We start from the raw sequence: 68,424 nt of genomic DNA on the forward strand, positions 1-68,424 counted from the left end.
CTAAAGAACTTATGGAACAAGCAGAGCAAGGACTGTATGTATAGTGAATGGGAAGTAAAACAGGAGGCAGCAGTGAAAATGAACAGTGAAAAATGCACAGGTGATCCAAAAGAGCTTAGGTAGAAAATTGGCTTTATCATAGACTATAGCTTGAACCTGGCATAAGGTACCTACCTCTGATCCACAGTCCCCTCACCCTACAAAATGAAGATCATTAAGAAGATTTCTTTTTTGAAATGACTAGGGGACTGAGGGTCTTCTTCCATGTTCTGGGTGTCCCTTGGCTCAGCCCTGCCATGGCTCTCCTCCATTTCCCCTGCTGTCATGTTCTGCATGGTTCCATGTTCATCAGACTCTGAGCACATTGAGAACTTGAATCCTACATGCATCAGTGCAAGGTCCTTAGAGTATGCCTCACTCGGAGCTCAGAGCCAGATTCCCAGCAGGTGCTTAGACAAGTTTTTGTTATTTTTGTTTTGTTTTTGAGTGATGATGACACATGTTCCTGGCTGAATTGCACACAGCCATTATTAAACCAGCCATCTGTCTGCTGAAAAAAATACACTGTGAGTGAGATCATAGGAAATCTCTCTTTGCCAAAAGTCAGTTCTATAAAAGAGTTGGGTGTGCAGGGAAGGGTTAACTCCACAGACCTGGGTTTTGGACACTTTCCAGGATATAATTTCTATGCTCTTAGGATATTTTGCCTCATATGAACGTTTGATATGTTTCAGAGCTCTGAGCCACACTGTACCCATGGAACAAGGAAAGTTCATCCCAGCAAGGTGATTGCTATGAGTATCTAGCTTAGCTTTGGAGAGCTAGCATCTGAGGTGAGTCACACAAGCTCCCAGGACAAACCCGGAGCCCCAGCAATGCTCAAGTGGGCTTCCCTGGCTGGTAACGTCTCTCATGCATTGTCACACGTGGTTACCAGCAGAATACATAAGCATGTCCTACTGCGACTTCCAAGTAGGAAGGGCTGCCTGGAATCTAACGCCAGGTCTTCTCTGGACTTTGCCCCATTGTGCCTTTTTCCTAACTGGTTCAAATCTGCATCCTTCCCCCTTTCTACTGCCAGTCTGATAGCTTCAGAGTCCCTGTGACTCTAGAAGACCCCTGAGCCTGACAGCTGTCTCGGGGATTCCCAACACAGAGAACTTAGGTAGACCCTTTACCACACACTGTCCAAAAGCTTCTAGTACCGGCGTGTCCCTGTTTAGGCATTACAGCAAATCTTGGATCCTGCTCCTTTCTCAGATCAACTCCCACTTAGAGGGTACTTTGGCTGATTAGCTGAAAGTCTTTCCATAGCACACAAGGGCTGATGAACAGACTAGGCCCGCAATAAACCCTTTGTGAATACACAGAATACACACAGCACTGCCAGTCTGGTTATTTTAGTATGTGGTTGTGAGCTGTAGATGTCACTCAGCCTTATGTCAGTGGAGTCAAGTAAGTGAACCCAGTGAGCAGTGAGTTGGGGAGGGGCATTCAATCTCTTTGCTCTTACAAGACTTCTGATGTCTTCCTGCTTTCTGCTTGCCTGTTCCCTGTTGGATTATGAGTGTCTTGCCTGTTCCTCCTTTGTACAACTAGTCGTCCATCTGTCCCATGAAGAACCTGATATACCATACACTGTATGAATTGATATCTCACTTATTCTTCACACAAATCTGGTACTATAATAATTGGGAGTAATACTGAAATCGTTGGGATGCTTGTTTGGTTTAAACATTAAGATGCCATACCCTACATCCGGGACCTGGGGAGGGTGGGAAATTGGGTGGGCCTTCTCCCTTAATACCCCCCTTTAAACATGAAGGAAACAATATGGAAAAAATACTAGTCTTACCCACTTTCCTGTAGCCCTTGATACCTTTTTACCCTAACAAAATAAAATTAAAAAAAAAAAGTTAAGATACCAATAGGGACACCTGCAACCAAAATCAGAATGCTTTGGTTCAAGTCCTAACTTGGCTCCAGATTCCAACTTCGTGCTAACATTCTCCCTGGAAGGTAGCAGGTGATGGCTGAAGTAGCTGGGTCCTTGTCACCCATTTGAGAGACCTGGACTGAGTTCTTAGCTTCTGACTTAAGCTTCTCCCAGCCCTGGCTGTTGAAGGTGTATGCGGAAAGAACCAGTAGATAAGATTCTGTCTCTCTCCTTCTCTTGTTCTATTTTTCAAATAGATAAATTTCTAAAATGTTTACTTATTTTTTTTTTTTTGAAAAGCAGGGGAACAGAGACAGAAAGATCTCTTATTATATGCTGACTCACTCCCCAAATGGCTATAATGGCCAGGACTGGGCAAGGCTAAAGCCAGGACCAGGCACTCCACCTGGGTACCCCACATAGCTGACAGGGGCCGTTATCCATTGCCTTCCCAGGAGCATCAGCAGGAAGCTGGTCAGAAGCTGCTAGCTGGGACTTGAACCAGCACTTGGGAAATGTGATGACAGTATCACAAACAGCAGCTTAAGCTACTGTACCAAAATGCTGACCTCATAAATAATTTAAAATGTTGTAATTTCTGCTTTAGAAATAGAGATTTCAGCACAGTTGCCTAGTGGCTGAATCCTCACCTTGCATGCACCAGGATCCCTTATGTGTGCCAGCTCATGTACTAGCTGCTCCACTTCCCATCCAGCTCCCTGCTTGTGGCCTGGAAAAGCAGTGGAGGACAGCCCAAAGGCTTGGGACTCTGCACCCGCGTGGGAGACCTGGAAGAATCTCCTGGCTCCTGGCTTCACATTGGCTCATCTGCAGCCATTGCGGTCACTTGGGGAGTGAACCATCGGACGGAAGATCTTCTCAGTCTCTCCTTCTCTCCTCTCTGTATGTCTACCTTTCCAATAAAAATAAATTTTAAAAAAAGATTATTTTATTTTTAAGTACTTATTTATTATTTTGGAAAGACAGATTTTATACAGAGGAGAGACAAGGGAAAGATCTTCCATCTACTAGTTCATTCTTCACATAGCTTCAACGGCCAGAGTTGAGCTGATACGAACCCAAGAGTCTCTTCCAGATCTCCCACATGGCTGCACAGTGCCAAGACCACAAGCAGGGAGCTGGATGAGAAGTGGAGCAGCCAGGACATGAAGCAGGGCCCATCTGCGATCCCAGTGCTTGCATTCTGAGAATTAGCCAATTGAGCCATCGCATCGTTCCCACACATTTTTTTTTATGATGTTTACATAATTGATCAGGATAGGAATGGTTGAGGATCAGGCGATAGTGGGTGAGATCATTGTTTACACATTTTCTTTTCCTCTTGTATATGGGGGGAAAGGGAGATACAAGAGGAGAGACCACACCCAGCCTGCCAACCACCACATTACCCAGGGACACTCTCCTTAATACCTCTTTATTTTTATCAGAAAGACAGATTTTTACAGAGAGGAGAGACAGAGAGAAAGAAAATGAAATATTCTTTATCTTTTATCTCTCTCTTTCCCTTCCAAATAAATAAAAAGGTAAACAAAAACATTGAATAACATGGATGATATTTAATTCAAAAGATTTTTTTTTTAATATTTTTTTTTTAAATAAGCTGCTAATGGAAGAGAGAGGAAAAAGGAAACTCAACAGTCAAAGGTTCTGCACAGCGCTAAGGTCCGGTCATTCCTCAGGGGAAGGACAGCCAAGGCTGTCCTCACCTATCCACACACAGAGGGTGGCTCTGAGGGACATGGCAGCCTGGAGGTCATGCCACCAGAGACCTGTGAACCTTACCTGTCCCTGTATTTTCTGAGGCCTTCCGGGGCTTGGAGGTGAGGCGCCCCCTGCTGAAGAATGTGAGTATCTCTGTAAAATGGACCTCCACATGCCTAGTGACACCAAGATCTCACCGTGGGACAACAGGCTTCCATTAGGGTGCCAAGAATGAAAGGGAATTGCTACCTTGACTTAGCAGGAAGCTCAGGTTCGGACCTGACTTCACCCTGGACCGTTGACATCAAGGACAGGAAGTGGATGGATTGTAGGAAGGCAGCAGGTGACAGCTGGCCTGAGGAAAGAGAGCAGAAGCCACTGTGAAATTAACATGCTGGACCTGGTAACAAGGAGGAGGGGGGGTAGGAAGAGGAGGGAGAAAGTGATCAGAAAGGCCCCTGCAAAGGAACATGTTTGGGATTGATGTAGACACAGAAGGGACTTCAGGGTCCTCATTTGTGAAGCAGTGATAAACCGAGTTTGCACCAGAAGCAGTTGGTCGAGAGAAGCCTACTTTTACATAAACTGATCAGCAGACATCAAGTGTAGAGTCTCCATGAGCCAATGCTGACAGAGTTGGCATTATTGAAAGGACCACTGTTGGTATGTTGTTCTGTGCTACAGGACAAGGACCTTGCTCAACTGACCATTGCTGGCTTTGAAAATGGAAGAAGGGGGCACAGGATCAGGAGTGTGGGCAACCTAGGAGCTGCAAAAGGCAAGCAACAAATTCTTTTCCTAGGGCTTGCAGGAGGAACACAGCCCCGCTATGTGGGGAAGACTCTAGACAATCAGGAACTTGTGTGGCTCTCACATACCAAGCATGGGGCCAGTTTGTTCCACCAGTATCCTCCATCATCTTTTCCTTCATCACTCCCATTCAGGCTCCCATTTCTGTGAGAATAACCCCAGCTAAGAGCTGCAGGATGGAGTCCCTGTCTCTTGGGGAGGGGTATGGCACCCAGTATTCCTTAAAGGGAGTGGAGCACAGGAAGACCCCATGCAGCATCCATCTTTATAATGCTACACACACTACAGGGTGGACAGGTGTCATGGGAAATAAGAACTGGAAGGTTCTAGAGATGAGTGACAGCAGCAGCCATGCACTTGCTCTTGTTCTGTGCCACATGCTCTTCTTGCTCACTAAAGGGTCATATAAGTTGACCCAAACAGAATGCCATGAGAAGGGAAAGTTCTTATGTCGATTGCCAAGGAGGCAGAAAGACCTGCCTTATCTCTCCATCACATCACCAAGGGACAATTCAGATCTGGACAGTGTTGCCCCGGTGCCTGTTCTTGCTTGCCCTGTTGCATTGCTTTGACTGTTAAATTCGTCTAATGTGAAACCCAAGAGATGTTACATAGATTGTCCCCTGAAATCACCAGCCCCGCTCCAAGAATCTAAGACTTGGAGAGAACAATTGACTTGGCCAAGTTCACTCACTCAGACTTGGGGCTGCAGGCTTTCAAATGAGGTCTGTCAGGCTTCAGGACTCACGGGCCCTGGGTCATGATGTGGGTGGATGGTGCCTGAGGGAAGCTGAATTCCAACATCTGGGTGGCATCAGAAAAAAACAGGATCAATGCCTCTGCACAAGACCATGTCCACAAGCAGGGCTCAGGGAGTCTCTGCCTCCAGGACAGAAGACAAGCCCCTGGCCCAGGGCAGATTCCGAAGAAAGTAATCCACCTATTCTGTGTGGTCCAGACAAGGAGGCCAGGATCTCTGGGAGTCCGTGTGGAGGACAGTGTGTCTGGCAGTTCCTCACCATACTATTTTATTCATGACTTAATTTTTTTCTTCTGTCATGAGAGAATCTAAAAACATAGACACTTCAAGCAACATGAGGGAATTTCAGAAAGTTAATGGAGAATGGCATTAAACTGCACATTTATTTTAGTGCATAAAAAATTTAAGTCCATGCATAGTTTTTACAAAACACATACTTTCCAGGAACTTTTTGAAGACACCTCATATTAATTCAGACCCATAAACAGCCATCCAGGGTGAGCAGTAGACCATTATCAACATCCCCAAAGTCCACTGGATCCCTTTCCAATTCCACAACTCCCACTCCCAGAAGTAGCACTATCATGTCTTTGAGAATCAACCCCTTTTTACCTCTCATATGCTAATACTACGCTGCTTAACTCTCACATGCCAGTATGCCTATGAGCTTGTGTCAATGCATCATACAGGGCGTAATCTCTTGTTTGACTCCTTTTACTCCACATCATGTCTATGTGATGAATGCACACATACTGTTTCATACAGCTGCAAATCTGGCATTTCCATCATACACCATCCCATGTCATGAAAGCATCATGTCTTATTTACAGTCTTACTGGTGCATCCAATGTCTCTCCTTATTGGTAGCTTTTAATATTATTCTAGGTTTAAGGCCTTGCATCACTCATGGATGCTTCCATTGTCTTCTTCCAATTTGGCACTTGTGATCTCACTCTTCACAGTGTCTTTTGATCAGCAGCCATCCTTAATGTTCATGACAGTGAATGCTTCATCACTTTCATTTACAGTGAGTGTAGCTGTATCTTGTTGAAGAAAAGCTTTTCAAGCATGAGTATTGCAAAGGAATTCTGCCATGTTCTTGAAGCTGTTTGGCTTTGCATTTTACATTTGGGTTTTGAATCCACCAAGAGTTTGTGTGTGTGTGTGTGTGTTACAAGGCAGAGATTCAATTTCATTTCTTCAAGATAGAAAATCAACAACTTCCTCATTAGCTTGCAACATTTCCTTGCTCATCTATTCTTTGTCTACCTAAGAAGAAATCTGTTTCTGAGACCACTAGACTTCCCTTGGGCCTGCAGTTACATAATATTATATAACTAATACACCCTTATAGTAAGTATGGGCGCTCTGGCCAATGCTGGTATTTCTGGATAAGTGTAAGAATCTTTTTTTAATTTTTTTTTATCGTAAAAGTAGATTTACAGAGGAGGAGAGACAGAATGAATGATCTTACATCTAATGGTTCACTCCCGAAATTACTGCAATATCCAGAGCTGAGCTAATTTGAAGCCAGGAGCTTCTTCCGAGTCTCCCATGTGAGTTTTAAGGCTTTGGGCCATACTCTATTGCTTTCCCAGGCCATAAACAGGAGCTGGATGGGAAGTGAAGCAATGAAGGCACAAACTGGCGCCCATATATGTCAGCAGCTGAAGGCAGAGGATTAGCCAGTGAGCTATTGCATTGTCCCCGAGAATTGGCTTATCATGACCTACAGCCATACAAAAATCTCTTGGAGGGAGCCAGTGCTGTGTTGAGAAATGAGAAAAGCTCACTGCCTGCAGTGCTGGCATCCCATATAAATGTTGGTTTAAGTCCCAGTTGCTCTACTTCCAATCCAACCACCTGCTTGTGGCCTAAGAAACCAGCAAAAGGGGCCCGGCGCGATAGTGTAGTGGTTAAAGTCCTTGCCTTGAACATGCCGGGATCCCATATGGTCACCAGTTCTAATCCTGGCAGTCCCGCTTCCCATCCAGTTCCCTGCTTGTGGCCTGGGAAAGCAGTGGAGGACGGCCCAAAGCCTTAGGACCCTGCACCCCATGTGGGAGACCCGGAAGAGCTCCTGGCTTCGGATTGGCTCAGCTTCAGCCATTGAGATCACTTGGGGAGTGAACCATTGGATGGAAGATCTTCCTCTCTGTCTCTCCTCCTCTGTATATCTGCCTTTCCAATAAAAATAAATAAATATTAGAAAAAAAAAGAAAGAAAGAAACCAGCATAAGATGGCCCAAGTCCTTGGGCCCCTGCTCCCATGTGAGACACCAAAGGAAGCTCCTGGGTTTAGATCGGCTCAGCTTCGGCCTTTGTGGCTATTTAGAAAATGAAGCAGCGTATAGGAGTTCGCTGTCTCTCACATGCTCTCTCTTGCTCATATTCTTCTTTAAAAAAAATATCAATTGGAGAGACAGACATTTCGTAAACCAGTTAAGTTACTGCTTGGAAAGCCTACATCTCTTTCCTGATGGAGTGCCTAATTCAAATTCTGGCTACTCTGTTTCTATGCAACCTGGAAGGTAGCACATGATGGCTCAAGTATTTGTCTCTTTCATCCTAGTGGGAGATTGAGGTCTAGGCTCCTGGTGAAGCCTGGCCCAGCCCTGGCTGTTACAGCCTTTTGAGAAGTGGACCAGCAAATGGAAGGTATCAATCCCAATATATAGTTCAAATTTTTAAAAATCTAAATAAGTCTATCAAGTTTTTCCAAAAAAAAGTTGCCCTCTCTTTACTTTCTAAATAATTCATAACTGGTATTTTATTAAAATATTCTTTCCATCTGATGTTGACATATAATTTTTAAATAGATTTTGTATTCAGAAATCTTCCTAAATTCTTAAATTACCTAATAACTAACTGGTAGATTATTTTGAATTTTATTTTTTTAATATTATTTTTATTACAAAGTCAGATATAGAGAGGAGGAGAGACAGAAAGATCTTCCATCCAATAATTCACTCCCCAAGAGAGCACAACAGCCGGAGCTGCGCCAATCCAAAGCCAGGAGCCAGGAACTTCCTCCAGGTCTCCCACGCAGGTGCAGGGTCCCAAGGCTTTGGGCCGTCCTCCACTGCTCTCTGAGGCCACAAGCAGGGAGCTGGATGGGAAGTGGAGCTGCCTGGATTAGAACTGGCACCCAATGGGATCCTGACACATTCAAGGCAAGAACTTTAGCTAGGCCACTGCACCAGGCCCTATTTTGAATTTTAAACACACACATAGTAGGGCCAGGCCCAGTGGCTCAATTATAATCCTCCCCCTTTAAGCTGGGATCCCATATAGATGCCAGTTCAAGTCCCAGATGCTCTACCTCCCATCCAGCTCCCTCCTTGTGGCCTCAGAAAGCAGTATAGAATGACTCAAGTCTTGGGATCTTGTACCTACATGGGAGACCAGGCTTCATATCAGCTCAGTTCTGGCTGTTGCAGCCACTTGGGGAGTGAACCAGCAGATGGAAAATCTGTAAATCTGCTTAACAAAAATAAATAAATCTTCAAAGTAACTCAGCATGCTCCGTGATTTTTGGCACCCTGGAATGTTCTTGTAAAATAGGAATGGTTTCTTGGCTGCTTCACCAACCAAGCCATCTGAGGCAGTTCATGTGTGGGAAGACTTCAGCCTACCCAATCTGCTAGCTTAACAGCAGCAGCATGACTCAAGCCTTCCAGACCTTTTTTTGAGGCAGCTTTGGGTCCATTTTATCTGATTTTTTCCAACCTACCTGGATGCAGGTGCCTTTTTACAACAATGATCATCACATCGTGACATCAATGGAAGGCCATAGGCACATGTCTGTGACTAAGCCACAGTAAGACACGCTCCTGTGGGCGTATTTAACCTGCCTGCACCTGCCAGGTTCAGCTTCCAATCTCCAGTGCTCTTCCTGCCGATCAGCCTGCCTCTCCTCTTCCTCATCTGGCAGATTCTGTCTCATTTCTGACAATTCAGTTTCAAGCATCACATGCTGCAAAGATTTCCAGAGCACCCACACCTGGCTCAGCACCTGCGCCAGGCCCCCCACATCCCCTCTGGAGCTATCACTGCTAAGGCACTGATCACACTGCATTGAGATTCTGTGTCTGCCAGCCCCACGAGACCATGAACTCCTTCCTTTGTGTCCTCAGAAATAGAGAAGAGGTTGGCTAGGCCACACTTCAGCTGGACTGAGCTTCTCACATTGAACAAGGCACTCAGCTTCTTCCCCATAAATATTTCTTTGGTCCTTCACTGATTTCACTCAGTGGGTATCTGAGTATCTACTATGTGCATTGTACTAGTCTAGAAGAGTGACCAATGAGGAAGAAAATAAAAATAGGAGAGTATGATGTCCTTACGGGAAGAGTTTCAAGGCAGAGATGGTCCACTGTGTCAAGCGTTGCTGCAATATCAATAAAAATGAGGTCTGAGCAGCAGGCATTTTTTAACCCACCTGCAGCCCACACAGGAGTACTGGGTTCAATATCTGCTGACAGCTCCTGACGCCACCTTCCTGCTATTACACAAGCCTGGGCCTGGCGGCGAAGGGGTGGGAGTGGTCTCTCTCCTTCCTTCCCTCTCAAATAAATTTTGAACAAATATTTACAGATGACCTCTGACACCTGTGGTTACCACAAAGAGAGGATTAGAGAACTCAGCAGTTTTTGCTGAAGTGGTGGGGCAAAACTTATGAGAGGGCCATTTCAGAAAAGCATGAGGTGAAGGTAGAACTTCAGAAAGCAGGAATTGACTTGGCTTCCAAAAAGCTTTGTTGTAAATGGAAGTAAATAAATATAAGGTGTCTTCTTTGACTATGCAAGTTTTTTTTTTATTTGCATGCAGGAAATAGATCTCGCCTTTTCTTTGAAAGCTTCTGGGTTTCTCCTGTTAAGGACAAACATGATGACTGCAGGCAGTCCCTCAGGCAGGACCTTACCCTGCACAGCACTCCCTTGCTCCTTTCTGAGGTCCTTCCCTATCTTGAGGTGGGGTGGTTGTGGGGAAGGTTGAAGGAGCTCCCTGCCGGTGTCAAAGACTGCTTTGCAGTAACCTCAGAACCTTGTGTGGCTGATTCACAACCGATGTCCCCACAGCCACAGCCATCACTGCAGCCACATGAGTCACACCAAACCCTCCCGCGGCTGCTGCTCTTCCTCCCACCACCATCATCCATTTACACACAAGCAGGCTCCCACAGGCACAATGTAAAAAGATCAAAGGACCACATGTATTAGGACCATGAGGTGAAGAGATACAGATCCCCGAGGACATATTGAAGCAGCAACAGCAGCAGCAGCAGCAGCAAGCGTGACCACGCCCCCCGCCCCGCCCACCATGGTCCTCCCCACCACCACCGAACATGATCACCTTGCACACTCAGGCCCGATAGGAGACCACTGCACAGCAAGACACATCATTTCTCATAGAGCTCTATTGTGGCATATAATAATAGGTACTCTATATAAATTAAATTAAAAATAAAGCTCCAGCAGGTTGCACAGATTGGCTGTTAATAAATATATCTCTGGGTAATTGTGCCCCAAGACCAGCTCACGACCACTCTCCCTCATCCAGAGAATTATACAAAAATAAATACAGGCTTGGGAGGGGGAGGTGGGCAGGGCAGGGCAGGGGGGAGGTTGGCAGGGAGCAGGGGGGAACATGCCCAGTTCCATTCTAGAAGTTCTCACTCATACCATCCACCAGCCCCAGGTTCCTCTCCTTTAGCCTCACAGCAGGAGCCCGTGCCCGGTGGAGAGCTCTGGGCCAGGGCAGGAAGGCCTCTTTCCAGTCAAGCATTTTCAGAAGCAAATGGCTGAGGTCCCCCTAACTGTGCAGGCCACAGGTCCCATCTCATCCCTCTGGAGTGGTGTAGGGGCTGCTCCTCCCCAGAACCCAGAGTTGGGGGGGAGCGGGGCGCCTGTTATTGCTGATCCCACAAGCAGCTCCTACGAGAACCAGGCCAGAGAGAGGCACAGCACAAGCACCAGGAGGGATACACCACTGTTCAGAGCCACAGGGACCACCACCAGTCCGGCCAGGACTCCCAGAGTCTGAGTCAAGGGACCCCGGAGCTGGGGAGGCACTAAACACACATACTCTGTAGGGGCTGCTAGGGTATGGGAGCTCTTTGAGGACTCCAGGTTTGAGCCTGCACCCTCTTCATCCTGGCTGCTCACTGGAGGCCTGACCACATCAGACAGATAGACTTGAGCCCGCAAAGGCCCAAAGGGGCTGGGATTTTGCCTCCGCAGAAAGGCCAGGGCAGCAGGCTCCCTGCCAGGTAAAGGAACCAAGCCACCTGCCCACTCATTGGGGACCTCTGTTATGCCCCGTGTCCCAGCTTCCCCTGGGGACCGGGTCACCCCAGCTATCCCCCTGGTGCTGTGCAAAGAGTCACTTTCCTGGCCCATCCCTTTCTCTGCCTCTCCAGTGAATTGATCCTCTGTACCCAGGACTGCAGAGCTGTCATACCCCGATCTGTCCACCCACGGGAGCCACACATCTCCCATGGTGGCTACCACTGAACGGGCCCCAGACAGGATTTCTGGAGGCGATTCCTTGGGGCTGTCCCCTTCAGGGCTGGTGGGTGTGATGGGGAGTCCCTCGTCACCTTCCCCATCATCATCAGCGTCCTCTGTGTCCTTGATGAGCTCCACGCCACGCCCCAGGCGGGCGTAGTGTAGCGTGATCTCTTCAGCCAGGGCACTGTTCAGGGCCCGCTCCGGGCCAGGCCACTTCAAGATCAGGTCACGGTCTGTGAGGATGCCCAGGGGCTGGCTGGGGGATGTGGCCCCATCGGTGGGACCCTCCCCGCCACCCGCTGCCCCACCTGCAGCCACAGCAGCCCGCAGGCGACTCAGGTGAGATAGGTAGAGCTGCTCTAACTCCTGATCGATGGTGTCCTCTCCAAGCAGCTCCTCCAACCCACTCACCGCCTCCAGCCCCCCGGAGGGCTCATCCATAAGAGCCTCTGCTGTGGGGCCCTTCCGATCCCCTCCGTTTTCACTGGACACTTCCCACATGGCTTCCACCTGTTGCTGGCCAGGCTCCAGGAAAGGGCTGGTGGCCCCCTCACTTGCATCGGGCCCCGAGGCTTGGTCCCTGGGTGAGCTGCTCAAGCCACAGAGAGGGGAGGCAGGAGGGATCCGGATGGCTGGTGCCTGGGGGACCTCGGTAAAAGCCACAGGCGGACTGCTTCTGGGGATATCACCTTGTTCTGGGAGGCTGCTGGCCATGGTGACTTCAGAAACCTGGAGTCATGGGGGCAGGAGAGAGAAAAGAAAAATAATGAAGGTGGGGGATGGAATAAGCAAAGACAGAAAGGACTAGAGAGGGACCATACCCAGCCCACAGGGGTTGCCAGAGAATGCCTTTAGAGAGCACCCTGGCGATATGGTCATCTACATTAACACAATAAAATGAGGGGGAAAGGAAGAGGGGGCTTCCTACAAAGCTGAGGAACTTGGTCAACATCAATGCAAGGATACTGTAAAAAAAAAAAAAAGCACAGAAAACAGAATTAAAAGATGATTTTAGAAACAGGTGCTTGGTCCAGCAGCTGAGACACCTGTTAGGATACCTGCATTCCATTCCCAAGTGCCTGGGTTCAAGTCCCAGCTCTACTCCTGACTTCAGGTTTCTACCAATACAAACCCTGCTGGGAGGCAATAACAATAACTCAAATACTTGGGTCCTTGCCACCCACAAGGGAGACCTAGATTGAGCTCCCAGCTTCTGCTTCAGCTCTAACTAGGGGCTGGGGGTTGGGAGGAGACTTTTGGGCATTTGGGAAGTGAACCAACAGATAGGAGCCTGTTCTTTCTCCCCCCAAGTGCATGTTTTGATACCCAATGAACTTGTGTAGAATCCCCAGGTGCTCACAAAGATACAAAACCAAAAATTCTTTTATTTGGTCTCCTGTGGAGAAAGTCTTTTTTTTTCCTGGTCAATAAAAAGGGGGAAAACTAAGTTTTTACACTGATTTCCCATATAAACTCAAAAGTAGCCAAAAAGCTGATGTGAGAGTGTTTATAGAAAAATTTCAGCTAATAAAGGAAGGGAGAACAGGATTGAGTAGAGTGAATGCTATTTAAATTGAATTAACAACAAATTAAATGTGATAAATGCATGAAACCAATAGTTTCACAAAGACTAATTAAATAGCATTTAAAATTTAATAAAAAAAATCATAGGAAACAGCATTCCACCTGGATGCAATTAGACAAATACAGACAGGAAAACTCCACACGACAAACAAGATTCTTTTTTCTTTTCAACAAAGACTTTTTTTTTTTTAATCTGAAAACATCAAGCAATCTAATGGACTTCTAAAACACTTCTGAGAGAAAGAAAATTGAACAGTGACCTAACACTTGATAACACTAAGGAACAATTATTTTTTCTGAGGGTTGGAGATAAAAGTTTTTCTAAGGGTTCTTAATTTTCTGAGCTGCAAACTGAAGTATTTATGAATGAGATGATGTCTAGATTTTTATTTCCAATACAACTCCACAGGCCATGGGGAGGAGACTTGAGTCTAAGAGAGCATAATGGAAGAGTTCTGGTATTTGTGGAAGTTCCATGATGGTCTACCCTGCTTCTCGGTACTCTACTAGTCTTTGCTTTAATCCATTTGACCATTTTAGTAACAAAGCGGGTCTTTTTTTTTTTTGTAACACATTCACACATGCACACTGTTTCCACAATGTCCCTCTCCTGCCACCCACGGCAACCCGAACCTCCTCCCATCCTCTGCTGCCACCACCCAAGACCCCTGTTTCTCAGCCTCATTCTCAGTCTATTTGCAGTGCAGCAGCAGGAATGGATTCAAAAAGAAATCAGATTTACATTCCTCCTTCTACTAAGGACCTTCTGTGGCCAGCCCCACCACCACACACACACACACACACACACACACACACACACACACACACACAAAAGAGCCAAAAGCTTCCCTGTGGCCAGCACCTCCCTGACATTCCCCCTCCTCATGCTTTAATCCCGGCCCTACTTTGGGAACCTGGCCCAGGATGTCCCCGCCAAAAATTTAGTTATCTATGTGACTCCCTGTCTCACTTTCTTGGCATTTACATTGACATGCTACTAATCTTGGAATGCTTCCCCTTCCAGCCTCCCTACCCTAGTTGGGCTTCTCTTCATATTCTTTTTTCTTTTCCTTAACACTTACCGTCATCTAAAATATCATATACTTGGACTAGTCTTGTATCATGTCTCAGCCCACTAACGTACAAGCCTCATGAAAACAGCTGTTTTGGCTGCACCATATTGCCTGGAGTCTGTGATGGCACTTTCGGCACACAGCCAGCCCTCTAAAAACTTCTGGGTGACCCTCCAAGGGAAACGTCTCTAAACCTGGAGTGGATAGCTGCATTCTCCCCATCCCCATCAGGTTCTGATTCAGGTGGTCCATCCTCTAGTGCTAGGAGGATCCGCAACTGGCTCAGTCCTGATGCCTAGCCTCACTGTGCTCATACTGAGAGTTCTCCCACCCTGCTGTCACCACCCCACTTGGGCAGAACACTCTAAAGCTGCCTGCCAAGGCCCGCTGCTTACCTGCAGTGTCATCTGCGGCCACGGACGGAGAGGGGTGGGAGCCACTAGTGGACCGACTGACTCTTGAACATTGGGACACTCTGCTGGAGGAGAAGAAAAGTGTTGGGGCAAGACAGAGGGATAAGCAGTCCTGTTCCAGTTCTGAACAGCTGCCCTTTGAGCCCATTTGGCACCTACTGCCTCAGAAGCTTTCCTAGGCCACCTCAGGAAGGGCAGGGGGGTGGTGAAGGTTGGAGAGGGAGGGATGCCTTTTATTTTCCCATCTTTACTTCTGATTTCTTTATTCATGTGATTAATTTTGCACATCAATTTCATCTTTCCCGTGATTCTTGTTATGACTGCAACACATCCAAAATGGTCTATCCTAAGATTCCCAACATACAAAAATGGGACACACACACACACAGACTGAACAAGTTGCCCAGCAGTTCAGGAGAATATGATCTGAATGTTAAACATTGATGAGAAAAAGCCAAGGATGCAAACTCTATGAGTGAAGGCCTTTCGAGAGAAGCTATCTCCAGGCATCATTTCCCATTGTTTCTTCTACCACAGTTATAGGAAACAGTAACAGGGTCAGTGTCCACTCCCACTCATTGGAAAGGCTGCTCATAGAGGGAGGCCCTGGCTGCTGCAGGGACTGAGGCACCTAGGTCTCAGCGCCCATTTCCAGTTCATATCTGGGGACTCAGCTTCAAGGATTATTGCCAAGTCTGGCTTCATTTAAGATTTTTTTAATATATATATTATAAAGATGTTTCTTTTTCTTCAAAGAATTACCAAAAGAGAGAGAGAGAGAGACTAAGACCAGACACAGGACAAGAAGACATTGTAGATAAGGGCTCAAACTGGTGAAGTTCACCAATGGCTTACCCACAGCAGGGCTACTATCATCTGTGCTCTTCATCCTCAGCTCCTCTTCGACAGGCCTGTCGGGCACAGAGAGCACACGGAACTATCACCCAGAGCAGTCAGGTCTGCCACCTTCCATCATAACCCATCCCTGCCTGGCAGCTGCCATTTTCTCCTCTGCTGCCTTGACCGTGAAATTCCCAGACTCATTATACAAAACTTAAGCAAGAAAATTATCAAGAGAAGCGGGCACGGGGGGGGGGGGGGGCTTCACATCAGCCAGAAACAACCACTGCAACCGTTTTCTACAAACTCCTTTCAGATGCTGCCCGAGATCATTTAGCTCCAAAGGCCATCACCTCACAACTGGCTCAGTCCATTTAACAGGAAGAGACATTGTGATAGTCTACTTAACCCTCAACATCTTACGCACTTGCCACCATCTAGATAGCCAGACCCTCCTCCTAAGCAGCTAGATAGTCGATTTCATGCTGCAGGCACACAGCAAACCTGAGCAGAAAGTACACAGGGGAAAGGGGGGTGTTGGTTTATCAATTTCTCTAGGGGATATTTCCCCAGCTGTGCAAGAAGCCATATTTGCCAAGAAAGGGCAGGTGAAAAAGGAGAGAATGCAAACAGAATTGAGAAGGGGGTCACAGGATACTGCATGCATCCATCTGCCCTCCCACCCCCCCAACACTTCCTTCCAACAGCTCACTGTTCCTCCTCACCTGTTAACAGAGAGCACAACAGAGCCAGCACGTGCACACCTAGCACAGTGGGGAGTCGAGGGGACTGAAGCTAGGAAGTCAGATCCCAGGGCCTGGCAGGGAGCAGGGGCTGAAGCAACAGGAGTAGTTATAGTCCTGTTCCTGCTCCACCAAACCAGCCGGACCCCTGGACGGCCTAAGCCCCGCGTTATCTCAGCAAGATCCTGCCAGGGGCGGGGCCTCACAGTGGAGCGAGCTCTGTTCTTCGCCCCACAAGTGAGTGTCCAAGGTCTCCCGGGAGGGAGGCACTAAGGATAACGTGTTCCGAGACCTGAGAGGAACTGACGCAAGGCATCCTCCTGCAGGGCAAGGTGACAGTGTTGACATTTCTGGAATCAACTGAAATGTTTTGAAAACCCCTAACCAACTGCCGTCAGCGCAGTCACTAAGCTGACCTGTACATCGTACAGCATCCTGAGTGTGCTGTCAGGGACTGTTGTTCTAAGTGAAGGTCACATAGCCAGGATCAAAATTCAGGCCTTCCTGCTGATTCACATGGGAGCTGCAGCTGGGGAGGGCCGGGCTGGACTAGGCCACAGCACCCACTGGAACGCACAAAACCAGCGGTAAGAAGGGTTATTCAGAGTCACCCTAACTATGCTGAGGTACCCAAGGGTGTGTGTCAGGACCAGGACTGTGGTGGGTTGGGCTGGATTAGTCCACAACATGCAGCACTTGCTAATTCACCTGACAGATGGGTCTAGGGGCAGGACGGACCAGGCAACTGCATTCAGCAGGCACATTCATCGCCTGATGCAGCAAATAGACCAAACCTGACCCTATACCAACTGGCACAAATGAAAGTCAAGCCTGAGGACTTCCCAGGTGAGGTTTCTTGGAGGATTCTTCAACTAGACTGCTGGGCTCAAGTCCCAGCCTCAGGGAAAAAAAAAAAAATCACAAAATATGTGTCCGACCTTGGAGATCACATATCAGGACTGGACCTCCTCAGTTGCTGACGCCCGCGCAATGGATAGCATGCCCAGATGCACACAAAGGACAGAACAGCTAGCTCATCTAAGCCAACAGGACATTGAGTACCTCATCAGAAAATAGAACAAGTCAAACAACTGTCCTGGCCAGGTGCTGAGGTACCTATCTACATCTGTGGATACACTAAGGTGCACCTGGTCAGCAAATTGACCTCGGAAAGATGTTCTCTACCCTGGTGCAACGAACTAAACAATGTCTCAGAACTATCAAAACTACTCAAGTGACAACCTCAGAACACTCGTCCCCACATCAGGGTCTCTAAGGTGACATTAAATAACCATCTTCATCCCAAGGCACTGATGTAATAGTATAACAAGGAACAGCTCCCTTCCCTTCCTCCTCTCTCTTCCCCACCCCTCTGGGCCCCAGCCGAAACAGGAAAGAAAAAAAGGGGGGGGGCATAAAAAGAACTGAAACATTTGTCTCACTCCCCTTCCTCTAAACCTCAACCCTCCCTCCCCTAGTCCACATGAGTTGGCAACTCTCTCAACTCTGTAATTAATATGAAAAAAAATTAAATTATGGGGCGAAAAGAAACTCAGGCTTTCTGGATGCTTCATGAACGAGACACTGGGGTCTTATCCAATACCATGTCCAGTCCTTCCTGGAGGTAGACAGATGCGAGCATCAGTAACAGACACTAGCCTTCCCTTCCTACATTCACACCGGTATTTGTTCATCCCAGCCTTTCATCCATCTGTTCATTCCCAGTCTATGTCCAGGGACAAATGGCTCACAGACCTCCACCCCAAGACATAGGGCAGCCACAATAAACTGCTTTTCATAAGCAATCTAGGGAGAGGCTTCAACCATGCAGATCCAAAGTCTGAAAGTGCTGATAGGGCCCAGTATCCTTTCGTTATGGTGTAAGGCCACATCCTACTGAAGGTTTTGTCATCAAATGCCACACATTTGATGCCTGGGGTGAGTCTGGGAGGCCAGCCATCAGTCCCCCTACTCCCCAACTCCTGCCCCCAACCCCATTCTCTGGCCCAGTCCTGACATGCATGACAACCAAGCATTTTTGTAAGTCATGACAGAGTCATCGACATTACAGGGGAAAGGGAAGGACTCAGGCAGCAGGCAGCCAACCAGCCAGCCTGCAGGAAAAGGAGTCCAAAGGTCAGATGAAGGAAAGAAAAAAGAAAAGAAAAACACGCACAAAAGACATCCTTCAGAGATCCCCAAGTTACTGATCCAGGAGAGGCACAAAAGAAAGGAAATGCTCAAAAATCAGGTCAAGAAACTCAGCCAATCTCAAAACCTGTGAAGCCAACAGAGGCAAACAAGTGGTTCTCCCCATCACCACCACAGAGAATTGTAAGGAAGCATTCAGGGCCACCTCCTCCAACATCGCCCTTTTCATCCATGCACTGCACACCTGCTCAAAAACCTTTGCACCTGCCCTCCCCACCCCACCCCCAACAACACTCTGCTTTTGTTTGCAAATGCAGGAACCAAGGCTCAAGGACATCCGCTGACCACACAGCCACCACACCACCACAGCGATAATGTCCCCAGAGGACTCCACTTTGAAGACAGTCTTTGAAATCGTGGGCTTAGGATAACAACAGATATCCTTCAAGTGTCTTTCTTGGTAGCAAACACCCAGGGTACCTATGCCTCTCCTCAAAACGAGGACAGTAAGAGAAATCAAGTGCAAAGGCAGACTGAGTCACAGAGCAATAACAGAGAAGAGGGGTTCTTAGAAAAAAAAAAAAGTGGCAGAGAGATTAAGAACAAAACTGTCCCTACAGTGTGCCTATTTTCAAGAAGGAGACCTGCTCCTTCAACACCAGTCTCACAAATGCTACTTTGTGCCCCCTCCAGGTTGGCAGGTGGTTAATGGGCAAGGGCACAGAGACTTGGGACGTCCTGACTATGCATCAAATGGCACAGGTGTGCTACTCAAGCCATCCAGGGGGCATCCCAGACCTGCACCTATATCCTGGTGGTAAAAATTCCTCCTGCCTGGGAGACTTAACTGCCTCCAACCTCACCCAGTCCCAGTGGGGCGGGTTGAGATTTTGGAAGGAGACAGTGCTGAAAAACAAAAACAAAGATGGTACTGGTCCCAGCCTAGGCCTGAAGGGAGAGGAGGATGGTCTGAGTCTCAAAGTCTGCAAGTGAGGACTGATAAGCGCAGAGTAGAAGTCAAGCAGCCTCTCACAGCAGTCACATCACTGCCACCAACACAGCTACCCAAGGCCTCTGTGTACACTCCCATTTTCAAAGAACCCAGTCCAAAGTGGGTCAGGCACTGAAACCCAAAGGGAAACTCAGCAACCAGTGGCTCCCATGGAGTACCAAGTTGATGAGAATGCTGACTCTCCCACAATACTTGGAACCCCATTTCCCCCAAGACGTCTGCTCTCCAAAGAGCAAAGCCTGGGGGCGGCTGTGAAAGCCTGTGCCAAGTTATGTGGAGCACCACCTTGCCTACACCAGCATGTGGGTCCGCCTCAACACCATGCTTCACACACGCTCCAGTGAGTGGAGAGTGAGCAGGTGACTGCACCGGGGCCTTTCACAGTACTGCCTTGGTTCTTTAGCCATGAACCACAGTAAGACATGCGTGTCACACTGTAACTCAGCAACAAAGTGCATGTAACTACTGCAAACCGCACCAAACAAGCCTTACCTGGATGGCACATGGTGCTGCACTCTTTACTTGCCGTGCTGTCACTGTTCCCTTTGTTCTTTATTGTGGGAACCCAGCAAGATTGATTTCCTGTCACAATGAGGGGTCAGGACATGGAATCTGGACCAAGCCCAGCTATACCACTCCCCTGCTGTGTGGCCTGAGGGAAGTTACTGAGCCTCTCCACTCAGGTTCCTCATCCATAAAAAGGTTCAGAATAATAACACCTACTTCAGTGTGTTGCTGGGCAGAGGTGAGGAATATTTGAAAATTATTTACAGAGCACTGAGTGAATAGGAAGCCAAGGTCCCACTGCCCTGAAGCAGGACCATGCAGGCTCAGTTTCCAGCTCTGCCACTCCCTCAAGCAAGTGGTCTCATGATTCCTTAACCATGACGCCCCCACACCAGCTTTCTGTGGAATCAAAGGGAATGGCTCTATAAAACAAAGCTGACCTCTTCCATGTCCTGTTTCAACTGTGGGCACTGTAGTTCCCCATAACGTCGCCACCTTGGCTAGTGCATATAAGATCCAACCACCGAGTTCCAGATGCACCTATAAAATCGAGATTTTACTGTGCAGCAGCCCCAGTGGCAGGTCCTGGAGATGCAAGGGCACACAAACCCTGCTAGGAAAGTTCCGATGTCAGGCGAGGGAAGACGTTAAAAAAAAAACAAAAAAACTCAAACTCAAGTCTTTCAACAGAAATTTATTGAGTATCTGCTAAGGATCAGGCACTGTGGCAGGCCTGTGGGGATATACAGCGTTGAATGAGAGCAGACTGGGCTCCTACCCCTCATGGAGCTTACAGTCTAGCTGGGCTGTCATCCAATAACCCACTGAACCTAGACTGGTGGTAATACCTTTTAGAGAGAGAATGCCTGAGAACAGGGGGCCTACCACAGCATCAGGGAGGGCTTAAGGAAGCTCAGAAGGCAAACAAGCAAGGAAAGGGGTATGCGGTGTGAGGAGTTGCTCCAGAACCATTGAGGTGGTGATGAACACAGCCCCTAAGCAAGGTGAGCTAGAGTGGAGCTGGGAGGAATCATTGGGGTACAAGTTAAATGCAGACACTGAGTTAGGAAATGAGAGACCAAAGCAAAGAAAGAAAGCAAGGAAGAAAAGAAGGGCCAGAGAATGTGGAAGGTTAAGCAGCAGAGTATAGCCCCAAGGCCTGGGAAGAAAAATATCTGAAGTCAGAATAATAGACCACCTCAAGAGAAACCAGTGTGTTACCTAGCTGATGCAAGGAGTGGAGGAGAGGAAGAAAAGCACAGGCCACACTTTATACATGGGGAGGGAGTGAGCAGGTGCTGGCCAGGGCAGGGGGTGGGGGCAAAAGGAGAGACAGTGGAGACAGCAGAGGGACCAGGTGAGGAAGGCAGAACAACTGCCAGAAGAGGAAAGGGGGTAGCTGATGTCCAGCTACGGAGCAAGTTGCAGCCATCAGGACCCAGGGCATGGGGAAGGGAGCTGGCCAGAATGGGGAGGAGGGGAACGAAGCCCTCCCTCCTCACCTAGATCACAAGGGAGGGAAATCAACTTGCAAGTCGGTGGCATAAGCTGCCAAGTTGTAGGTAGTGCCCTTCTTACAGCTTCTGTTTTTGCTTTCTGGAAGCAGGAGGTATAGCCTGAAGGGAAAAAAGATTGGAGGGGGCCCATCAGAGAGAAGATAAGAGTAAATTAGAAAAAACTCCCAGGCAGGGTGGTCAACGCTCTTGAACTTGTGGTGATGCTCATCTACATGCTCTGTCATATTTTCAAACTGCTGGTCTGCTGGGCCAACCAGCGTTGTGAAACTGGGGTCTGCAGAAGCAGGAGCGGGGGTAGTGGTACGGGCAGAAGTGGAGAGGCTTCATTCCGGAAGTCCTCCTAGAACTGAGGGATCAACACAAGACAAACATTCCTGGTGAAGGAAGCAGCATAGGCAAAGGCCCTGGGGCAGGAAGGAGCAAGGCCCTTTGGCATAACACCTGGTGACGGCTCAGACAGGTATAAGATTAGAAGTCTGCAGATGGCCAGACCTGGGGAAATGGGGCACATAGTGAGTCTTCCTCAGTCTTTATTTTCTTAAGAGGAACAGGACCACGTCCTAAGGATGTTGAGCCACAGCAGTGGATCAGGAAGGTTCCTGCTACATATGACCCCAGGGATTTCTGGAGTCTGGGAGCCTGGGTTTGTTCATCCAGGAGAGAGGGATCAAAACCACTTACGTCAGAGGGAACCTTGTCAGGATTAAACGAGAGTTCGCAACAACAAACAAACTCAGCAAAGTACCTACGCAGAACACAGGTCCTTGACACCTGTCCCCTCCCACCCAATTCTCTACCATGAGCCCTTGGCCACTAGTGCCCTTAGTACCTGTCAGCCTCTCTTTCTCCCTGCTTCAAGCCAGCACCAAGCCCAACATCCAGGAAGCCCCTACCAAATGTTTGCTGGTAGATGCTCTCTAAGCCTTGGGACAGGGAAGGGGGATTACAGGGAAAGGAAGGGAGCCAAAGTCCAGTCCAGCAGTTCTGCACTTGTGACCTGTATCCTGAAGGCTACCTCAGACCTCCCCCATGCTCCCAACCTGACAGAGCCACAACCCACACACAGTGGGCCAGCAGTTGACACATCCTGAACAGGAAGCCCTCTGGGATGCTCGGTGCTTCCACAGGCAAAGGCTATCCCCCTGTGATCCTCTACATTTCCCAGGAGGGCTGGGGTGTAGAGGGTAGCTATTCTTCAACAGCGCTCACGCAGCACACAGGTTTTGATACAATAATAAGTTGAAATGTTCTCGCCGAGAAAGCCACCAACCTACAAAGAAAACCTTATCGCTGATCTTGCAATGAGCACCAGCCACCCCTTTGCAAGAGCTTACATCAAAAGGGAAAGAAGCTATCAAAAAGCCATCTGCCCACTTAAAATAATCTCACAAGTCATGTTAGGAACCACAGACCCAGGGCCAGATACCAAAACAATTGTCTGCACAAGCTGCTTCAATTTCTCCTTAAAACCACCCATGTATTTTAAAAGAAAAACACCCTCTCCACCCACCTTGGCCCTGCAAGGTTTTGATTTCTCTGTTCCCTTCCTTTCACATTCTTTAAAAATGACCAAACTCTGTTACCCCAAACTGTCACATCTTACAGATTGGGCTCCCACGACTGCCAGTTAAGATGAGAAGTAAGGCGGGAATGGGGGCAAGGAACCAATCAATGCCTTGATGTGGGCAATGGTGACACAAGTGCTTACGATGTGGACAAATCCATGAAGTTGTGCCCTGAATATCAGTAACACCTTATGTGAGCACACACCAATAAAGCTACCTCCCCGCACCACCCCCCAAAAAAAAGAGAGAGAGAAAAGATAAAAGGAAAAGTATCACATGTTGGGAACATCAACACTGAAATCTAGAATTTGCTGAATCCTACCAGGCCTTCATGAGGATCAACTGTTTAAAATAAGCAAAAGCTCCTAACAACTTCCTCCCTTATTCCATCATTCCTGGCTGAGTGGCTTGATTAAATAAATGGCCATATAATCCCTACCCCTATCACACAGCATGCACAGCAAACCAAAGGAGAGGATAGACCTAACCCTTAGCTCAGGGATCCATAAATGCCAGCCACCTCTATCTTTTGCTACTACCCCTAGGCTTCCAGTATCTGTGACTGTCTGCCACATCCAATCCAATCACACAAAGGAACTGCCAGACCAACTTAGCAGATGAGGAAACTGAGGCGAGACTGTACTACAGCTGACGCTGGGTAGTTAAACTCAGAAGGAAGAATCCAGGGGAACAGGACATGTGACTCTGTCCATGTTCCTACTAGCTAAAACAGCCTTAAGACACTGTTTTTGAGACAGGCTCAGTTGCTGGTTGGTTGGTTGGTTGGTTGGTTGGTTGGGGTGGGTGCTTTTATTCGTAGCCTGTGAAGGTGATCTAATTATCTCAATTGCATAGCAAGGCCCCTGAAGCACAGTGTGTTTGACAATGGCCTATGGTCAGGGTTTTAGATGGCTGCCCAGGCAATGTAACAGCAGAAAGCATCCTCTGAAGACTGCCTGCTCCCTCCACGTGAGGTTTTGAGATGCAACAGCACAGGTCCTGGGTGAGCAGGTGCTTGCCATTTGGCTCTCTTTCCCAGGGCACATCTGCCCACCAAGCCCAATGCACTTGATCTCTGAACCACTTACAGCCCAGAGCCTAGCGGGACTGACAGATGCCACCAATACCTCCTTGCTGCAGCCAGCGGCTTCTGATCAAACACACACAAGGTCCCACATAGCATTTTCCCTCTCCCCGTCCCCAGTTCTCCCAGGAGCAGGGAAATAGATACTTCTCAGGGCTAATCTACTGATCGCAGACACCTGGCGGACCACAACAAATCATCAGGCTTTGCTGCGGCCCTTGAAGGCCTCACAGATTCAGAGAGGAAACAACCCAGGAAAAGCTAGCATTTAAGGCCTCCTGGGCTACAACTAGCTGGTTATTTCTCCTAGCCCTGGAACAGCTATGGGTAGGGTGGCAAAAATACAAAAGGCATGAGCTTCAAGTCCAGTCCCCATCTGGTTCTGGTTTTCCCTCTACCAGAGTCCCTGCTTCCCTCTGCCGGCCTCACCCAAGAGCACAACAGTAACGAGCATGTGCAGACTTCAAGGTCAGATATGGCTGAACCTGAAAAGCTGGGAAACCATCACCTCCCCAACCATGTTCTCCACCACAGAGACCCTACTTTCCTGCTGTCGGGCAGGGATCACATTCCTTATTTCTGGTGGCCAGCCCCTGGGTCTATGCTGCCATGTCACTGTTGCTCGCTCCACTCCAGCACACCCCACCCACATCATTCACACCAAGCCCATGCCCACCTCAGGACCCTTGAACCTGTTGTTGCTCATCCTGTAATATTCGTGCTCCACATCTGCACAGAATTGTCCATTACCATCCAGGACTCGAACTGCACCTCAGCAAAGCCCTCCCTGCTCCCTTTCCTACTAACTCCACCAACCCCCACACCTGCACAGGTGTTTTATCATCCAGCACTCACCTCTTCAGAAAGCTCCCTGTTGCACCATGCCTACAACAGCCACTCCCTAGCCCATTTATCCCCTCACTTTCTCTGCTAGGCAGCTAACCTTGTCCCTATGGATCTCCAACAGGAGTCTGTCCCATCCTCGCGGACAAGGAAGATGTCAGCCTTGTCCAAGGGCTTTATGGGGGAACTCAATCACCGAATTAATGCATACCAGTGCCTCTCATACACACCCTCATCACTCTTTGCCTAACCTAATGCACCCATTTCCCCTCCTGGAGAGCAGGCCTTGAGGGGTGCCGGGACCGGGTTACTTGGCCCCTATCCTAGACACGGCCCTGTGTTGGCGGAGGTGGCGCCGGCACATTACCTGCGCCTCACCGGCTTCATGCAGCTCTTCAGCTGCTTGGCCTCTGCCTCCACGGGACCCTGGCACTCGGGCTGTGGCTCCAGCTGCTGCTGCTGCTGCTGCTGGGGCAGCCCTTCGGCATCAGTGGGTGTGGGAGCGGGTGCGATCCGGAGCAGGACTGTGTAGTTGCGGCCGTGGTTGTTGGCCCAGAAAGTGCCCTCGGGGGTCTCATAGCGCACCACGAAGTCGAGGCGTGCCCCATCGCCCGCGCCCTCAGCAAAGGGCAGCTGGAAGGCAAAGCGGTCGGTTCGGCCGCCGTCGTCGGGCGAGGAGGCAGTTGCCTGCCCGGGTCCCAGGCTGAGCCCCGGATCCAGGATAGGATCTCCTGCTCCTGCTCCTCCTGCTCCGGCCCAAGGTGGGCTGCGCGGGACGTAGCGTGCTGGGTGGTCGCAGAAAGAAGCCCAGCCGTCGTGTGAGGCCCGCACGTGCACCGCCTTCTCGAAGGAGCGGTTCAGCACGCGTACCAAACCGCGCAGCGCCGGCGGGCGTCCCCCAGGCACCCACACCCCGGCACCCCCGGGGACCGCTCCAGGAGGCGGCAGCAGCGCCTCCAGCTCCACCATCACTCGCCCCAAGCGCTCCAGACGGCCCGGCGCGGGCGGCAGTGAAAATGTGGGCACCAGGTAAAAACCCCCGCCAGCGGGGACGGGGCACAGCGGCGAGGGTTCGGAACAGGTCTCCTCTTCCTCCTCCCCTTCATCCCCATCCTCGCCATCGTCGTCCTCGTCAGCCCCGCTGCCGCCACCGCCGCCGCCGCCGCCGCCATCTTGCCCGGTCGCCGCCGCCATCTTGCCCGCCCCGGGCCCGCCCCACGGCCGGTAGCGGCGCAGCTGCGCCAGCGGCAGCCCCAGGGCCTCGTCGGCGAACAGCACCCTCCGCGGGGCCGCCGCCGCCTCCACCGAGGCGCGGGGCTCTCCCGCGGCTGGCGAGGGGGGCGAGGGATGCCGCAGCGGGGGTTCCACAGGGGCCGTGCGCGCCATAGCGGCGGCGGCGGCGGCGGCACCGACGGCACCGGCGGCGGCAACCGGCGGAGGCAGGGCCTGGAGGGGCGGGCAGCCAATGGGAAGGCCACCGCGGGGGGGTGGGCTTATGGGGGGCGTAGGCGCTGAGATGAAGATGGATAGAGCAGGGAACCAATGGGCAGCTGTGCGCGGCTGACGCAGGCGCTGAATTGCGAGCCGGGGAAGCAAGCAACCAATGGAGATGCCCGAGAGTGGGCGGTGCAGGAGGCGGGATGATCAGAGAATCAATGGGGAGGCCAGGATAGGGATGCTACGGGATGCGGGATGCAGTGAGAAGTCAGATAGTCCATGGAGAGACCTGAGTGGAAGTGACATTTGGGTGGAGGGGAAAAGCAGAACGGCTGCAAGCATGAGAGCAGCAGAAAGCGGACCGAGAGGCCCAAAAAGTGGGAGATTCGCCTTTTGCGTGGGCGGGGGGGGGGGAGGAAGATAGAGACCGCATAGCCAATGGGGAGCCGCACGCAGATGACGCGAGGGCAGGATGACGAGAATGGCTGCAGTGAGCCAATGTGGCGTGTCGTGAGTGTGCGCTACAATGTCGCTTCAAGAGGCAGTACCAAGACGAGACTAGACAGTACAGAGTCTAGAATCACATCAGGAGGCAGGATATGAGCGTCCAGAAGGCGGGAATGTGGAGGATAGGGCTAATGATGATGGAGAATGAAGGCGGGAGTGAAGAGGGAGGCAACGGATAGCCAATAGGAGAGCCACGGTAAAGGGGGCGCGACCTCAAAGGGCCGGGCTAGCAAGGAATGAGTCTATACTAAGGCTAAAAGTATAGCGGGACAGAGGGAGGACTTGGAGGCAAGATGCGAAAGAGCAGAGAACCACATAGGGCGGTGTAGGTGGTGTTGGAGAAAGGCTGGAGTAGCCAATAAGGAGGCCAGAGGTGAAGGATGGTGCTTAGGCACCATGGGCTGTTGTGCCTAGCCACAGACCAAAATGGTAGGCAGCAATGGAAAGAGTATCCATCTCGGGATGGATTTACCTTTTCCCTAATCTCTTATGACTCCCATTGCCGCAGAAAAGCCCGGAATCCCCAGAAGCCTAGATTGTATCCTAAGATGAAATGTAAGAAAGCCAAGAGTTACTGGCTCCCTGCTACTCATCTCCCAGTCTTTGAGTGATGCCACTAGCCAAGAATGTCCCCCGCTGATGGCTTCTTAGTGTTCCTTGACACTGATTCTTAGCATTCTCCAACACTTGGCACTGTTGTTGAAGGAATGACCAAGTGAGAAAATGAAACTTTCAGTAGGATTAGCTTTTCTACCTCGGCTCAGCCTGAGCTGATTAGGCGTTTGGGTAGACACTGGCCAAAGCCATCGCACACCACAGTCATCTTCCACCCCAGCTCCACATTCCACACTCCACAGTGACTCAGCCTCCTTTCTCCCCATCTCTGCTCCCTTTCCCAAGACTTCTGTTTCTTCTGCTTGCTCTGTCCAAAAGAATTTCTTTCACCCTCCCTTTCAGGCCTCACCTGTGGGAACCAAGTGTTGCTTGAGTCCACAGACCATGTCCGTTCATTGGTTACCTCTGCATCCTGGGAGAGTATACTGACCAGCCACTGCATGCCAGTTGTTTCAACAGCAGCCCCCCGCCCCCTGTTCTCCTCATGTCCAAGCTGGGGTCACGTATCAGGAGGGAACAGCTGCAGTTGCAAGCAACAAAAAAGCCTGAAGTAATGGGGGCTTGCACAAGAGAAACTTTTTTTCTCACCTAAAAAAAAAAAAAATCAAGCTGGTGGCAAGTAGTCATCCGGGGACTCCTTCCTGCCTCCTCTCATTTAGACATTATCTTTGTCCTATTCAGGCTCCCCAAGATTCTCATTCTTCAACAGATCCTATCAGCTCTGTTTTTAACAATACTTCCCAAATCCACCCTCTCCTTTCCTCTCCTCACCACTTCCACAACCAGCACACTCGTGAGTCACCTGGCCTAGAGCCACAGCCTCCTCCTCACTGCTCTCTGCCTGCAGCCTGCACCCGCCCCCCAGTAGACTGCATTCTGTTTTCAGTAGCCGGGGGACCCTGCTAAGCTCTAAGAGACTTACCATCACTCCTCTGCTTACTACCCTCCCATGGCTCCTGCCTCTCTCTGGGAAACAGCTGAAGTCCTTAGTGTGGCCAGCAAGGTCCCCATGGTCGAACCCGTCTTTGTCCCCTCTCTGTCCTCCCCTGTTCCCCTTCTTCATCCCCCCTTAGTTCATTCTAACCACATTGGTCTCCTTCTATGGGAACTTGCTGGGACCTGCTTCATCCTACTCCTTGATCCCAAACACTCCCTGCCCCAGAAAACGTCCATGTGGATAGACCAGTAGAGACAGGAGGTAGTGAACCTGGCCCTTCTCTGCCACCTGAACCTCAGCCCTCCTTTTGCAAGGGCAATGCAGCAGGTACATTGTCCTTCCCACATCGTGGGCCCCCACTCAAGGGGTCTCCAAGGACTCTAACCTGCTACCTTTTACTTTCCTTGCTTCCCACTTCTCTCTATCCCTCCCAAATGCCAGTAAGGGAGGGATGGTCTACAGAAGGTATGTGGAGGATGCCAGCATCTCTCACACTGACAGATAACACCAGTATCCCCCCCACCCCGCCAGGAGGGAACAGGCACAGGGGCAGGAAATGAGGCCTCAGCTTCCAGAACTGGCCTGGTTTATAATTACATCAGAAGACACATGGAATGTTCAGACTCACGTCCACAGGGAACAAGGGATCATTTCTCTCAGGGCTGTCCCTGCAGTCAGCTCCCCAGGACTCATTGACAAGCCTACTTCTCACTCCCTGCCTTAAGCCCTCTCACATGCCAGCATCTGTTCAGCATCTACTATACCCAGGATTGTAGGAGTCCTCCAAACTGGAGACCACCCCTCCTACCTTACTGCCTTCCCTGGTTGCCCAGCACACACACAATATCTCTAGTGCTCAGATATGTCCCAACCAACTTAGAGACCCAACTAGTGAAAGCTTTGTTTTGAACTAATACTAGGGAGGGTTGGGTTTTCTATTGTTGTTGTTGGCTGATTTTTTTTTTTAAGATTTTTTTTTTTTTTCTGCTCACCTTTTTTTTTTTCCCCCTTCTTCTTCTCTTCACAAAGCCAGGCCCTCTGGTCCGCTCTGGGCTGTTCCAGAAAGGTGAGCGGAGTTGAGGAAAGAAATGATCTGCTTGTTGAGAGCCTAGAAGGTGGCATTGTTGGAGGTAGAAAAAAGAGGAAAAGGGCTGGGTTTTTGCCACTATATTTATTTTTATCATTTATTTATTTGTAATTTTGAATACTAACTACATAGTTGAGAGAGAGACACACCTGTGTGGGCCTCTGATTACGGTGGGGAGGGTCGAAGTGTACTACATTTATTCTTTGTGAATTGAAAGCTCTTTCTGATTTCTCTTCTCCAGGCCTGAAGGCAGTCTTGCAAAGGGATTGGAGCGGACACCAGAACTAGAACCTTGGGCCATGCAGAGGAGCCAGGAGTTAGAAGCCTCGGCCTTGGTGTATCAGGAGAAGGGCCTGGGGGTTGGTGTCACACATTGACCTGTGATTGGCGACAGAAGGCGCTGAAGTGAAGAAAATATTGATGACCTTCAAAGCACAGCAGCTTCAAGCCGCCAGAAGAATCTTCAAATCCCAGACCTTTCCTGTGACCATGAGGAATAGGGAAACCTGGGAGTTTGAAACCCAGCACCGCTTCTGCTTGCCAGCTCTGAAGGCTTGGGCAAAATCCTAGACTAACTAACTTCGCCCCAGCTGTGTAAGCATGTACTGTCCAGCTGGACATCGAAAGGCAACAGTAAGGCATGAATGTGATTGTGAGAAGTGTACAGTGCTGTGCCAGCATCTAGAAAGTTCAAGAGCCACATTAGCAGCACACATGGCACATCTTTGGGATCTTAAGCCCGCAGGAACTGGAATGTTATAAATTCAAGAAACTGAGAAGGCCGAGGGCCTCAGAGGCATCAGGCCATGATGTTGCTGCAATGTGAGAGGACCAGAGTTGCAAGGGGGCCTCTGGACATCTTTGTGAGGACAGATGCCTGAATTCTGGGCATGGGGGTTGGGAGCGGGGGAGCTGAAGGAAAGAGGCTTCCCAGTGGGGTGGCGAGCCGATCAACTTTCAGGCCATAAGATTCTCATCCCTTTCCTTGCTCAGTGACTCTCAGTGGATTCTGGGAACCCAGATTCTCAGACTTCTTGATTCTGTGAAATATGGGGGTTCGGATTGACCCCCTATTGTCTCTCCATGAAAGAAGCTCCACGGCCCTTACTCACTGTGGGGAGAGGGTCACAGGGCCATATAGAGACCCTCCCTTCCCCTAGACAGAGGCAGGGCTGGGGACTCTATCCATTCCATCTAAGGGGAAACTGAGGTCTCCACATCTGCCTGTAGCCTCTAACCCCCACAGTGCCATCCCTTTGTGCTGCTCCAAGATGCCCCTGTGATTTGAGTTCTTTACCCTCCTTTTCTTTTTTTTTTTTTTAACTCTACACACTTTTGTTTAAAAACCTGTGGTTTCTCACGAGCCCCGTTATCTCATTGATACCTCTCACCTCTGTGGTGAGGGGAAGAAATCATATTTTCAGATGACTCGTAAAGGGCAAAGAAAAAAAAACCCAAAATTTCAAAATTTCCGTTTAAGTCTCATAATCAAGACGAGGAGAAGACAGAGCGAGCAAGCAAGAGAGAAATCTATGAGAACCCCCCACCACCCCGTGATTATCAGCGAACACACTCATCGAAAAACAAATTTGGATTATTAGAAGAGAGAGGTCTGTGGCTTCCACGCCGTGGTTTTTTCTTCTCGGTATAAAAGCAAAGTTGTTTTTGCTATGTGACAGTTTCCCACAAGCCAGGCTGATCCTTTTCTGTCAGTCCACTTCACCAAGGTGAGTGCCCCGCTCATACCTCCCCCCCACCCGCTCAGACGTGGGCCCCGATGGAGGACTTGGCAGGGAGGTAAGCACTGGGAAGAAGTAGGGGACGGGGATCAAGGGCTCCCTTCCTCCCCCCACCCCACTGCCGGTACAATCAGACGCACCAAGCTACTTTGCTCTCCCGGTCAGGTAAGATCTTTTTTGAATCATAAGAATCATCTTGCTGAATGCTGGAAGGCTGATAGACAAAGTGTGTAATTGATACTGAGGTAGGCAAAGCTAATTGGATTGATAGATATGTGATGGAGAGGATTTTTTCAAGGATGTCAACTGCTAATTTTTGTGGATTTCAGAACTTTGCACCTCGGTATCACTGGAAATGTCAACTGCATCTCTCTCCTCTCGCAATGCCTCTCGTCCCTCGTTCTCTTCATCCTTCATCTCTGCCCCTCTCTTTCTCTCTTGTCATCGCTCCATCTGGCTCCCTCTCACTCAGACTCTCCATCCATCTGGCTTGCCCAGACTCTGCCTGTCTCCCCCGTCTCTGCCTCCTCCATCTTGGCCACCCTTCGTCTATCTCTTTCCCTCGCCCCTGCTCCCCTGCCACCTCTCCTACCATCTCCAGGATTCTTGTACACCTTCCCACCTATCCATACATGGTAACACCGTAGAAGAGTCACATTTTTACAAGCATGAGTGTCAAACTTCTGTTTGCCCCGGGGTAGTGGCAGGATCCGGGAGCTGTCAAGTTATCATGAGTGCTTAGCTGACTAGTGTCATTATGACAGGAGATCCCTTCTGGGGAGGGGGTCGCTTTTTGACATTGTCAACCAAGGCTTAGCTGTATGCCCTGAGTCTCGTGTTCAAGAAGAAAGTAGATGGCTTAGGGCTGCCATGAGTTTGTCTCTAAAGGCTTAGCCTGCGGCTTGGTGCACTGTAAGCACCCACTATGAGTTAGCTATAAGTATTGTAACCAGATTCGAGTCCTGCTAGTCACTAGGTTTGTCCTTCTTTCTTTAATTAATAGTAGCATTTCTGTAGCTCAGTAGGCATTGTTTGGACACCTGACTTTTCACAGCTGTTAAAACTGTCCTCACGTCAGCGTGAATTCTGCTGGATTTGCTCAACTGCCCAGTGGTGGATGTTTGTATTATTCCTATTCCTGTATTATCCCATGTTCGATGGGGTCTTTGGGTTCCTGAAAATGGAGTCAGTGGAGCAAAGGGAACGTGTATTTCTAAGAGCTCTGACTCCTCAGCAAGTTGTTCTCCCAAAAGACTGTCCTTTTGTTTTTTACTCCCTCTAATTGAGCTAATTCTGGGTATTATCATTTTTAATATTTTTCCAACTAATAGATAAGAAATCACCTTATTGTTGAAATTCAGTTACTTTTACTGTTGGTTACTTATGGTTGGGGGGGAGGTCATCTGGTCCTGCCCTTGGTCTTAATAGGGTATCCATCTTTTTTCTTATTGATTTGCCATAACTCTTTGTTTGAAAGGATACTTGCCTTCTATCAACCATATGTATAATGTGAATATTCTCCCTGAACCCATCATTTTCTTTTTCTGTTTGTTTATGGTGCTTTTTGTGATGCTTATGATGTTTTTATATAGTCAAATAGGTTAGTCTTTCCTTCTGTGGTTTCTAGCTCTGGTTTTGTGCTTAGAAAGTCCTTTCCCACTTGAAAATAAGATAAATGTTCACCTGTGTTGGCTTCTGCTCTCCTTTATGGCTTCATTTTTTCCATTGACTGTAGAAGTTAGAGTGTGGGTACTAGAGCCAGACTGTCTGAGACAAACCCAGCCTCACCCCAAGCCATCTGTGTGATTTTTAGCCAAGCACTCAACTTCTCCTTATCTCCATTTCCTCATGCTAAGGCACAGGACCTGACACATGACAAGACCAAGATGATGCTGAGATACTAAAAGGGGGGCCCTTCAATGAATCTCAAATTCATTTTAGAGTACATGATGATGGTGACATTTCAAACTGAACAGTGAGGGGATTGCTGAGAAAAATAGACTGATTATTCATCTAATTGCTCACTTTTCCCCCTAATTATCTCAGAAACCTTTGTGAAACAATCCATCTTTTCCCATCATCCATTGCAAATGCCATATTCACCCCAAATTCATGTCTTGCCATGCACACATTAGTGTCCAAGCTTGTTCTCTGTTCTGTTCCTCAACACCTGTCCTTGTCCTAGGGCCACGCTGCTTTGTGTAGCAACAACCAGCCCTGGGGGTCCCTGGTAGCCCATCTTGCCTCATTTTCCATGATGTCCAGAGGTTACAATTCCTCCAGGTAGAGACCAACAATTGTTATTTGAAGTGATTCTGTCTCTCTCACACACACACTCTTGCTCTCATCCTCCTTGTCTCGACCTTTGTGCAATTTCATGTCTCCATCTCTTTATTTTTAGTATTTATTTTTATTGGAAAGGCAGATTTGCAGAGAGAAGGAGAAAGAAAGATCTCCCGTCCACTGCTTCACTCCCAAAGTAGCTGCAACAGCCAGAGCTCAGCCAATCAAAAGTCAGGAACCAGGGACCTGGCAGTGTGGCCTAGCGGCTAAAGTCCTCGCCTTGAACACACTGGGATCCCATATGGTTGCCGGTTCTAATCCCAGCAGCTCCACTTCCCATCCAGCTCCCTGCTTGTGGTCTGGGAAAGCAGTTGAGGACGGCTCAAAGCATTGGGCCCCTGCACCCACATGGGAGACCCGGAAGAAGCTCCTGGCTCCTGGCTTTGGACTGGCACAGACCGGCTGTTGCGCTCACATGGGGAGTGAATCATCGGATGGACGATCTTCCTCTCTGTCTCTCCTCCACTATGTATATCTGACTTTCCAACAATAACAAAAAAAAATCTTTAAAAATAAAATAAAACAAAGTTAGGAACCAGGAGCCTCCACCAGGTCTCCCACATGGGTGCAGGGCTCTAAAGAGTTGGACCATCCTCTACTGTTTTGCCAAGCCACAAGCAGGGACCTGAATGGGAAACAGAGCAGCCAGGATACAAACTGGAGCCCACATGGGATGGTGACACCTGCAGGTGGAGAATTAGCTAGTTGAGCCATCATACTGGCCCCTCTGGTCCTTCCATCTCTTACTGTATCTCTTGTACCTCTTGTGCGTACTTTTTCTTCCTCCCTGTTTCCCTCCCTCTCTCCCTGTCTTTTAGCCAGTCTCTGGACAGAGGGGCAGTTGTCATCTTAAAGTGCCTCCTGACCCTCCTGTACCTGCTGCTTCTTCCCCACACCACTCCCCAGGGTAGAAATATCAAATTGAGGCCCGGGGCCAAGCAAAATGGCCTCTCTTAGTGGAACCCTGGCTCTGTTTCTTCACTCCACACTGTGAACTTCAATTTAACCTCTTCAACACCCTTGAGGGCCAAATGAAGGTATGGGCCACCATTCCCAATGCCACCTGCTCATGGGTCAGGCCCTCACATGAACAGTGGGCCCCACAGTCACAGTATGGGATCCAGCTGCACAGGAACTGGCCTGCGTGAGTTCACAGGCCCTTTGGGTGAAGAAGTCTAATTGGCCTGAGATGGGTAAGGATGGAGAGATGTCAGCCAGTCCATCCGTCTCTGTGTCTCTAGAGCTGCTACTGGTGTGTGAGGACCTTGAGTATGGCTGGGGTGGAGGTGGGTACCAAAGAGCCTGGCAAAGCTTGGGTGTTTCCTGCTCTCCCATCAGGTCCAAGTGGAAGGCCCAGTAGTCTTGAACTGCTCCTTATGTTCCCATAGCTGGCAGATGTGCCTGAGTTTGGGAACCTGGTCCCAGAATGGTCAGGGAGACAAAGGCCCTGTAGGCATCCACTGACCAACCACTGAGATGTCACTAAGCAGCTCACTCAGGTGCATTTACTTTGGAGGACCAGCACTATCACTGTTCCAACTTCCACCTGAGCCTGAAGACAGCTCAGGGTAGGCAAAGGGGCTGTGCCGACTCCAGCCTCCCCCAGGGAACTAACTAGGCAGGGAAGCTCTGGCAGGCACAGGGCGGGAAGCCCTGTGAAGCCAGGAACTTCTTGCTTGTGGGGAAGTTCCCATGCTTTGCAAGTCTTGGCTACACTTTCCGAGATATTGGGCCCATGGACCTGACAGAGGCTGTGAGGGTGAGATTTGAGTCTGGGTAAGGACATTCTTATGATCCTTAGGTGATTAAGTGCTATCCTGAGGACCTCAGGGGTCCCAGAATTGGTGGGCCCACCTGGTGCTCCTTAGGCTTCACATCTAGGGGCTCTCCATGGCGCAACCAAGGGCCAAGTCTATAAGGCTCAGGGCTTTGTCACGGTGGCCAGATGGACGTCACCCACCACATCCGCTGGCGCCTACTCCAGGATGGGCCAGCCAGTTCTCGGAACGAAACCCGTGGGGTGGGGTGTCTGCCCCCTTCTCTTCCTCCTCTGGGGCCAATGAAGCCCAGCGCATCCGGCCGCCATGACGTCAATGGCAGAAAAATCTGGGGAAGTTGGGGGCTGTGACAGCAGGGCCCGGATACAGACCCCGATAGGAAAACATACTCTGGGTCCCAGAAATTTCTTGCATGCCGCTTCTGAGAAACCTAGTCAGACAGTGCAGGAAGCCGGCTGCCCAGCCCTCCAGGTAACCCCCGCCACACACAGCAACAGCAGCAGCAGACAGACCATCTCCAAGTACCCTTTCTGAGAATGCATCGACACTTTGCTGAGGCGGACTGCACCACACATGTCTAGGGAGGAGATTTCTCATCAGCTCTGAGCCATACGTCCAAGGCAGCTGCCAGGCCAGAGCAGCACAAAACATCCACTCACTCACCAACATTGGTATTAGTTTACTCAGGCTGCTGTAATAAGGCCTGGCTAACTGAGTGGCTTGAATAACAGAAGTATACACTGGCCCCCTTGGACAGTAATGGGGGAGCCAGAAGTCCAAGGGTGACACTCAAGGACATCAGCAGGACTGGTTCCTTCTGAGAGCCAAGCGAGAGATATGCACATGTCTCCTAGCTTCTAAAATGGTGTTCCAGCCATTTTTGGCACTCCTTGGTTTGTAGGAGCATCACCCCATCGCTGCCTCCTTGCATTATTACCTGCTGATGTTCCCTCAGGCCCTTGCTCTGAGCCCACATATACCTGTAATCTTCTTGCTTCTTATAGGGTAAAGCTTTAGCCTTCCGAGACACTGGATCTCTCAGACCTGGATTCTCACATCCATCCCCATCAGCATCTCGACTGTAACATCCCTTGAAAGCTGACAGCAAGGAGAGGGACAGCTGTTCCCCCAGAATTATCTTGCACACTTCCCCAGGGCTGCTCTCATTAGCTATGTGCCCAACCTAGTGTTATGGGGTAGGATGGGGACGGACACACACACACACACAAGGAAAGAAATAGAGGTCTCCAGTTACCACAGGCCTATAGAAACCCTGTGCATGAGTGTCCCATTCAGTGAAACAGGCATGGCACTGGGCAGCCCTTTCCTGCCTTCGCTTCCTCTTCAACTGGCATTACAGGATCTTGCCCACTGGGGAGCAGAGCTCAACAGAGGGGCCTCGAGCCAGTTGTATAGAGGGCTTTGAGGATAAGGGAAAAGGTTAGGTCATGTGGGATTTGGATAAGGGAGGAAGAAAAGGAGTGGGCATTCCGAGCAGGACAGATCATACAAGCAAAGTGAGTGGAAATTGGAGTGACTGCTAATGGGGCTGGGGAACTCTCACAGGTCCTAGAGGAAGGGAAAGAGAGAAAGAGAAAAAAAAGAGAGGGAGACTTCTCTGCTGTGGTACCTGCCATACTGACTCCATGCAGTGCAGGAGCCTGGAACTGGCCAGACTCTGGTGTTCAGCCGCCCACCCAGCATGCCTACTCATCAGATCTAATACCAGACCATCTGTAATCATATACCCCTGGATTATCACTGCTGCTTCTATTCTCTCTCCTATGTCCCCTATCACAGATAGTATCTACCTGGGCTGCCAGCTGCCCAGGCTAAAATCCAGAAATCACTTTGGCCTCCCCTCTTGCAACCCCTGCACCCAAGTTCCAGCAACCTCTCCTGGCTCCACCTGGAAAAGCAGACTTAGAAGCTATTCACTTCTCACCAACTCCCCTACGCCTCATTCCCAGCCTATGCCACCAGCACCACTTGCCTGGACTGTTGCCATAACCTCCTTATTAGTCCTGTCTTTTCAAGTGCATGTTCAAGTCACAGGGAAGGTGGGGAGGTAGGGGGGGAAGAATCTAGCGAGCATCCCTGGCAGGATGGGCAAAGGTTGTGTTGGTTTGTGCAGGGTGCAGCAGGCAGGGGGACCAGGAGCTGAGGCTTGAAACCAGAGTGCAAGTCCAGGGGAACTGGCTGAGACTTACTCTGCCTGAGGCCCCACAAACCAATCACTTGTCACCCTGATGGAGGATGCATCCACACTAAATCTGTGCTGGCAGGCCCAGTGCCAGGCCTGTCCTGTGCTCCTGAGGGAGCAGAGGCACACATATGTGAATATACACATGCACTTGTATTTGTGATACCAATGTGTGCAGCCAGGAGGACTTGCCCAGGCTAATGACAATGTCCACATGGTTTAGAGGATGGTATCTTGCCCTACCCCAACACGTATGTGACTCCCTCTCCCTGTGTTCCCACAGCCTGCTCTCAGACAAGGACCCAATGCCCAACCCCAGGCCTACCAAGCCTTCGGCCCCTTCCTTGGCCCTTGGCTCATCCCCAGGAACTTCGCCCAGCTGGAAGCCAACACCCAAGGCCTCAGACCTATTGGGGGCGAAGAGCCCAGGGGGAACCTTCCAGGGCCGGGACATCCGAGGTGGAGCTCATACCTCCTCCTCCTCCTCTTCCTCCTTGAATCCCATGCCACCATCGCAACTGCAGGTGAGGCCCACAGCTCAGGATGGGGCAAGGCAGGGTGGGGTACCTGAGCCCACAGGTGTCGACCTTTACTGCAGCACCAGGCGGGGTGGAGGGGGGCTGGCTGGGGCACAGGAAGTGGTTTCTGGGTCCCAGGCAAGTCTGTGACTTATGCAGATGTCTCAGGGCCAAGAAAGTCCCCACCTGACAGGCCTCAGAGATTCAAGGTTCTCCTCAACTTCCCAATCCCTATCAGCAGAGGAGGGGACCCTATCATGGTGCCCTAGGCACAGGCATGGGTCCTCATCTACATGGGACAAGAGGAGAGGGCTGGGGCCCAAGGAGATGACAGGGTTGAAGCCAGCTCTTCCATGTATTTAGCCACTGGATCTTGAAACAGTCATTCCATCTTCAAGAGCCAATTTCCACACATGTATACTGGGGTTCCCACAGGGGTGCATGTGGGACTGTGGTGAGGAATGTACAAATTAGACACTGAGCAATGAAGATGAGGATGGCATCCCACCCACCTGCCTTTTCCCCTCAGCTGCCCACAGTGCCCCTAGTCATGGTGGCACCCTCTGGGGTGCGGCTGGGCCCTTCGCCCCACTTGCAGGCACTCCTGCAGGACAGGCCACACTTCATGCACCAGGTACGGACCCGCAGGGACGAGCAGGGAGGAGGGATCAGGTGGGGGGGGACTGTGGGGAGGGAGCCCGGAGCCAAGTTGAACTGCAGCCTATATGTACCCCCTTCTCCAACCCAGCTCTCAGCAGTGGATGCCCAGGCCCGGACCTCCGTGCTGCAGGTGCGCCCATTGGAGAGCCCAGCCATGCTCAGCCTCCCCCCACCGACCGCCACTGCCGGGGTCTTCTCCCTCAAGGCCCGACCCGGCCTGCCACCCGGTAACATCTCAACCTGGCACCCCACGGCTTCACAGAACCCGACTCCTCAAATCCTTGAACGTGAGCAGTACAGGCTATTCTCAATGGTGCCCTCACCCCCCACCCCCGACACCCAGAGGTCAGAGGAGTCAAGGCTGAGAGTCATGGAAACTCTGGCCTCCCAAAAATGTCAGGTTCTGAATGTTAAAGGTACAGAATATCAAACCTGCAGAACCACACGGCTTTACACAGTCAAAATGTCAGTACTTGCCAATGGCAGCCTTTGGAGCTGCTCTGTCTGCCAGCAGTCTGGGACTGAGGGGAGGGAGGGGAGGAGCACAGCGGCGCTGCTGGAGTTGGGCATTCAAGATTCAAGTGAGAGGCTCCAGCACTGTCCCATCTCCACCTGTAGGAATCAATGTGGCCAGCTTGGAGTGGGTGTCCAGGGAGCCAGCACTACTCTGCACCTTCCCGAGCTCCAGCACACCCAGGAAGGACAGGTTGGTGGGCAGAGCTGGGAAGGACCACCCCCTCACCCAGCCATCCCCTACTCTGACACTTAAGCCCACCCCACCTCCCCAATCCCCAGTACTCTTTCGGCTGCGCCCCAAGGCGCCTACCCATTGCTGGCTAATGGCGTGTGCAAGTGGCCAGGATGTGAGAAGGTCTTTGAGGAGCCTGAGGACTTTCTCAAGTAAGTAGCCACTAAGGGGTGGAAGCGGGGGGGGGGGGGGGTGGGCAGGGAGGAAGGGGTGGTCCCAGTTTGTGGGTGGAGGTCTGGGGTCCAGATTTCAACTCAGGCCTCAACCCAAGAGACAGAGCTGGAGACTGAGGGTTCAAATCCCTGCTCTGTTCTTCATTGGCTGGGTGAACTTGAACACATTAGCTTCACTGGGTCTCAGTTTCTTCGGACACATAGTGGAGCCTAACAATAAAGGTGGGTACTGTGATCTGCCTCCATTTTACAGACAAGGAAACTGAGGCCACTTAGAATAAATGTCTTGATCAAGCTCCCCTAGTTTCTAAGTGACAGAGCCAGGATCTGAATCCAAATCTGCTTTTGAATCCACTTTCTGGACTCCTAGCTGCTTTGCCTTGCTAGCCCTCGTGCTCACACAGCAGCCTGATGCTACAGATTCCCCAAGCCCTAGCTCCCTTGTGTATGACTACTGCTGCTCCCCTCAGCCCCATCTCTCTATCCCTCTCCCCTCACCCAACACTAGCAGCAATTTAGCAAAGCTGTCCACCCCCACCCACCCAGACTGCCTTTCCCTCTTGTACTTGCTCGGCCCACTCTCAAGCTCACCACCCCCTTCCAGCACTATCTCCAGCACCATACCCAGGCTCAAATGGCCAGCTCAGGCCTGGCACCAAATAGGTGTGCTTATTGACAAAAGGAGGGCCAGGTTTGAGGAGGGAAACTGTGGGAGATAGGGAAGAGGAGCTGAGACTCAGAGATGTCCCACAGCATCTGAGCACTTAGAAAACCGAACCAGGAGGCCAGGCCCACTATGGTTACCTGCCCACTATCTTCCTCCTACCTAGGCACTGCCAGGCAGACCACCTCCTGGACGAGAAGGGCAGGGCGCAGTGTCTCCTCCAGAGAGAGGTGGTACAGTCTCTAGAGCAGCAGGTACGTTGGGAGGAGAGGAAGGATGGGGGATGCCCACCTGTGCCAGCAATAGAGTTGGATCTGGATGATCATGGTTGGGGTAAAACTGTGGCAGACAAAGGCAAGGTAGAGGCCTCACTGTTGTACCTGCCCTCACAGCTGGTGCTGGAGAAGGAGAAGCTGGATGCTATGCAGGCCCACCTGGCCCGCAAAATGTCACTGAACAAGGATCCATCTGTGGTGAGCAAGCCCCAGCTTAGATGCGAGCCCCAACCCAGGTCCAAGCATGCCCAGCCCTGGAAAACCAGTCCTCTTCCACTCCTACACCTCCCGATCCTGTAATTCCCAAACAGTGTAACCCTGAGTCTACAAAGCAAGGCAAAGAGCCACTTTCCCAGTGGAGACTGTCCCCACACAGAAGCCCCATCATCTCCAGGGTGTGGCACAAAATCAAAGTGCAGGGCTCCAGGTTCCAATTTCCACATGGTGTCCCCAGGGCATTGAACAAAACCCAGGCAGGGCAGCTGGGGGTGAGGGGAGTCACACAGCACAGCCCCGAAACCAGCCCCCCACCCTGGGTGTCAGAACACCTATGGGAGCCATTGCTAGTGCTAAGTTCTTCAAGGCTTATGATGCCACTAGGAGATAGCTCCAATTCCTCGAGGACAATCGAGACCTGGAAGGTGGGTGACTTTCCTGAGGTTGTAGTTAAGTAGAAGCAAAGCCTGATTCAACCCATCCTGGCTCCTGGCCTCAATACTGGTGGCTCCCTAGAGTCCACATAATGCTCTACTCCGTAAAACTCAGGCTACTTTGTGCGATTGCATGCATAACTGGAAATAGAGGGTGCTCTTGGTTGTACTGGCCTTATTTATTTGTTTGAAAGGAAGAGTTACAGAGAGAGGGAAGGAGAGAGATCTTCCATCTGCTGGTTCATTCCCCAAATAGTCATAATGGGCAGAGTTAGGCCAGAAGCCAGGAGCTTCTTCAAAGCTCCCATGTGGCTGCAGAGGACCAAGGACTCAGGTCATCTTTCTCTGCTTTCCCAGGTATGTTAGTAGAGTTGTATTAGAAATGGAGCAGCCAGGACTTGATCTGTGCCAATATGGGATGCTGACACTATAGGTGACAGCTTTACATATTACACCACAATGCCAGCCCCTAGTGCCCTCAACTTTAACACTGATTCAAGATTGAAATGGGATGTGGGCACTGTGGCATAGTGGGTTAAGCTGCTGCATGGGACACCTGCATCCCATATCTAAGTCCCAGTTCAAGACCCACCTACTATGCTTCATACCTACCTACTATGCTTCAGACCCAGGTCCCTGCAAATGCACACCTTGAGAGGTAGCAGAAGATTGCCTGAGTGCTTGAGTCGCTGCCACCCTTGTGGGAGACCTCGATGGAGTTCTTGACTCCTGGCTTCTTCCTGGACTGGCTGCTGTGGCCATTTGTGGAATGAAGCAGCAAATGGAAGATCTCTTTCTCTCTCTCTCTCTCTCTCTCTCTGCCTTTCAAATAAATCTTAAAGAAAAAAAAAAAGCCTAAGTCAAAGGGCAGGTATGTGGTACAGTATAGGTGACATGTTGAGATACCTGTGTCCCATATTGAAATTGCTGGGTTTGAGCCCAGGCCCCACCTCCAATGCTAGTTTTCCACTAATATGTGCACCCCCTTGGAGGCAATAGATGGGTCTCTGCTACCTCCATAGCCAAGGAGTCCTGGGGTGGGGAATGGTGAGAGGTACTTGGATGGAGTTCCTGAATACTGCCTTTAGCCTGCTTCAGCCACTGCTGTTGCAGGCACTTGCGGGGGGGGGGGGGGGGGCGTGAGGCCTGGTGGATGGGAGATCTGCCTGTCTGTGGCTCTCTGCCTCTTGAATTACAAAGTCAGATTAAAAAAAAAAAAATGAAGTGGAGACATGAGGCCTATGAGTCACCAGCCTCTCGTCCTACCCACAGGCGCCATCTGACAAGGGGTCCTGCTGCATCGTAGCTGCTGGCGCCCAGGGCAGCATTGGGCCTGCCTGGCCCAGCTCCCAGGAAGCCTCAGACAGCCTGTTCGCGGTACGGAGGCACCTGTGGGGTAGCCATGGCAACAGCACATTCCCAGGTAAGAAGGGTCTGTGCCCTACACGGTGACCCCCAGAGTCCTTGTCCTGGCTGGTTCTGGGGTTCTATGTGGGTTGGGAGGAGTTCCAAAGGAGCTCCAGGCCGCCCTTCCCCCAGCCCCAGCCTTCAGGAGAAGGCATTTGCTTGCTTTTGCAAGCTTTTGCTTCCTCTCTGCATGTCAGGATTTCCTGAAAGTCTCCATCCACGTCTCAGACAGCTTGCTCTAGCCCTGCCTCCCTTGGGACGTGCGCTTCAGCTGCTCCATGCAGCCTTCTTACCCCTTCCCCCACCAAGGCAAACGTTGCACATATGCCCAAGCCTGCTGATCCCCTGGCTATCTGCCAGGCCTGGGCTACAGGACTGTCAGAGACCAGAGCCACTGAGTGTCACCCTGGCTCGGCTACCTCACCCCTTACATCCCTTTGCTCTGCAAGTGACATTGCTGCCTCTCAACCTCAGCGGGAACCATTAGGGCAAGGAGTGTTGCAACAGCAAAAGCTGCATCAGGTGCTCAGCAAACAGTACCTACATATGACAACAGCCCTGGTGTCAGCTGTCAGGGACAGGGGTACTGGGACAGGGACCTAGGAGGCCTGGGACAGGACCTGATGGCTCCCTACACACCCCCTCCACCCTCTGACAGAGTTCTTCCACAACATGGACTACTTCAAGTTCCACAACATGAGGCCCCCTTTCACCTACGCCACCCTCATCCGCTGGGTAAGCTGGGCAGCTGGGGCCCATGAGAGAGGAAATGAAGGGGAGTGGTACTTTCACCTCAGACTTGTCCCCAAACACAAATCTAATCCACCATCCCTTGATGGGGGTAGGGGGTAAGTCAAATCTGACGCTAAGCCCACCCCTTCCCAGAGGCTCACCTCAAGCCCGATCTAACCCTTTGTCTTTCCTGGGCCTATAAAATAGCTCCCGAACCACTTGTGTGTTAGGCCCCCTGCCCTAAATCCACCCCAGGTCTTATTCTCACTCCTTCTTTAGCCTTTTTTTTTTTTTTGCCAGTGTAACCCCCAATCTCCCCCAAGGCCTGACGTATTGCTGCCACAGACCTCATCCTTGACCTAGTGCCATGTGTGATCCCATACCGCACCACTAAATTTGCCCCAGCCTCTTACCCCTTCCCTGACTTTTAACTCTCCCTGTCCCTTTTACCCTTTCCAAATCCTTAACCCAGCTGCGCTCCCGACCCTTTTTTGCCTCCCCAAACCTGGTGTCGCCCCCACAGAGAACCCCAACCCCAACTCCATCCCAGACCTGTTATCTCACTCCAACTCTTACTTCTGGCCTCAGCCCTGATCCTTCACCTAACCCCAACCTGACCGCATCCATACCCCCCACCCTTGATTCCATGTCTCGTTCCATATCTCATCCTGCCCCTGCTCCATCACCCAATACCATCTCACTCCCTGCCTCTCCCATTGCCCCCCAATGAATACACACTCACATCAGGGTAGGCCACCAACTTTGAGGGGTACCCCCTCTTTTTCCATTTTCACCACCTCCAGGCCATTCTGGAGGCTCCAGAGAAGCAGCGGACGCTCAATGAAATCTACCACTGGTTCACACGCATGTTCGCCTTCTTCCGAAACCACCCTGCCACCTGGAAGGTGAGTGCCTCTGCCAGGGTGGTGGCAGGGGTGCAGGCCTGGTGCTGGGTTGGTGGGGTGGCCATGTGGCTGGTTGCAGGAGAGGGGTGCACTTGTTCCTCACCCAGCTGCTCTGCCTCCCACAGAATGCCATCCGCCATAACCTGAGCCTGCACAAGTGCTTCGTGCGGGTAGAGAGTGAGAAGGGGGCCGTGTGGACCGTGGATGAGTTCGAATTCCGCAAGAAAAGGAGCCAGAGGACCAGCAGGTGCTCCAACCCTACACCTGGCCCCTAACTACAAAGAAAGGAAAGAAGCAAGGGCAGAAGGGCCAAAATGGAGTTAGGGTGGTGGGGGCAGAGGTGGCTGATGAGGCAGGAGTGACGGGCCCTGGACAAGCCTACAGGGACCAGAAAGTGAAGTGTTCAATGTCCTACTTGCCAGGGCCCTTTTTTTCCAGCCAGCTGCCCTCCCAGATCCTATCTTCTGCCCCGAGGCTGTTTAGGAGACCCCCAGCCCAGCCCCACCTCTCCCTTCCCCTCCCCTCCCAGATGGGCTCTCCAACCTTAGGGTGTCTTCACAACCAGCCCCATACAGCAGCCTGCCTTAGCCACGCTTAAGCGGGGCCTCAGGGCTGCCTTGGATTCAACACAACCACAAACACCCAAAGCCTGCCTCAGCAGCTGAGACAAGCTCAGAGCTGGGGCAATCCCCTACACCATCACACATGAGCCTCATGCCTCACAGCAGCACCTACAACCAGCCCGTGGACCCACAGCACAAACAGCATCAGAGGCTCAGGTTCCTGAAAGCCACTCAGATTCGGAACTGGTCAGGCATGGTCACCTGCAGTTCCAACGTACCTGCACATTTCCACACACAACCTACATATGGTGCATGGGTTTGCAAACACACACACACACGCATGTGCAGACACAGCTACATGTACTGACTGCCAAGACATACCCATGTCTCAATTCCCACCACACTTCCCAGCCCTGAAACCCAATCTGTGCCTCAAGCCTAGACTGTACAAGAGCCCCTCATTTTATTTTGGGGATCCAAGGTCCCCCAACCCCCAACACCTCCCCCAATAAACTGTGGCCAAACTCCCCCACACTGGACGGTCACCCCTGGAATAAGGGTTGTGTTCAAATGAGCGAGGAGGGGGGTGGAGTCCAAGGCAGCAGCTGGAGGGACCGCCTGCATAGCACACAGAGGACCGGGCAAGAGGCCTGTGCTGGGCTGGAGCCTCCAGCCACACCCCAGATCTCTGCCTCAGGCTGGGCTGGGCAGAACCCCTGGCCAGGAGCTCTTCAGACTTCCCGGATGCGGCCCAGGAGGTTGGCGTTCTCCTGGCGCAGGGCTCGGTAGTCCTCCTGGATCTTCTCCAGGTTGCTCAGGGTCTTCTTGCCCATCTCGGTCTCGATCTAAGGCGAAGTGAACACACCCTCTCAGCACACACACCTTGCTCCATTAGGGCCTCTTTGGGCAGCCCCTTCTCCCATCCCCACCCCCATAAAAGCTCGCTCAATTCCAGCCCTCCCAGGTCTTTGCACACACCCCATCTTTTGCCCTAGGGCAGGATTCCCCACCAAGTCTTCCAGCCGGTGGGTCTCTGGTGAATGGTCTTGGGAGGCAGGTGTGGGCCAGAAGCCTTCCAGAGTTCAGAGAGTAGGTCCCAGGTCTGGCCCAGCTCCGCACACAGGCAAAAAAGGGTGGGGCCAGGCCTCCTGCCCTGGGCTGCCTCTGGCTCCATAACCCCAACCCCAGGCCTTACCTGCTCCTCCAGGTCGCGCACCTCCCGCATGATACTGCCTGTATCCTCAATAGTCTGGATAAGCTGGCTGCAGTTCTGGGGACAGGAGTGCAAAGCTGGCACCCAAGTCGGCTCTGCCCCCAGCCAGGCCCCTTCTCCAGGCATGCTACTCCCCTCACCTCGTGCAGGGCAGCTAGGTACTTGTAGGCTTTCCGAGCAGCATCATCCTTCTTGGCATCCTAACCAAAGGAGAGCTCAAAGGTTTTGGTGGCTACCCCCGTGCTGATTCCCAATACCTCCCCTTACATGCCCCCACAAGGCCACCCTCTCCCCGCTACTTGACTTGATTCTCCGCAGAGCACAACAAGCCCCCACCCCACTCCAGCAGCAGTGTCCTCCAAGTAGCCAACCCCACACCACCAAACCCTTCCCAGCCAACCTGAGCTGCCCCGCACCTTGAAAACAAGTTCATCCGTCACTGCAAACGTCCGGTCCAGCTTGCCGGAGAGGGAGTTGATTTCCTTCTGAAGCTCCTTCGTGTCAGATAAGATCTGGCCAATAGCACAGGGGCCATGAGCCCATGTGTAGGGTATGGGGGTGTTGGGGCAGTGGCGGGGGGCGGATAGAGGGCAGGGGAATGGGGATGGCCAGCAAAGGGTACCCATGTATAATGTGACCACATCTGATCTTGGCCCGTGTCACTGCATAAGGGGTGCCTGGGGCAGGCTCTGTGTGGCTTTTCTGTGTCAGGGTGTGGCCATGCTATGCCTATCCGCCTACACAGCTCACCCTCTACCACACCGTTGGTGTACCTTTGTGATTTCTTCCTTCTGCTTCCGGATATTGCCCACAATCTCCAGGATGCGCTGGGTGTAGGCCAGCCGGGACACATCTCTTGGCAAGGTCTCCAGTTCTGATACCTAGGTGGGGCACAACAGGCATTCTCCCTGGGCCTGCAGCCCCTGCCCAACCCAAGTCCCCAGGACGCCACGCCCCCTGAACAGGCCTTACCAGCTGTTTGTAGACCTCCTCCTTCCTGCGGGCCTCCTCAGCAGCTGCCCGAACGCTCTGGTGCAGCTCCTGGATCTCCGCCAGCCGTCGAGAAGATTCCAGCTGCCAGGAGCCCAGGGACACAAGGGCAGTGAGCACAGTGCAGGGCTGGCCCCCTTTGGATGGACCAACATGCCTTAGCCAACAGCTCTGGAATCACACCCCATAAACCACCACCTACCTCTCGGCAATCCTGGAGCTTTCGGAGGTGGCGGTACTCAGCAAGGAGTGGGACTCGGTGCTTCTCCCACTGACCCGCCAGGTGGATGACCCGCTGGGCACTGCTCTCTACCACGAGCTGAATGGGATGAGACGTGTCACAGGCGAGGCCTCCCAAAGCCACCCTCCCCACCCGGCACCAGACCCAGCCCACCTGCAGCTTGGCGAGGTTGGCAGCCCCGTCAGGCAGCAGCTCCACCGCGCGGCTCTTCAGGCGCAGGGCCTGCTCTTGCTCCGCTGTGCTGAGCTCCCTCTGCCGGCACTCGCTCTCCACCTGGCATGCCGGTGACCCACCCCCCACAGGTGACGACATGGCCTCTAGACCTCAAACCTCTGACACATCCAGCTGCACCCTGGGGGCTCCTCACAGCCACCTCTAAGGCCTGATGCCCGATGCCCACAGATGCCTTTAAGCCCTCCAGGTCTGCCGAGCAACCGCCACCACACCTCTCCCCATGCCCATTCTCCTGAACACTCAAGAGCCTCACAGATCTCTCAGTGTCCCCCACAAACCCTTACAGCATCTGCAGAACTCCCTCTGGGCCCTCTCAAGTCCCTTGAGCCTTTGGAAGAACTACCTGTGCCCTGAGGCAGCCCCTTACCTGCACAAGGCTCATTCCCAGCGTCTTCATGTCCGCTTCAACCTCTTCAATGTTGCGGTTCACTCCCTCCAGCTGCTGCCGAAGGGACTCTAACTCCTGTTCCTGAGCTGCCCGCGTGTCCTGCAGAGGGAGAAGGACACAGGTTAGACAGAGTGTGAGTGTCAGGCCTGGCCCAGCTTGGCAGACAGGCAAGGGCACAAGATGTCCCCCAGTGCTCCGCTCACCTGCTCAGGTCGCCGCGAGGTGGCTGGCGTATCTGCTGTCTCTGCTGCTTGGACCTCAGGCTCCTAGGAAGAGTGGGGAGGGGGGAGGTGGGAGCGGGGCGGCGACAGTCAGGGAGAGCCCCAACACTGCTCTGCACTGTGCCTGGGCCCAAGGAACTGCTGGTAACTGCCACACAGTGCTCAGACCAGAACATCTGCTCACAGGAAAGCCTCTGTGATCCTGCCATATCTGGTACCCACCTGTCCCACCTCTCAGGCTCCAAAGGACCATGAGAAGGATGAGGCCCTCCTAGGTGAACGTGTAAGGACAAGGGGAAACTGCCCAGGGAGAATAGGGTTGGCACGAAGAGTCCGCTCATATGCTCCCTCCCAGTCCCACTCTATGCACCTTCTCTCCACTGAGGGCCCCAGGAAGCTGGGGATCAACCCCTCTGTGCATCCACCTCACAGTGGGAAAGGGGGCCTGCCAAGTAGGTGAAGTGCGGCATTCAGACCCAAAAACAAGGGCCAGGCCCTGTCAACTAGCCCACATCCACCAAGGCACACTTACCAGCTGGAAGGTGAACTTCTCGGAATGTGTAAAGCGAGAGCCCTTGGCAGCACCCGTCTTGGCCCCAGCACCCCAGGCATGCAGTAGCTCTCCCAGATCTCGGGTCTGTGTGGAGGCCCCAAGAGGGCCCCAGTTTTGGCGTAGATACTCAGCTAGCTGCTTGTGTAGCCGCTGCTGCTGGGCCCGGGCATCTTCCTGGGAAGAAAAGACAGGGTAACAGGAGGCTGTGGAGACCTATCTGCATGCCCCTCAACCACCCACCCACGTACACCCTGCCCCAGACCCTGCCTCCTCTAAGAGGCCACCAACAAGGCACGATGGACAAGTCATACCCATCCTCTTACCCTCCCTGACCTAGGCCTCTGCCTCTAGGATCCCCACCGCAGATGAGGGCTCCACTGCTTCTCTACCAACCCGCTCCCCCCTCACAAAACAGGATATGGAGAGGAGGAGAAGCCTGAGACCCCCAAATCAGAGAAGCATGGGAAGGATGTGAGGGGAGAGGGCAAAGACAGAACCAAAGGTGCCCAACAAAGAAAGGGGGTAAAGACAAACTGAGAGACAAGCACACAGTTTGAAGACAACAGGGGAAATCAGACTATGAACTCAGGGTTCAATGGTATTAAGAGACACTGTGAAGTTCATTAGGTTGTGAAAACGCCCAGTGGTGTTTACAAAATAATAATAATAATAATATTATTATTATTATTATTATTATTGGTTGGGGCTGGGGTTGTGGTGTAGTGGGTTTAAGCCCCTTGGGACACCAGGATCCCACATCAGAGTGCCAGTTCAAGTGCCAGCTGTTTTGCATCTGGCCCATGCATTTGGGATCCGTGATCCGTACAGAACACCTGGAAGAAGCTCCTGGCTCCAGAATTCAGATCAATTCAGCTCCAGCCATTGCAAACATTTGAAGAGTATTGGAGAGTGAACCAGTGCATGGAAGACCTTTCTCTGTGTCTCTCCTTCTCTCTCTAAATCTACCTTTCCAATAAAAATAAATAATTTTTAAAATAAAAAATTATTTAAAAAACAGCAAATAATATCTCTCAAATAAATTATTTTTTAAAAACTTGGTGGAGCATAGAGGAAGAAAGATCGACAAAATGGTATGTAGAATTAACCAGAATAGTCTACATTTATGTCTGGAAATTCCTACACATTTAAAAGAGAGAGACAAAGACAAAACAAATAGCAGCATGGAGGTAAGGGAACAAAGAAAAAGACAACTACAGAGGCAGGCCATGGGAAAGAGAACAGAGAAAGAGCTTAACAGAGGGGTGGGGAACAGACAGAAGTAGACCAAGGGGGAAGTGGCAGATAAAGAAGTTGACAGGGGGAGGAGGGAGAGACACAAGGTAGACAGGAAAGAGAAGATGAATACAGGGGGAGGCAGGGAGCAGAGGGCAAAGGGCAGATGGGTGGACAGAGAGGCAGAGGCAGTGGGCAGACAAGAGGAAACACTACAACGGGCAATAAACCCCCAGATTGAAAGTGACAGTGCAGCAAAGACAGGAAGAGATGGTGTAGGAACATGCAGACATGCATACTGTGACACCTGCAGCAAGAGGGAGTGTGAGGGAGCTGGAGGCAGGAGGGTGGCAGTGGTGACAGCGAGGAAGGCCAGGATCCTGGCTGCTCACTTTGTACACAGGACCCAGTCTGACCTTGGCCATGAGTGGAGGGGCATGGCGCGCCAGCCCCCCCCCCTTTTTTTTTTTTTTTAGAATAAGAATCTGAGGCCCTGAGGAGGGCTACCAACTTGTCCTGGGTCCAGTCTTTCTCCCTGCAGTATTCTTTCGACTGCAGGTGCATGCAGATGCCAAGCCAGAAAGAGGGATGAGCTGGGCCACAGGCGGAGAGCAGAGAGCAACTAGAAGACAAAATGGGGAGCAGCAGCTGAGAGGAGGACCCTGGATGGCATGGCACGGACCAAGCACCAGACTGTACCTGCTGTTGGAGGCGAGACGCGCGATGGCCCCAGTCCTCATCCCCTGGGCGGTCCCGGCCTGCACGCTGGCACATTTGGATGGCATGGTGTTCCAGGAGCGAGGCTGCCCTCACAGCAAGCTGGGGCACCTGCATGGGGGCTGGTGGCAGCAGAGAACTCGCCTGGAAGTCCCGTAGCTCTAGAGACAGGGACACAGTGAACCAGACACCAACCCGACCAGAACCCCACAGTCAGCTCCGGCTTGCCTCCACACGGCTACCCGCCCCAGTCTTGGCCACAGCCACATCCTCACCACCTCTGGAGCTCATATCGGACATGACCAGCCTGCTGGTGTGGAGTGGCTTCTGGAGAGCTGAGCCCTAGAGGGAGAGCAGAGTCAGAGCATGACAGGAGACATGGGAGAGGTGACCCAGCAATGTGGGCAGCCAACGAGAACAGGTAAAGCAAGGCAGGGATAAGCGAAGATGGGCAGGAGTGGGCAGGGTGGGAGGGAGGAATCCCCACCTGCAGACGCTGCACCTTGGGAGTGCGAAGAAGGGGCGGGACCCAGGGCAGGGCTAGCTGACCCCGGATTTGGCTCCCAATGGCCCGGAGGAGAACAGCAGAGTCACCTGTTGTGGGTGGGGAAGGAGTGTTCACCAGGTGATAATGTGGGGCTCTAAAGTATACACCCTGAGAAGCCAGTCTTGGCTCCTGGGCCCCAATCAGGGGATGACGATCTACCCAGCTGTAGCCCTTTCACATTCACTCAATAGACACTGTGCACCTGCCAGGTAATCAGGCGCTGTACTAGATACTAAAATGCTCTGAGGAACAAAGTCCCAAGGATCCTGGCTCTCCTCAGGCGGGCAAGCTGCTAGACAGGGACCACCAACAGGATGGTGGCTTTCATCCAGCAGCAGAGCACATCCAGGGGCTGAGAGGAGGAGGTGGCCAGCTGGGAGCAGCCAGGGGCAAGCCTCCCAGAGGCAACTACTAAAGGGAAAGCTTCAGAGAGGTGAAAGGAGGATGCAGGAGGAGGCCTAGGGGAAGAGGACTCTGACGCAAAGACCTGGAGGCTGGCGGGCAGGGCACCAGTATAGCTCCAGGGGCAATGCAGGGATGGCAAAAGAGAAAAAAGGCAGGAAGGACTTCAGGAGGGCCCGCCCAGCACCCACTCAGCTGACCTGCGATGCACCCCCCAGCCCTCAGCCACCTGCCCCAGATCCCCTTTGACCCCAAATGCTCTCTCCTTGGTCTCTCCAAGACACATTTACCCCAACCCACCCTTCAAGCTGCTCGTCTGCTGTACGTCTCTGTTCCTTCCCACCCCAGGAAGGCCCAAGTCTACCTACATCTCCCTAGCACCCCCACAGCCTAGGTCCCCAGACCTGCAGGCTGGTCAGCATCTTCGGAGGCATCGGCAGGTAGGCGCTCGGCCAAGAAGAGCAGCAGGTCTCGGAGGTCAGGCTCACTGGGGTACAGGAAGTTCTGGTAGCCAAGCTCCAAAGGATAGCCCAGGTCCTAGTGGTGAGCAGGGACAAATGAGGCAGGTGACAAGGCCTCAACTTCACAGGCAGGGTCCTGCTGCCCTGAGAGCCACGTACCCAGGCTCCAGGCCTCCCACTATCCCCACCTCAGGCATTGCCCTCCAAGCTTCCCTCTGGAGCCTCATAGCCTCCAGGCCTCCAGCAGCCTGTCATAGACTGGTCAATGCTATCCATCAAGAGTAAGAAATAAGGTTAAAGCTCAGGCCTTTCAAACTGTGACTCAATCCAGAAGCAAAAACAAAAAAGGAGAGAGGCACATCCGCATGCCTGAAAAGAAATCAAAACTTCAAAATAAACACATAATTAGCAATGACAACCCGGGGATAGTTAAAGCCCATCTGATAAGCACAGAAACAAATACCATATCAGGACCAGCGCTATAGCTTAGCAAGCTGAGCCTCAGCCCGTGGTGCTGGCACCTGTTACAGGTACCAGTTTGAGTCCTTGCTGCTTTCAGTTCCATTCCAGCTCTCTGCTTGTGGCCTGAGAAAGCAGTGGAGGATGGCCGAAACCCTTGGGACCCTGCACCCACATGGGAGAATCAGAAAAGCTACTGGTTCCCAGCTTCAGACCGGCCCAACTGTGGCCACTGTGGCCACTGTGGCCATTTGGGGAGTGAACCAACAAATGGAAGATTCATTTTCTCTCTCTCAGACTTTCAAGTGCAATAAATTTTTTTTTCATTGAATAAACTTAAACTACTTCACAACACTGAAATTGGAACATAGGTTATTTTCTTTTTTTAAGATTTGTTCATTGGGCCCAACACAGTGGCCTGGCGGCTAAAGTCCTCACCTTGAACACACTTGGATCCCATATGAGTACTGGTTCTATTTTTTTTTTTTTTAAGATTTATTTATTTATCGGAAAGTCAGATATACAGAGGAGGAGAGACAAAGAGGAAGATCTTCCATCCGATGATTCACTCCCCAAGTGAGCGCAACAACCAATGCTACGCTGATCTGAAGCCAGGATCCAGGAACTTCTTTCATGTATCCCACACGGGTGCAGGGTCCCAAAGCTTTGGGCTGTCCTCGATTGCTTTCCCAGGCCACAAGCAGGGAGCTGGATGGGAAGTGGAGCTGCCAGGATTAGAACCGGCGCCCATATGGGATCCTGGCACGTTCAAGGCGAAAACTTTAGCTGCTAGGCCACGCCGCTGGGCCCGAGTGCTGGTTCTAATCCCAGCAGCCCCACTTCTTACCCAACTCCCTGCTTGTGGCCTGGGAAAGCATTCAAGAATGGCCCAAAGCCTTGGGACCCTGCACCCGTGTGGAAGACCTGGAAGGAGTTCCTGGCTCCTGGTTTCAGATTGCCACAGACTGGTCATTGCAGTCGCTTGGGGAGTGAATCATCTGGCAGAAGATCTTCCTCTCTGTCTCTCCTCCTCTCTGTATATCTGCCTTTGCAATAAAAATAAATAAATCTTTTTTTAAAAAGGATTTATTTATTTACTTTATTGGAAAGGCAGATATACAGAGAGAGAGAGGAAGATCTTCCATCTGCTGATTCACTCCCCAAGCAGCTGCAACAGCCAGGACTGAGCCAATCTGAAGCCAGGAGCCTCTTCCACATCTGGGCCAGTCTGAAGCTGGGAACCAGGAGCTCTTCTGATTCTCCCACGCAGGTGCAGGGTCCCAAGGCTTTGGGCTGTCCTCGACTGCTTTCCCAGGCCACAAGCAGGGAGCTGGATGGGAAGTAGAGCTGCCGGGATTAGAACCGGTACCCATAAAGGATCCCAGCGCATCCAAAGTGAGGACTTTAGCCACTAGGCTATCATGCCAGGCCCAAAATAAGTAGTTTCTTTAAAAAAGAATCAATCAATGTATCATAGAATGCTCAACAAATAAACAGGCAAAAGGAATCAGCAACATAAGAGCTCAAAATGAAAGGACTCCTTGGGCTCATGTTGTGGTGCAGCCGCTTGAGCCACAGCTTATGATACTAGCATCCTGTACTGGAGTTCCAGTTCAAGTTGCAGCTGCTCTGCTTCAGCTTCAACTCCCTGCTCATGAACGTCAAAGGCAATGGAACATGATCTGAGTGCCTGGGACCCTGTCACCCATTTGGGAGACCCAAATGGGGTGCCTGGCCCCTGGCTTCAGCCTGGCGCAGCCCCAGCCATGACAGCCCTCTGGGGAATGATTCTGTTAAGGGAAGATCTCTGTCTCTCTGTCTCTCCCTTTGTCTGTCACTCTACCTTTCAACTAAATAAATAAATCTTTAAGAAAGGGGATTGGGGGAGGGTGAGGAAGGTTCCAGAGAGTTCTGGAGAGAAAGACAGCCTTTTTCTCCAGAATTGCTGCTTTTCCAAACTGTGAACTAAAAGCCAACCTCCTAGTTCAAGTTTAGGCTTTGCACCTCTACTCACTGTGTGCCCGGGGGAAAGCATTAACTCCCTGCACCTCACTGTCTTCCCTTAAAGGAAGAGATAGCGACCATTCCCACATCAGCAGGGGTGTGCTGGGTCACAGTACAAGACATATGGCATCACACAGGGTCATGGTAAAAAAAAAAAAAGTGTAAAAACCACTGGCTTTCAAGCTACTTTCCTCTGGGTTTTTTCCAAAATCTGTGATCAAAGAGCTGTGACTGATACAGAAACGCATTCCAGGAGTGGGTGTGTGCAGCGATATACACCAAAGTATGGAGGTGGCTGGGGCTTGGTAACTGGTGACAGGAGCAGGGGGCAGGGCAAAGACACCAGAAAGCAGCAGTGGTGACCCAAGCTAAGGAACGGCACCCTTCCAGCTGCCACTGGCAACCCAGACTGCTGGGGCCAGACCACTGCCTGTACCTCGTGACCACTCTAACAGCCAGGATCTCTGTTCCCCAAGCCAAAGTCAGTGCGAGCCAAAATGCAATGGGAGACAGCACTGACAGCTGGGGGTGGGGTGAAGGGGCAGAGGGTGTGCCTGACTCCCTCCACTCCCCACCTCAGTATCTCCCACTGTACCCCCTCCCTGGACAACAGAAGACAGAACATCACCCCTATAAAGTGCCACACTTAGCAGGCCCAGCGCAGTAGCAGCAGCTAGAGTACTCGCCTTGCACACGCCAGGATCCCATATGAGTTCTAATCCTGGCAGCCCCGCTTCCCATCCAGCTCCCTGCTTATGGCCTGGGAAAGCAGTCAAGAACGGCCCAAAGCCTTGGGACCCTGCACCTGCATGGGATACCAGGAAGAAGCTCCTGGTTCCTAGCTTCAGATTGGTTTGGTTCCAGTTGTTGCAGCCACCTGGGGAGTGAACCAGCAGATGGAAGATCTTCCTCTCTGTCTCTCCTCCTCTCTGTATATCTGACTTCCCAAAAAAAATTTTTTTAAAAATCTTTAAAAATAAATAAAATAAAATAAAATAAAATAAAATAAAATAAAATAAAATAAAATAAAATAAAATAAAATAAAAGTGCCACACTTGGGGCAGGCAGTACAATGAGGTACGTTAAGCTACCACTTAGGATGCCCACAGCCCGTACCAGAGCACAGGTTCTGTTCCGGGTGCTTGCACTCAAAACTCCAGGCTTCCCGCAAACACTTCCTAGGAGGCAGGGGCTGATGGCTCAGGTGCTTGGGTCTCTGCCACGCACACAGGAGACCTGGATGGAGTGAGCTCCCGGCCCCTGGCTTACACATGGCCTGGCCCTAGCTGCTGCAGGCATCTGGGAAGTGAACCACCGGACAGAAGATCTCTCCTCTCCAGTCACCCTCCACCTTTCAAGCACATGAAAAGGAAGAAATTTAAACATAAACTTTGTAGGGGAAAAAGTGTCACCCTTGAGAATACAGCCGTGAGCCAGGAGATAGGCTGCAGTTACTGAATGAGGCTACCAAGAGTCACGCAGAAAAGAACCTGAGTACATGGTGAACCTTGGAGCCAACGGCTGGGCAGATCTCGGGGCCTGTTGCTAGGAGACAGAAACTGCCCAGGCAAAGGTTAAAAGCTCAGGTCATGCTGTTTCCTTTGTCTAGATGGAAGATTTCATGGCAGTCACTCAACCATCCCTCTGCTACCACATACTCTGTGGGTACATCATGTGCTATTCCCATTTGCTATGTAGCCACAGCTGGTGGGAATGCCAAGTAGCCAAATCTGGTAATAACTGTAGTACATACACAAAACTTATATATCCAGTTTTCCACATGGGAACTAATTTTTCATCCTCACAGCAACCCTGCGTGGCAGTACAATTCTTACAGCAGTGTGACACCTGCGTGAACAGGCCCAGAGAGGTTAACAGAATAGCCCAAGGTTATAGGGCTCATGAACTAAAGGAAAGGCATCCCTGGAACAAACTAACCAGACATAGCTTTAGCTTGGGGAAAGGTGAGCATGTCATCAGAAAGGTGCTTTATGTGAGGCCAGCACTGTGGTGCAATAGGCTAATAATACTCCACCTTTGGCACCAGCATCACATATAGGTGCCAGTTGGAGTCCTAGCTGCTCCATTTCTGATCCAGCTCCCTGCTGATGGCCTGGAAAAGCAGCAAAAGATAAGGCCCAAGGCCTTAATCCTTGTACCCATGTAGGAGACCTGGAAGAAGCTCCTGGGTCAGGGCCAGTGCAGTGCAATAGGTTTAACCCTCTACTTGAAGCACTGGCTCCCATATGCATGCCAGTTCAAATCCCAGTTGCTCCATGTTAATGTGCTTGTGAAAGCACTGGAGGATGCCCCAAGTATTTGGGCCCCTGCGCCCATGTGGAAGACCCACATGAAGCTCTTGGCTCCTGGTTTCAGATAAGCTCAGCTGCGGCAATTATGGCCATTTGGGGAGTGAACCAGCAGATCGAAGATCTCTCTTATCTCTGCTTCTCTCTAAATCTGCCTTTCAAGTAAAAATAAATTTAAACAAGAAGAAAAAAAGGAAAAAAATGAGAGAGGGGGAGGGAGGGAGGGGAGAGAGAGAGAGAAAGAAAGGAAGGAAGGAAGGAAGGAAGAAAGGGAGGGAAGGAGGGAGGGAGGGAGGAAAAATCTAGGGATTGAACCAAGGGATGGTTCAATCTCTCTATCTCTCTAACTCTGCCTTTGTCATAAAAATAAATAAATCTTCTTTAAAAAAATGAAGGGTGCCTTACATGACCCACCACGTATCATTCTTAAAGAGTTCTCTGAGAGGCATGATGTGCGTAGGTTAGCACAGGGGTGACTTGGCAACAACACTTAGCTACCCTGATACTCACTTTTGGGTAATCATCTCTCTGCCAATTCTATGGGATCCTAAAGGAACCGACAATCATGGCATCCTGTGAGAAGACTATTTGAACCAGGTTAAGCCCATCAAAGCCCAGCAAATGATTAGTTGTAGAGTAGGCATGTGACCTGGGCAGGCCTTTCTTGATAAATAGATAGTAGACAAGAGGTGGGAAAGATCTAAGTGCTAAAATTCAAATGTTTAAGCCAGGGGTGAATGTGGGGGTTAGAGGCCAGGTTAAGCTGCCCCTTGGAAGCCCACTTTACATATGGGAATTCTGGCTTCAATCCCAGTTGCACCACATCCTCTCTAGCTCCCTTCTAATGCACCTGGGAAGGCAGCAGAAGGTAGTCCAAGTGCCAGCCCTGTGGGAGACCCCAGCTGCAGTTCTAGGCTCCTGGTTTCAGTCTGGCCCAGCCAATGCCCACTACAGCCATTTGGGTGAACCAACAGATGATAGATTTTGCTCCCTCTGTAACTCTGCCTTTCAAGCAAATATTAAAAACAAAACAAAACAAATACAAAACCACTAAGCAGGCCCGGCACAGTGGACTAGCAGTTAAAGTCCTGACCTTGCACACGCAAGGATCCCATATGGATGCTGGTTCTAACCCCAGCAGCCACACTTCCCATCTAGCTCCCTGCTTGTGGCCTAGGAAAGCAGTCAAGGACAGCCAAGACCTTGGGACCTGCACCTGTATGGGAGACCCAAAAGAGGCTCCTGGCTTCATTTCGGATCAGTGCAGCTCCAGCCATTGCGGCCAGTTGGGGAGTGAATCAGTAGATGGGAGATCTTCCTCTCTGTATATCTGACTTCACAATTGAAAAAAAAAAAAAAAACTAAGTCCAGAAGGATAACTCTAGGGTCTGAATTATTCGGGCAATTTGACCCTATAGCCAGCAACCTAACCACCCTAACCCCCTAATGAAGGCTAAGCCACAGAGGGAGGGGACAGAGGAAAGGCTCAAAAAAAAAAAAAAGGTTTGAAAGGAACTTGGTTACTTTGTAAAGGAGGAAGGAAGAAGATGTGTGCGCTGGGAGCAGAGCACTCACCATGCAGGCCTGAGCCAGGCTCATAGCCAGCCTGAACCGGGCGGACATAGCGGGAGGCAGCAGCGGGCTGAGGCCGGAGCCCACGTCAGGGTTGATCACACGCAAGCAGCGAACTACAGCCTCAACCACCAGCTCAGTGGTGAAGGCCCGCAGCGTCTGCACCTCTGGAGGAACTGCCCTGAAGAAGGAAGGGGAAGGCTCAGAAGTGGAACAAGAGTAGGCAGGATGCAGGGAAGCCCTCTGGAAGCCCTAGAGCCAGCCTGGAGAGGATGGCCAAGGTCAGAGCCATCCTGGGGCCTGGGTTTTGGTGGCTGTGACTTCCATTTGATACAAAAAAGCAGGAAAAGCCTCTGTTCCCAAAAGCTTGGTGTAGAATGGTGGATGGAAAGGACCTAGGTTCCAGAACTCTCACACTGCCCTTCTGCTTAGAAGCCTTATGTTTAAGGGGTTCTGGGAGAATGAAGGGACCCATGGCATAGTCTCCATGTTTCCAGGTCCAAGGATACTACATTCTATGCATAATATGAGGGACCCCTAGATATTATTCTCTTAGGGTTTTTGGGGGAGACTATATATTGGGATGCTGGGGTTTTCCACCATTTTATCAGGGCCCTTGTAAGTCAAGATCCCTAGATTATCAAGACCATGCAGTTTTAACACATACAAAAGCCAGGCTCCCTCGAGGTTGGCATCCTGGGTTTTAGAGCTTTTGAATGAAGGAATCCTTGTGTATCTCGGTGAACAAGTACTGATATCACCATTTTTTCTGGTCTTGGGGTTTTGGAAGCCAAAGGTGTTTAGAGAACTTAAGTTTGAAGGCTCTTAAATATCCCATCCGGAAGTTTGTGGGGTCCTCCACTAACCTCCCCCTAAGAAATAAGATCCCAACGCCTTAGGATCTTCAGGTAACAGAGTCCAAAGCTTATCCACAGATTCCAGAGCCCCGGTTGTTAAGATTCTCAAGTATGTGTGGGTCCTGGAGTTTGGAATTACTAAATGTCGGGTCAAAGAGTTTAAAAGGTCCCTAACGTAGCCGTGTGTAGAGAACCCTTCGGATTTTGGAAGTTGACGCCCTGAGTGTCAAGGTCCCGAGTTTTAAGGTTCCCGGGTAACGGGGTCCTAGGTTTCAGAGACCCGGATGTGGGCTTTTGCGGGTGAGTGGAGGCTGTGTACTTACGTGCCGGCCTGACGCAGCGAATGGATGAGGATTCGGTCCGCCTCCTCCATGGTGCAGCCGTGTCGGATTCGGGGGCTGGGTCCAGAGCCGGATCCGAAGGAGTAGGGTGCAACTGCCGAAACCTCGCTCGGCGATCTCGGTCCACCGAGTGTCACGGGCCGCGCAGGGAGAGCTGGGAAGTGTAGTTCCGTAAGCGGGCGTGCGCGGCGCAGGCGGGAATACCTGGGAGGGGCGCGTGAGTTCGTAGTCTTGAACGCGCGATGGCTGCTGGGAGTTGTAGGTCTTTCACCCTCAGCCCTGATTCTTTAGTGAAAAAAAAAAAAAAACACTGATGGGGAAAGAAGAAAGAGATTTTTTTTACCCATTCGTTTAAGGCGGCATCCATCTTCCACACTGTAAAGTTGTGTAAGTTAAGGGAAAGGCTTTAATACCAAGCGTCTGCTTCCCTATGCCTGACTTTGCTCATCACCAAAAAATGGGACTATAGAACATGCTACCTAGGATTAAAACAAGCTTAATTTATGTAAGGCACGTGTACCTTGGGTCTGACACATAATGCAATAGGAAAACAGTGTTACTTATGGTTATTAGTATTCATGCATCCAATCAATGTTTTATTCTTAGTATGTTGTATATGTTTGTGTAGTCCACAGGATAATTACCTAGTAAATATTTATATAAAGTACTTCCAGTGTTTGTTATAAATCACATGTACATATGCATATGTGTGTTAAGTGTCTGAGCTCTATTTTATTCTCAATTACTGTGGCTGTGCAAGAAGCTTTGATATCTAATACAACAAGTTTTCCTTCCCATCATGTTCTTTTTCTGAAAGCTTTTTTAAAAAGATTTATTTATTTTTATTACAGAGAGGAGGAGAGACGGAGAGGAAGATCTTCCGTCCAATGATTCACTCCCCAAGTGACCACAATGACTGGAGCTGTGCCAATCTGAAGCCAGGAGCCAGGAACTTCCTCCAGGTCTCCCACACGGGTGCAGGGTCCCAAGGCTTTGGACTGTCCTTGACTGCTTTCCCAGGCCACAAGCAGGGAGGTGGATGGGACAATGGGGCCGCTGGGATTAGAACCAGCACCTATGTGGGATCCTGACGCATAGAAGGCAAGGACTTTAGCCACTGTGTTGGGCTCTCCCATCATGTTCTTTTTCGAATTTAGCTTTTGATGCACATTTCAGAATCAGTTTGCCAAGTTCTGCAGAAAAAAAAAAAGTGGAGGATTTTTGTTTTGGAATCACATTGCCCCTCTCCATTACCTTAGAAAGAATTGACATCTTAACAATGTTGAAAATTTCAATCAGTAAATGTTACATAGTTCTCTGTTGATTTAGAACCCCTTATTAGCATTGGATACTATTTTGTTTGTTTTTTCCCTGGAGGTATTGTACACATATTATACACATAATTATACACATATTGTCCTAAGTACTCAAATTTCAGATGCAATGAAACCTCTCTTCTTATTTTGTTTTTGAATCTCTGGGACCCTTACATATCTAGTAAACATTTAATCAGTGCCTTTCACATCGCCAAGCTCTGGCTCACCAACGTCCTGTTTGCACTCCTGTTCCCCCTCCCCCTTTAATACTGCAATCGCCCCACCCTGTGACCTTAATCCCTCTAAAGCTGGGGGAGGAGAGGGAGGCTATGCGCAGATGGCCCTTCAATCTCAAAAGGAGGATGTCGGAATCTGAAGGCGGGAAAGGTGAGAGCTGCTTCCCACCCCTGCAGACCCTTGGAGCAAGTCTGAGCTTGCCTCCACCCTCAGCTCCTCTCACCCATCCAATGTCCTCCCAGACCCCCTCCCCCAGGGAGCGCTTCCGGGGACCAGAATCCTCCCACCCCATTCCCATCCCAGCCGGCCCCAAACACAGCCTCAGCCCTCTGATATCCCGCTTGACAGGACACTTCCCCCCTAACGCCTTCCAGCTCCACCTATTTCCTTAGTTCCCAAAAGAAACCCAACCTGAATCCGGGACCTAAGCCCATGCTAGCTTCCATCCCAACTCTAACTGCATCGTCAGCACCACACTGAATCCTAAAGTAAATCTTGCTTCCCAGCAGGCCAATCCCTGTTAGAGTCCAACCCCGCCCTGGATACAGACCTTACCAAGCGCTCCAACATCACCTGATCTCAACCTCAATCTCAACCCCTGGATGTCGGTAGTCTTAGGAGCGTGGTCTCTAACTTTCCCAAACCCTTTTAAGAAACAAAACAAGAGAGAGAGAGAGAAACTTAATGTTAGTAAACCTCATGCATTCTGGAGTAAGATTGCCTAAGTTTGACTCCCAGTTCAACCACTTCTTCAGGTCACTTTGAACTTTGGCCTCCATTTCCTCATCTACAAAATGAGTATAATATTTTGTGTTAGGCATTCTGACTGTCAAACTTGGTCAACCCTCACAGCCTGCCTATAATGTAGGTATTCTTGATACTCTTATTATCCCCATTATATAGACGAGAAAATTAAAGCTCCAACAGATTATATCACTTGCCTCCACAGCCATCGAGTGGTAGAGTCAGGATCTAATTGTGGACGTTGTTTCCTGCTTGGCTGTCTTAACCAGCCAAGCTACTCTCCTACAGAGATGGGAAACAAGGTAATGGGAAGGAGAGATGGACTCAGCAGAAAACCCCACTCAAAACTCAACTCCAGCCCTAACCTTGATCCCCATTCTCATTCCAATTCAAAATAAGCAATCCTAACCCTCAAGCAAAATGAAATCAGACTCCATTCCTTCCCACATTTAAACCCAATCTCATTCCAATCCAAAAGCAACCACTCACCTTAAATTTGTTGCCAGTTAGAAATTTAATCCCACCCCCATGACAATCTAAAGTCTAGTTCCCAGCGTTGACATCAAACTCTACTTTGCTTGGATACGTAATCTCCCCTTCACCCCATGCAAACTGTTATTTTATCCCCAGTATTAATCTTATCAGTTCATTTACCACCACCCCCAAAAAAAACCATCATCCATAGTCCCAACTCTCCCTAATTCTTTTAAGATTTATTTTTCTGGGAAAAACAGATGTACAAAGAGAAGGAGAAACAGAGAAAAAGATCTTCCATCCATTGGTTCATTCCCCAAGTGGCCACAACAGCTGGACCTGAGCCAAAAAGAAGCCTCTTCAGGGTCGGCTACATGAGTGCAGGGTCTCAAGGACTTAGGTCATCTCTGCTGCTTTCCCAGGCCACAAGCAGGGAGCTGGAAAGAAAGTGGAGCATCCAGGATCCCTCCGCATATAATATGAGGACTTTAGCCATTAGGCTATTGTGTCAGGCCCAACTCTCCCTTATTTTATGCACTCTTTTCTTCTTCCTTTAAACATGGGAGTGAGCAGGACGCAGCAATATTTTGATGCCTTCTTACTCTCTGATTTGGTTTCTCCACACAGACAACACTCCAGACCCCAGTCCAGCCAATGGAGAATGCCCTGGTCCCGAATGGGGGCTGTCCACTGGAGCTCCAGCGGCAGGGGATGACATTAGTGGATCATCAGCTCTGGGGACCCCTAGACGAAAGACCCAGCACAGCAAGCACAAGACAGTGGCAGTGGCCAGTGCTCAGCGGTCACCCCGGGCACTCTTCTGCCTCACCCTAGCCAATCCCCTGCGGAGATCCTGCATCAGCATTGTGGAGTGGAAGCATCCTGGAAAGCCAGGAGCATGCCTCAAGGGAACCAATAGTCAACAATTGGGTCAAGGCTGAGATGGAGTCTAGTTGAGATTATTAGGGATCAATTGTGAAGAACAGGATTAGAAGGGGAGTTTAGAAAGGTAGAGGTCATGGCTGGGGAATGGGGTGGATTTAGAATCAAGGACTAAATCACAAGGTGGTTGAGGTTTCCACTGTGGTCCAAGTCAAGGCCTAGGGTAGGGTAGGGGTGGGGGAGCAGGGCTGGAGAAGTCTGGATCGGTGACCCGGAAGTCAGGGGCACACAGAGGTTCTGCCTGGATCCTTGACTGTGTCCACTTAAGGCCCTTCGACATCCTCATCCTGCTCACCATCTTTGCCAATTGTGTGGCTCTGGGGGTCTACATCCCCTTCCCTGAAGATGACTCCAACACCGCTAATCACAACCTGGTGAGGCACCTTCCCCCATACCCAACCTACCCCATCTTCACAGAAAGTCACATCTCAAGGCTGCCATACAAGCCCTGTCTTCCTCAGACCCAAATGGCCCATTTCTACCCAACCCCATCCTCTATCTAGACCCCCCACACACCAACCTTCAATCCCTTCAACCCTGCCTACACTTAACTCTTCAACTCCCACCCCACCCTTGTTTCCCCCCACAGGAGCAAGTGGAATACGTCTTTCTGGTGATTTTCACTGTGGAGACCGTGCTCAAGATTGTGGCCTATGGGCTAGTGCTCCACCCCAGCGCCTATATCCGCAATGGCTGGAACCTTCTCGATTTCATCATCGTTGTGGTCGGGTGCGCATCTGAAAGGGCACAGTGCTCTAGTTGACCTTCTGAACTGCAAGATTCTGCACTCAGGGAAGCAATTGTTTAAGATTGCTCCACTAGGCAGGCAGCATAAGAAATACTAACATTTATCTATTTAAGATTTATTTGGGGGCCAGCATGTTGGATCAACTGGATAGCCCTCCACCTCCAAGTGCCAGCATCCCATATGGGTGCCAGTTTGTATCGTAGCTGTTCCACTTCTCATACAACTCCCTACTTGTGATCTGGAAAAGCAGTGAAGGATGGCCCCAAGTCTTGGGACCCTATACCCATGTGGGAGACCTAGAGGAAGTTCCTGGCTCTGGATTAGCTCAGCTCTGGCCACTACAGACATTTGGGAAATAAATCAGTGGATGAAGGATCTTTCTCTCTGTCTTTCCTTCTTTTTATAAATTTGTCTTTCCAATAAAAATAAATATTTTTGAAAAAAATGAAGGAAGAAAGGAAGGAAGGAGAGAGGAAGGGAGGGAAGGACTTAATGAAAACAGTAATACCAAAGCTGGTGCTGTAGCATAGTAGGCTAAGCTCCACCTACAGCACTGGCATTTCTCCAAAAATTTTTCTCTTGTTTATTTGGAAGGCACAGTTACAGAGACAGAGAAAGAGAGAGAGTGACAGAGACACTATGTGCACTTTATCTACTGGTTCACTCCCCAAATGACTACAACGGCAAGGGCTGGTTTCGTTTAAAGCCAGGAGTTTCTTCTGGGTATTCCACGTGGGCCCAAGCACTTGAGCCATCTTCTGCTGCTTTCCCAAGCACAGTAACAGGGGGCTGGATCAGAAGTGAGCAACCTAGACTCAAACCATATAGAATGCCCGTGTCCCAGGCAGCTGTTGTGCACAATCCCCACCCCAAGCCTAACATATTTTAAGTCCATATGCATTCCTGTTACAGGGAGGTGTGCTTGGCTTAAGGAATGGTGGGGGGGGGGACAAGGGTGGAAGCTCGCAAGGCTTGACCCCACTTCCCCCATCCCATGTTCTTGGTCAGACTGTTCAGCGTGCTTCTGGAGCAGGGCCCTGGACGGCCAGGTGATGCCCCGCATACTGGGGGGAAGCCAGGGGGCTTTGATGTAAAGGCTTTGCGGGCGTTCCGTGTGCTGCGGCCACTGAGGCTGGTGTCTGGGGTCCCAAGTGAGTGGCATGTCCCCCTCTGGATGGTTGGTGGGGTGGAGGTGGGGCAGAGCTCACCTTGGCCCGTGTCACACACCCTTACCTCCCCACAGGCCTGCACATTGTGCTAAATTCCATCATGAAGGCACTCGTGCCGCTGCTGCACATAGCCCTGCTTGTTCTCTTTGTCATCATCATTTATGCCATCATTGGTCTTGAGCTGTTCCTCGGACGCATGCACAAGACATGCTACTTCCTCGGATCAGGTCAGCCAGCACACCAGGCCCAGCACAGGACACTCCCCTAGTTTCACCCCACATCCCCCAGCCAATTCCTAGTCCCTGCTCTGTTTACCAGGAAGCTCATCGGAATTCACAAGGTTCCACCCCTAGTCTCAGGCTTCACCACCAGATAGTCAAGCCCTGCCCCTATATCCAACATTCCTCCCTAAATCCCTTACTAGAACCTCTCTTATCACAAGACTTCACCCACAGGCCACATGCCTGCCTGGTACTTACTACTCCACCCTCCACATCCTCCCTTCCATCAGCAGCCCAAGTCCAGGATATCCTTTACTAGGAACCATTTCAAACTCAAGGATTTTGCCCCCAAACTCTAATGTAGTGGAACTCACAGCTTCCCAGTAGTTCCGAATACCTCAAAGGATTGGAATCTAAATGGGATTGTAGTTGTCTTTGAAAATTCTAGGCCCCTGAATCAGTGCCAGGAGCGAGGGGATCCAGGGTGGGAGCCCCAAGTTCTGACTGTCTCCACAGATGTAGAAGCAGAGGAGGACCCATCGCCCTGTGCATCTTCTGGCTCCGGACGAGCATGCACACTGAATCAGACCGAGTGCAGAGGACGCTGGCCAGGGCCCAATGGCGGCATCACCAACTTCGACAATTTCTTCTTTGCCATGCTCACAGTCTTCCAGTGCATCACCATGGAAGGCTGGACCGATGTGCTTTACTGGGTGAGGTGCATAGTGGGCACCCAACTTGGAAGCTGCACCTGCCTTTCCTAACCTCGAGTTCAGAGGGAATGTTGGCATGTTCTAACCAGCATGTACCCTCTCTCCCTAGATGCAGGATGCCATGGGGTATGAGTTGCCCTGGGTGTACTTCGTAAGCCTGGTCATCTTTGGGTCCTTCTTCGTCCTCAACCTTGTACTTGGTGTTCTGAGTGGGTGAGAGACTTACTCCATTTTCCACCCCCACAAATTCCAACTCCCCCTTTCCTGTGTCTGGAAAACTCCTAGGCATCTTGTAAAACCCCATCCAAAATGCTCAACCATGAACAACAACAGCATGTGAGGCATTTTAGGAATGGAACAAGAGATGAGAAACAGCCTTCCTGAATTACAGTTGGATGGGAACAAACAATATAAACATACATGACAAATTGTGTGTTTGTGTGTGTTTGTGGTATGTACCCACATTTTCATGTAATATGAAAAGAAAGGAAAAATAAAGATTAGAGTCGGGGGGGCTTGCTGTTAGGGATGTCAGAACATGACTGCTCAAGAAAATGTTATTTCAGTGAAAATGTGAAGATGAGGACCATGCTGGGATGGCAGGGAAGAGTGTTCCAACAGGGGGAACAGCCAGTGCAAAGGCTCCAATGCTAGGATGTATTGGGCATATTCACAGAACAGATAGGAGGCTAGTACAATAAGCAGGATGAAAGAAGGGGAATGGGGCAGCTTCCCCTCTTAGCTCTCCCTCCTCTTCCTTCAGGGAATTCTCCAAGGAGAGGGAGAAAGCTAAAGCCCGGGGAGACTTCCAGAAACTTAGAGAGAAGCAACAGATGGAGGAGGATCTACGGGGCTACCTGGACTGGATCACACAGGCAGAGGAGCTGGACCTCGAGGACCCCTTGGCAGATGGCAACTCTGGCTTTGTGGCAGAAGAGGGCCGGGCCGGCCACCGTAGGCAATCTTAACATGGCCAACCCCTTTCTAGCTCCATGTGGGGCTCCAATGGACTCCAGGCCTCCTGATACCCAGCCCCCAGTTAGGGCTCTGGACACAGAGACTCTACAGCCAGCCTCAGACCCCAAATAACATTGCCCCATCCTAGACATAGCCCTAACCCTGCCGCCAAGCCCTTCTCTCCAGCTCTCTTTCTCTGACCCCTCAGGGCCACAGCTGGCCGAGCTGACCAGTAGGAGGCGTGGACATCTTCGCTGGTTCAGTCACTCTACTCGCTCCACACACTCCACCAGCAGCCATGGTGGGGGTCCCAGCAGGCTGCAGAGTTGGGGGTGGGATGAGCTGGGCAAGCACAGACAGGACCCTGGGGTTTCTGGGTCCTGACCTCTCTCCCTCCCCACCTTCTGCCTTTCAGCCAGTCTCCCAGCCAGTGACACAGGCTCCATGGCAGAGACCACGGGTGACGAAGATGAAGAGGAAGGGCCTCTGGCTGGCTGTACACGCTGCCTGTGAGGTTCCCCCAGTCCTTGACCTAGACCTCAGTATAGACCCTGACCCCAGTCCTGACATTGGCATCAGACCTTGACTCCAAACTTTGACATCCACTCTCGGGCACTGACTCCCCTTCCCCAGGGCCGTGGGGGAGAGAGGTAAGCCTTCTGACGCTCATCTCCCTTCCTCTTCCAGAAACAAGATCATGAAAACCAGAGTCTGGTGAGTTGAGAGGATTGTGCAACCCCTTGACCGCATGCTTCTGAGATACATTCACCCTGCCCTCTGAAATCCTCCATGGCCTCCAGACATCCCTTACCTCAGTACCCCACCCCAACCAGGGCCTAGGTAGGTGAGCTCAGCCTGTGGGCTCTGTTTTCCGGCAGCCGCCGCCTCCGCAGAGTCAACAGGAGCCTCCGAGCACGTTGCAGGCGGGCTGTGAAGTCCAATGCCTGTTACTGGGCCGTGCTGCTGCTTGTCTTTCTCAACACGCTGACCATCGCCTCGGAGCACCACGGACAGCCAGTATGGCTCACCCAGACCCAGGGTACGCACCTGCCCTGCAGCCTACTAGCCCTCTGCCCCAGCCCCCTGGACCCTTCCTCAGCCCTCTCTGCCCTCCACAACCCCAAGTCCAAATCCAAGGTACCCAAGAG

General features: G+C 50.9%; 4 protein-coding genes across 12 annotated transcripts in view; 2 read left to right on the forward strand and 2 right to left on the reverse strand.

Annotated features, from left to right (window-relative positions):
• Positions 1 to 10,431: 10,431 nt before the first annotated feature.
• On the reverse strand, positions 10,432 to 26,458 carry PPP1R3F (protein phosphatase 1 regulatory subunit 3F). The gene is made up of 4 exons (XM_040998674.1): positions 25,440 to 26,458; positions 15,666 to 15,721; positions 14,793 to 14,875; positions 10,432 to 12,469 (listed from the first exon to the last, which is right to left on the reverse strand). Exons 1-4 carry the CDS (start codon positions 26,456 to 26,458, stop codon positions 11,165 to 11,167), a joined length of 2,463 nt encoding a protein of 820 aa, XP_040854608.1. The 3' UTR covers positions 10,432 to 11,164.
• Positions 26,459 to 31,096: 4,638 nt separating this feature from the next.
• FOXP3 (forkhead box P3) lies at positions 31,097 to 44,821 on the forward strand. 6 transcript variants are annotated; one of them, XM_040998747.1, is made up of 12 exons: positions 31,097 to 31,382; positions 38,002 to 38,242; positions 38,766 to 38,870; positions 38,985 to 39,123; positions 39,515 to 39,602; positions 39,692 to 39,796; positions 40,648 to 40,735; positions 40,874 to 40,954; positions 42,679 to 42,829; positions 43,472 to 43,548; positions 44,349 to 44,450; positions 44,576 to 44,821. In XM_040998747.1, exons 2-12 carry the CDS (start codon positions 38,024 to 38,026, stop codon positions 44,723 to 44,725), a joined length of 1,305 nt encoding a protein of 434 aa, XP_040854681.1. In that variant the 5' UTR covers positions 31,097 to 31,382; positions 38,002 to 38,023; the 3' UTR covers positions 44,726 to 44,821. The 6 variants fall into 6 exon arrangements, with proteins under 6 accessions (XP_040854681.1, XP_040854643.1, XP_040854653.1 ...); XM_040998709.1 differs by having other exon boundaries at positions 38,766 to 39,183; positions 44,576 to 44,764; XM_040998719.1 differs by lacking the exon at positions 31,097 to 31,382 and having other exon boundaries at positions 36,139 to 38,242; positions 44,576 to 44,764.
• A 633-nt stretch (positions 44,822 to 45,454) lies between these two features.
• On the reverse strand, positions 45,455 to 59,905 carry CCDC22 (coiled-coil domain containing 22). Its single transcript, XM_040998687.1, has 17 exons — positions 59,738 to 59,905; positions 58,561 to 58,738; positions 52,157 to 52,289; positions 51,291 to 51,397; positions 51,079 to 51,145; positions 50,786 to 50,964; positions 48,833 to 49,027; positions 48,283 to 48,345; positions 48,059 to 48,178; positions 47,611 to 47,730; positions 47,419 to 47,535; positions 47,199 to 47,300; positions 47,000 to 47,107; positions 46,643 to 46,738; positions 46,367 to 46,426; positions 46,209 to 46,283; positions 45,455 to 45,858 (listed from the first exon to the last, which is right to left on the reverse strand). Exons 1-17 carry the CDS (start codon positions 59,785 to 59,787, stop codon positions 45,745 to 45,747), a joined length of 1,884 nt encoding a protein of 627 aa, XP_040854621.1. The 5' UTR covers positions 59,788 to 59,905; the 3' UTR covers positions 45,455 to 45,744.
• Positions 59,906 to 61,413: 1,508 nt separating this feature from the next.
• The window catches only part of CACNA1F (calcium voltage-gated channel subunit alpha1 F), a 25,534-nt gene continuing 18,523 nt past the window's right edge, over positions 61,414 to 68,424 (forward strand). For 2 of the 4 annotated variants that reach the window (XM_041001589.1, XM_041001599.1), the window contains exons 1-13: positions 61,414 to 61,458; positions 63,154 to 63,403; positions 63,737 to 63,842; positions 64,058 to 64,197; positions 65,225 to 65,367; positions 65,460 to 65,612; positions 66,123 to 66,319; positions 66,429 to 66,532; positions 67,083 to 67,273; positions 67,485 to 67,577; positions 67,692 to 67,785; positions 67,964 to 67,990; positions 68,155 to 68,315. In XM_041001589.1, coding sequence (XP_040857523.1) covers positions 61,434 to 61,458; positions 63,154 to 63,403; positions 63,737 to 63,842; positions 64,058 to 64,197; positions 65,225 to 65,367; positions 65,460 to 65,612; positions 66,123 to 66,319; positions 66,429 to 66,532; positions 67,083 to 67,273; positions 67,485 to 67,577; positions 67,692 to 67,785; positions 67,964 to 67,990; positions 68,155 to 68,315 — 1,684 coding nt within the window. In that variant the 5' untranslated portion in view covers positions 61,414 to 61,433. Of the gene's footprint in view, positions 61,508 to 63,153; positions 63,404 to 63,736; positions 63,843 to 64,057; positions 64,198 to 65,224; positions 65,368 to 65,459; positions 65,613 to 66,122; positions 66,320 to 66,428; positions 66,533 to 67,082; positions 67,274 to 67,484; positions 67,578 to 67,691; positions 67,786 to 67,963; positions 67,991 to 68,154; positions 68,316 to 68,424 lie in introns of all 4 variants that reach the window. The other 2 variants (XM_041001617.1, XM_041001607.1) reach the window with 2 other exon arrangements.

This window comes from Ochotona curzoniae, unplaced genomic scaffold, assembly GCF_017591425.1.
Source record: "Ochotona curzoniae isolate NIBS_2020 unplaced genomic scaffold, NIBS_Ocur_1.0 contig_1274, whole genome shotgun sequence".
NCBI classification, from domain to species: Eukaryota; Metazoa; Chordata; class Mammalia; order Lagomorpha; family Ochotonidae; genus Ochotona; species Ochotona curzoniae.

What these genes read in the sequence shown, in the direction of transcription:
- CCDC22 (XM_040998687.1), bottom strand. Translation starts at nt 59,787, where the DNA reads ATGGAGGAGGCGGACCGAATCCTCATCCATTCGCTGCGTCAGGCCGGC. An exon ending in AGAAGTTCACCTTCCAGCTG is followed by an intron (nt 48,346 to 48,832) that starts GTAAGTGTGCCT and finishes CACTCTTCCTAG; the next exon opens with GAGCCTGAGGTCCAAGCAGC. An exon ending in ACCTAGCTGCCCTGCACGAG is followed by an intron (nt 46,284 to 46,366) that starts GTGAGGGGAGTA and finishes TCCTGTCCCCAG; the next exon opens with AACTGCAGCCAGCTTATCCA.
- PPP1R3F (XM_040998674.1), bottom strand. Translation starts at nt 26,458, where the DNA reads ATGGCGCGCACGGCCCCTGTGGAACCCCCGCTGCGGCATCCCTCGCCC. An exon ending in ATGAAGCCGGTGAGGCGCAG is followed by an intron (nt 15,722 to 25,439) that starts GTAATGTGCCGG and finishes TGTGCCCGACAG; the next exon opens with GCCTGTCGAAGAGGAGCTGA. An exon ending in GGCCGCAGATGACACTGCAG is followed by an intron (nt 12,470 to 14,792) that starts GTAAGCAGCGGG and finishes CCATGACTCCAG; the next exon opens with GTTTCTGAAGTCACCATGGC.
- FOXP3 (XM_040998700.1), top strand. Translation starts at nt 37,919, where the DNA reads ATGACAATGTCCACATGGTTTAGAGGATGGTATCTTGCCCTACCCCAA. An exon ending in TACAGTCTCTAGAGCAGCAG is followed by an intron (nt 40,736 to 40,873) that starts GTACGTTGGGAG and finishes CTGCCCTCACAG; the next exon opens with CTGGTGCTGGAGAAGGAGAA. An exon ending in TGAACAAGGATCCATCTGTG is followed by an intron (nt 40,955 to 42,678) that starts GTGAGCAAGCCC and finishes TCCTACCCACAG; the next exon opens with GCGCCATCTGACAAGGGGTC.